Genomic DNA, 61584 nt, shown 5'->3' with positions numbered 1-61584 from the left:
TAATGAGAATAAGCCCTAACCTGAATAAAGGATTGCAGGAGTGGCCCCGGTGTCAGGAAGAACATCTTATAGGTAAGCTTAACATGAAACGAGATCAGTGTGGATTGAATGTGAACCACAGAGCTGAAACTAATGCCTACCTACTTTGATATGAAAAAAACCTTGGAGAAAAAAGGAAAATACAGATGGCTGCAACTGATTTAGATCAAAATTAGCCATTCTGCCTGTCCAAACCTCAAGAAGGGTATGGGTTTGATTTTTTAAGAAGAAACTATAATTCATTATAGGTAAGGCTACATTTTAGTCACGGGTATTTTTAGTAAAAGTCATGCACAGGTCACGGGCAATAAACAAAAATTCATGGCCCATGACCTGTCCATGATTTTTACTATATACCCCTGACTAAAACTTGGGAGGGAGTTGTGGCCGGGGGGCATCACAGGTGCTGGAGGGGGCTGCGGGTGCTCGGGGCAGGAGGAGTGACAGTCGGCAGGGGGGGCTGGGGCAGGCTCCCTACCAGCCTCCTGGGAAGCAGCCACCCTAGTTCCTAGCTCCACATGCTGCCTCTGTTCTGCCCAAAGCCCTGGTTCTGCAAGCTCCCTTGGCTGGGAACCGCAGCCAATGGGAGCTGCAGGGGCGGTGCCTGCAGACGGATGCAGCATGTGGAGCTAGGAGCTGAGGGATGGGGAGTTTCTGTTGCCCTTCCGGGGAGCCCCCCCACATAAGCACTGCCTCACACACCAACCCTGAGCTGCCCCCCACACCCAAACTCCTGCTGCTGGAGGGTGAGGGGGCCCAAGACTGCCCCGGCAGCGGCCGGTGCACGTGGCCAGGGGCTGCCCAAGCTGCTCAGGCGGCCTTCTGGCCAGGTGCACCGGCCGCTGCAGAAGTCAGGGAATCCATAACTTCCGTGACCTCCGTGACAAACATGGAGCCTTAATTATAGGGCATATGTCCAAAAGGTGTGCTGTGGTCATTCATAATCTCTTAAATAAACCTGACTCATTGAATCATCATACAAATAACTGTTTTTGAAAATTGTCACAGTTCCAAGTGGAAAGAAAAACAGTGCTGCTCACTCTCCCCCTCTTAACTGAGATCTTAGAAATGTTTGCCTAACTAATTCAAGATCATCCAGCAGGGTTACCACGCGTCACATAATTTACATGTGACATTCATGCATTTGGCAGCCCTCTCATGCATTCCCACAGCCATCCTGGAATCTCCTGCAAAGTCGTCTGCAGGCACTGGCAGATTTTTCCTGTAATCACTTCTTGTGGCTGCTGGGGGCCATTCTGGTGCCTGGAACCTAGCCAGTCTGCAGGAGGAGTAAGCAAATGGAAGAACAAATGGCTTGCTAGCAGCTGCAGTAAGGAACAAAAGGGGAACAGAGGGAGGGACAGGTGGGGTAGTGGTAGACTGGAGGAGGGATGGCAGCAGGCTCAGAGGATACAAGCTGAAGTGGGGAGGAGCAGAATGGAGGAGCTTGCCCCAGCCCTCCACGCAAATCCCCAAGACTTCAGGTGCTGTTACTCTGTCCCCCAAAATTTCCTTTCAAGTTGCCTTAGACTCAACACACCATTCCCCCACAGTCTGCCCCGACTCCCTCCAATATCCTGGTCACAACTCTCTTCTCTAGGCTCCCTCGTCAGCCCTGGTTCCCTGTCATAAATATAAAGGGAAGGGTAAACCCCTTTGAAATCCCTCCTGGCCAGGGGAAAGCTCCTCTCACCTGTAAAGGGTTAAGAAGCTAAAGGTAACCTCGCTGGCACCTGACCAAAATGACCAATGAGGAGACAAGATACTTTCAAAAGCTGGGAGGAGGGAGAGAAACAAAGGGTCTGTGTGTCTGTCTGTAGTCGTCTTGGCCGGGGATAGACCAGGAATGGAGTCTTAGAACTTTTAGTAAGTAATCTAGCTAGGTATGTGTTAGATTATGATTTCTTTAAATGGCTGAGAAAAGAATTGTGCTGAATAGAATAACTATTTCTGTCTGTGTATCTTTTTTGTAACTTAAGGTTTTGCCTAGAGGGGTTCTCTATGTTTTTGAATCTAATTACCCTGTAAGATATCTACCATCCTGATTTTACAGGGGGGATTTCTTTATTTCTATTTACTTCTATTTTTTATTAAAAGTCTTCTTGTAAAAAACTGAATGCTTTTTCATTGTTCTCAGATCCAAGGGTTTGGGTTTGTGGTCACCTATGCAAATTGGTGAGGCTTTTTTATCCAACATTTCCCAGGAAAGGGGGGGTGCAAGTGTTGGGAGGATTGTTCATTGTTCTTAAGATCCAAGGGTCTGGGTCTGTAGTCACCTAGGCAAATTGGTGAGGCTTTTTACCAAACCTTGTCCAGGAAGTGGGGTGCAGGGTTTTGGGAAGTATTTTGGGGGGAAAGACGCGTCCAAACAGCTCTTCCCCAGTAACCAGTATTAGTTTGGTGGTGGTAGCGGCCAGTCCAAGGACAACGGGTGGAATATTTTGTACCTTGGGGAAGTTTTGACCTAAGCTGGTAAAGATAAGCTTAGGAGGTTTTTCATGCAGGTCCCCACATCTGTACCCTAGAGTTCAGAGTGGGGGAGGAACCTTGACATCCCCCAGCCCCTAAACTCTTGCTAACTGTCTCTCTCTTGCTTCTGTGGGATGTGAATGATTGGCTCTTGCCTCCCTCCACACCTGTTCCTCTGTTCACTGGCACCCTAAGGGAGAAATAAGGACCTGATTTTCAGAGCTGCTGATCACCTTAGCCCCTGTTGACTTCAACTGGACTTGCAAGCTGCTTAGCACTTCTGAAAATCAGGCTCTACATGACTGTTTCTCACTGGTGAAAAATTTCACATAGGGAGCTGCACAAAACTTGACTTCTGTCTCCAAATACTAAACCTATTTTGGAACCTGCTCCTATGCTGCTGCTGTGATGTTCTGCATTAGATACTGTGCGTTTGATATCATACAAATAAAGTAGGTGACATACTGTTATCTGTAAATAACCTATTTATTTTTTTGTAGAAAGCAAAAACAGCAAGTGATTTACAGATATATAATTTATGTATAATACCAACATAAATTTCAAAATATTGTATAAGAAAATTTACATCAATATGTAAAATGCTGCAAGTTAATATTTTAAAAATTCATTGTCCTGGTGATTATGCTGGTACTCTTCTGGAAATCACTCTGTGACTGAACTGTACAAACTGATTTGAAAACTGGCTTTGTATCATAGAACAGTACAATTAAACATAAGCATTCTTGTCAAAGTGCTTTGGAGGGCCTTTTGGTGATTTAAAATCTGCTGCACTATTGTGGACCTTTGTCCTAGAAGACATCACAGATGTGGCTCCATTGTATGTGTACCCCATTCTGAAAGACAAAAAGCTATCCATTTACAGCTCATTCTATGAACAGGTAACAATTATATGTGAGTGTGTAAAAAAATATTCAAACTAGGAAAATAATGCGTGCTTTCTCCCAGCAAAAAACAGACCTATTATCAATTTCACTTTGCCACCTCTCACCAGTAGAGGAGGAGCAAACAAGACCAACACCTCAGTGGCTATGCATTAAAACATTCTGTTTAGGGCAGCAGAGACTCCTGCTCTCTAACGTAAAGCTCATCTGTTTCAATCTAATCTACTACCTTTCATAGTTTCCCCTCCAACATCTTCCTCTTCTTCAGTCCACCTCCTTATTAATGTGTACATCGGGTCGGCAACCTTCGGCACACAGCCCATCAGGGTAATCTGATTGCGGACTGCAAGACATTTCGCTGATGTTGACCGTCCACAGGCCCGACCCCCCCACAGCTCCCAGTGGCACAGTTTACCATTCCTGGCCAATGGGAGCTGTGGGAAGCAGCACCCAGCACGTCCCTGCAGCCCAATGGCCAGGAACGGTGAACTGAGGCCAGTGGGAACTGCAGGGGGCTATGCCTGCAGACGGTCAACGTACACAAAATGTCTCGCAGCCCGCCAGTGGATTACACTGATAGGCCGTGTGCCAAAGGTTGCAGAATCCTGGTGTACATCGTCTAACAGTCAAGCAACTTTGGGTTACTTCTGTTATGAAGGGGCAACATGTATCTGTTCAGAATGCACATATGGTATGTTGGCTGTACTATGCAACTGATTGCTTTTCCATTAGTTTCTGACACATGGCAGCAACTTTATAAGTACATGTAATCTGAAACGATGGTTTTCCTGAATGTTGGTAGTGACTTCTTAAAAGAAAAACATTAACTTTAAATTCTATTCTTTTCTTTTTTTTTTTTTTTTGCACAATCTTTTTCAAAAGCTGGTTATAGAATTGTTTTGAAAGCATAATCAAACTCCAGCTGTATAGCTTACCTTTCTATACATTTAATCACAAATTTGCTAATATATTGATTTATTTCAATAAAATAAGTGCAACCACTTGGGTTCTGTACCTTGGGGATTTACTGTTTTCAGCTATTGAGAAGCAGAATATACTTCCACCAATTATGCAAAGTGATGCTCCGGCCCATCCAATGAATAAAGCTGCTCCTAATTCATACCTGCAGGAAAGTCATAAATATGTTGATAAATTGTTTTCTCAGGATATAGACTAAATTTAACTGTGTGTGAGACATACAAACAAGCTAAATAAATTAACATATTTTGCTAAATAACTTTCAATACATGACACAGATATAATTGCAAAATGAACAACAAACTAACCACAAATACCGAGTCTCTTGTCATGTATTTTCCTTTTATTCAGTGAATGAGTGCTCAGCCTAAGGCTCTGATGTGCGTCTCTGCAACACTTTTCAGCCTGCACAGCCAGCCCGAGAATGCCTCGCTCAGATAGGGACTGGCACCAGTCCATGGACCTGTCATTGAGCAATGCTGGTCTAGAAAAACCTAAGACGTTCCTGACACAGTTTAGGAAAGCAGCAAGCCAGTTCCTGGTATCAAAAAAGTTAAGAAACATTGCTTTAGACTACATGGGTCTGAGTGACAAGAGTTCTGCTCCACACCATAGTCACCAATGTAAGCCCCAAGCCCAGGCTTCTCTCTGATTTCAGATGCTCTGTGCTTCCCTAGCTTTGGCCCATATATCTAGTGTAGCTTCTGTCCCTCCCCTACTAATGTGGATTTGTCCCCTGCTGTGAGGAAGGCTGCTGCCCCATAGCGGGATGTGGCTTTCAGTGAGGTCAGGAAGAAAGGGATTGCCAAATAGACCATCCCGGTGTGGATCAATGGAGTGCCCATGACAACGCTAATTGACTTGAGGTGCAGCTGGACCATGGTTGGAGACAGCTGGTAGACAAGGGAAATGTTGTGGATATGATTTACCCCACATCCAGGGTGATGTGCACCTGTATCCCGTGAGGGCCGCAGAACTTGAGATAAGGGGGCATGTCCGGATAGTACGGGTTTGGGGCAGGGTGAATAAAAATCAATGATTTATTTTAAAAAATAAAAAAAATCAGTTTTATTTAAATTGGATTTTTTTGATAAGATGATACATTATAGCTCAAAGATATCTCATCATGGAATAGGGATTATAAATTCTAATTCTATAGTGTGAGACAATATATTTAGGTAATGTTGAAGAAAAGTTTTGTAAATGAGTTCCAATAGTTCGTGGATTAGGGACCCAATCTTATGGGATTCCATGGGCTTCTGCATAGATTTCAAAAAGTTCAGTGAATAGAAGATTGTTGGGGGCGGAATACATCTGGACAAGGAGAAGTCATCTGGAGATAAATGTGAGAAGGGAGGGACAGGCAGTAGAAACAAAAGTGAAACTGTTTGAGCAGCATATTTCAGCATATTCCAGAAGTCTTGAGGTCTTTTTGAGTGTAGCCTTCATTGATTTGAGATCTACCATACCATTCTCTCACTAGAAGGGAAAACCTATAATGGCAGCAGGCCATAAAAGAGACCCAGTTAGGGAATAAGAACTATTCAACAAATATACGTTTGATGATGATGTTTTAAAGAAAGTCACACCAGTGAACTGGTGGTAGTCACTTAAGCACTTGGATTCAGAGACTGTTGAAGTGATAATCTCACTTTTAACAGCAGTAGCTTCTTCTGCCAGTGTAACAAGAATATTTTCTTCCTTTGGACTAATTCATTCCAAGTTGAGAAATGGTTTGGGACCTGAAAAAGCAGGAAAGCTTGTTTTTCTTTTCCAGATTATGAACAAACAGGAAAATGAAGGTGAAGACGACTGCGTTAGCTGCAGAAGCCAATATTTTAAGTTTCTCATGTTGACCTGGCTGACCTAGTTGATTTAATTTTTTTTAGTATTTCATTTAACTATTTTAGTTAAAAACAATTTTAACAAAAACAAACCTGAAGTTAAAAAACTTGAATGTTTAACTAAATTCAAAAATTCATATGCTTGTTTTGTTAAAATATTATGTTTGCTGTAGAAGAAAAAAATCCAGAATACATAACGTTGTTGTTTTAGTTAAATAAAACAATTTAAATGTCTGTCTGGTGATGTTCTCCTAATACAGCATGGCAAGAAAATCCTCCAAATATTAACCTGTTGAATTGGAGATATTTATGAAATCATTGGGAGGTGAACTATCTGCTTCAATTACCTTTGGTAAATGAAATAACCAAACAATCATTCATTTTCTGATATTGCTGTAAAACTAATCTGAAAAGTTTTCAAAATCAATCACTTTAAAAATGTATAGTGTGTACCTTCTAAAAATGAAACCTACATCTATCTGAGTTGTGAAGACTATGTATTAAGGTTATAACAAGCAACAAGATTGCACTTTATGTAGAAATCCATGGTTTAATCGAGTCTTCCTGACTAATGACTTAAATCAAATCCACCCTAGTTGGCGGTCTCACAGACCCGCATGTACCCAGCTATCCTGGGGCAGGATCTGGAGAAATTCAGGGAGATTGAAAAATTCAGAGAAGAAGAAGGTCACCAGGGAAAGGACCCAGACCCTCCAGAGGCAGGGAACCTGGATCAAGGAAGGGATGATGATGACCCTGGAGAAGGCCGCTCGGCCCTAGAGCCACCAAAAGGGAGGCAGAGGCTCACAAACCCCAAAACTGGGAGGAACTGACTACGGAGATGGACTTTATCAGTGCCCAGAAGGAGGATCCAACGCTGAGCCAGGCCTATGAACAGCACACCAAAGTATATGGGGAGGTAGTTAATCTCCAGTAGGCGTGGTGGTTATGGTCCTATTTTGAATTGCAGGAGGAACGGTTATAGCAGATGACTCAACATGCACAAACAGGCAAGACCCAAGCTCAACTACGGGCCCCCAAGAGGTTCTGGGGGCAGGTGCTGCATGTGTCCAATACGATACCCTCTGGGGTGGCACCTTGGGCATGAGAAGACCCTGGATTGAGTGGGGCTCAGGTTTTACTGGTGGGGGGGGGGTGCATGTGGAGGTCAAAGGTTATTGCACCTCCTGCCCTGAGTGTCAACTGGTCAAGGTTCATGTAGTACAGCACCACATAGCCTCTGAGCTGGGGAGGAAGGTTCAGGAGAACCCACACTCAGTACTGCAGAAGATGTGGGAAATGATCTGCCAGGAGCTGTAGGCTATGTTGGAAATCAGGGTAGTTGAAGAATCCAAGAGCGAATGGTGGAGTCCCATCATGTTGGTGCCAAAACCTGACAGGTTACCCTGTTTTTGTATTGACTTTCGGAAGGTGGATGCCATTTCAAAATTTGATGCCTATCTGATGCCCTGGGTAGACGAGCTGCTGAATAAACTGGAGCCGCCAAGTATCTTTTGACCCTTGATCTCCCAAGGGCTGCTAGCTGATCCTACTGATGACTGAATCTAGGGAGAAAACCGCCTTCTCTACCCCTCTGGGGGCTTTACCAGTTTAAAACCATATTGAACTGTGAGGATGAGCAGTAGGTTAGAGTTGCTAACCCCGGTTGCTCATCCTCCCCTTCCCTATTTCTCAGTTCAAGGCTGGTCTCTTCATTAAGATGATCTGGCTCAGAAAGGCTACAGGCTCAGTGGTCTCCTCATCCCTTCCCAGTTGATACTTCCGCTTCCCCACCAGGCTCAGGGCAAACGTTATAACTTCCAAATCTTCCATGGAGAGCCCTAAAACCTACATCCCAACCTCAGGGCTCAGTACAGGGAATAGGGACCCTCCCCATCCACAACCTACCTTCCCCCCCTCCCCTCTTGACAATAGTGCTGTGGTATCCGGATTGTATGTTCGAGAAGTCCATGTGAGCCGCTTATAGTAAATCTGCATTGATGAATAGGGCAGTTCAATAGAAACCCCTGTTTGATGTGAAGCAGAGGAAAGTTTAGAAACAGCATACTTTTGCCTTAATTCTGAACACTATTTCCATGTCAACAATGCCTACTTTAATATGAAGTGAAACATACTGCTGAGAACACCCTTAAACTGTTCTGTGAAGCTCCTGAATGTTTTTATAAATGTGTTATTATTACAATAGTGTAACCCACCTACCTCCTGGGTGTGGTGTTCTGGCCCCTCTCCTGGCACTGAGACCACTTAGAGATTAATGAGTCTGCTATAGCTTTAGCTAAGGGCCATGTGGCTTTCCGCTCATGCAGTAGAGGCTTATGCATTTAGCTCCATAGGGCCCAGGTTCAATCCTGCCTGCTGACAACTAGGGTCTGTCAGTCTTACACTGGCACTTAAGAATGCTAATCAAAACTCAGATTATCTAAGGTATAGCACAGATATTTAACACAGAAGAATGTCAGCATTAATGTTCTTACCAGATATATTGAAATGTGTAAGTTGTTACGAAAAAAAACTACAGCAGTAGTCGTTCCAAATGGAAAGTGGCCAGGTGGCATATCTAAATTCACCCACCTTTTTGTTTGGTTTTTGTACCACATGGAATTGTTCCTCTTTAAGTTATTGTCTACTGCTTTGCTGGTTTCATATTTGTGGGTTTTAGTGCTGCATTTGGTAATCCCTTCCTTTGTTTGTGAAGATGTTTTTCTTAAGACTCCCTTGTGTGGGAATGGAAATGTGTAAATAGCACTGTGCACTCAAGGGCATCTGAGCCTCTGCATGCTTTAAAGTTAAAGGGACCATAGCAGGACCCAGAGGAACATTTCTGAGTTTCAGTGCTGAAAACCGAGAACTGGGAAAGAAAAGTTATCCAGATCCTAAAATACCACCTAGGGCACGGTGGTACTTCCTTGTCTTTCCCCCTGCAAAAATGGTGGAGGAAGAGCCAACGTTCCCTTGAAGAGCTGGGAAGCAAGAGCAGGCCATCAACAGGTAAGACTGAGGATGAAGGAATGGTTAGACTTTTGACATCTCCCTTTCATCATCCTTATATTATTGCTTCTCTCCTTCCTCCCATTAAGCATCAAGCTGATTGTAGAAATGTCACATTATATCCAAATTTCAGCTCTAATAGCGCAACCCGGAATTGACACCTATAGTAAGAACTTGTTTACTTGATAAAATATTCTGTATGATGGAAAAGATACTTGAAACCAATATAATATGCACCAGTGCAATTATACTCCTCATCTTATGGCACTCATGATAAAAAGCCAAACACACTTTCTGTCATATCAATATCATTAACCATCCACTAAAAAGAGGAAACTAATTTATGCAAGACATTAAGTTTATTTTGTTTCAAGATAGTTAAATACATTTCTTGATATCTTGCGCTTAAATATTTCTAAACAATGAAAAAATCTTAATAAAAATCTAAAATGGGGTTTAAAACTAAATCAGTACTTTAAAATTCAGACACATATTGCTTCAGTTGTTTTGTGCAATTAACATGCTGACTACAGACCCCCACAATCCAACAACGTATCAGGTCTAGAATTGGAAATGTGTGCTTTAATAAATCTGACACCACCACTTTGGGGATTTAATGTCTTTGGTCTGTCTCATCACCATTAAAAGAGCTGATAGATGCTAAACGTTTTATGGGTGATGTCCTAAGTTTTGAACCCAGGCCTGGTAGTCGCCAGACAGCTGTCTCATCCTGGCCTCTACCCAGTGGCTACTGAAAGCATTTGGGCTAAGAAGCTACCGGGATAATAGGCCCTGCAAAGGCACCTCCCACAGGAGCTCTGATTGGAGGATTGCCCAGCTCCACTGGTCCAACTACACTATTTAAGAGAAAGAGGCACAGGAAGTCTGTCTGAGGCTGCAACAAGGTGGTTTCTGATTGTGGCTATATTGGACCGTGCTTCTTACATCCAACCCTGTTCCTGATTCCTGCTCTGCTCCTGCCTTTGCTCTGGTTTCCACCGTGCTTCTGCTCTGTGCTTGATCCTTGCCTGTCCTCCTACCTCAGTTGACCCTTGGTGCTGGTATTTGACATCTGACCTCTGCTCTGATCCGCCACTTCAATTCCCGGTTCTGTCTCTGGCTTGACCCCTGGCTCTGGTAACTAGCGGTTGATTATGGTGCTGACCCTTAGCTTCATTCCTCAACCTGGATGCCTGCTCCGCCCACTAGACCTGACACCTGCCCTGACTACTTGGCAAAACTGCCTACATTCCAGTCCATAACTTTATGATTGTGCATCACTTTAAGTTCAGGGATACAGCAGTTGCTTTTCCGGCTTTCCTCTAAGATTTCAATCCATATAGTTTGTCTGTATGTGGTAATTTCTTTTACTGATATCTTCCTCCACTTTTGCCCAAAAGAGGAATAGAACTTTTTCTCCCCCGCAATGAACTAATAGATAGTTTCTTTTCTGTCCAAAGGGTGGCACAATAGTGCAATGTGGCTTTATACAAATGATTTTAGTCTCCTCACTAATGTTCTTTGATATTTCCATTTAATCCCTCATCTCTAGTTACAAAATGCATTTTCCCAAAACTCTTTCGCTACTTCTCTACAAAAGTAGAGTTCTTTTGACTTACACCAGTATTTGGTATTAAGTCATTCCTACCTAATTTTCAATGCCATTTACCTTCCTCCTATTTGAAATTAGTTGGAAAAGAAAAATCTATCCTCTCAACCTCTATACAGTACAATGAATTTTATCTAATCCAATTTTTTCAGTGCTTAAGTAACCAACCTCAAAGCTTGCCATCCAAACTCCACTATGTACCATATTAAAACCCATTATGTACCTTGTTGCCTCTTGAACATTTTTGAAAGCACTTTCTTTACAAACAGCTCTCAATATTTTGGGTTTTTCTTCCTTTTGTTTTGTTGTTAAGAATATTTAAATAAAGAAGGATCTTTATTCTTTAGAAGTTAAACTAGCTGGCTTCATAAGGGCCCAATTCAACTTCCACTGAAATCAATGGCAGTCTTTCAAGTGACTTCAATGAGAGCTTGATCAGGCCCTAATACCATATAACCTTGATACAGTTTGCTGAGAAATTGGTGAAGAACAATTCAGAGAAGAGCAATAAAGTGTTTAAGGGGCTGGAAGAATTGACTTTTTGCAGAAAAATTAAAAGAATGACTAAAAAACTACAGGAAATAGTGTCATGAACTGAAAACCATCCACAACTGTTCAAAACGAGAGATTTAATGTAATCAAGAAGGTAGGACTAGGTAATATAGGATTAAATTAAGCAAAGAAAAATGTACCCAGATGAGGCATGCTCTGCAGTGAGCAAGCCAGAATCTTTAGCCAGTTTCTTTGAATGATAATCTGGTCCTGAATAAGTAATAAATGTTCGGCATAGTAGGTTAATGTTTTATTATCTTTGCCTTAAGCAGTTTCAAAGAAAAACGCGGAGGGGAAGAAACGTAATACTCTCACCTTTTTAATAAAATCATTTTAATTAAAAAAGAAATTGAGAAATAGATTCAAATCAGTAAACTGAGGTTCAGTTAAAGGCAAATGCAAATATGATTGGTACAGAAAGAAATGATTAAATTCAGAACTATATAATGGGGAATGATTCTTGGAACAGTAGGACTTCAAAGAAAGATCTGAATTATGTAACCTGAGAGAATCAACAATGCAGTGCTGTTGGGAAAAAGGCAAAAGCTGTGCTGGGCTGTAATAGGGACGTGCAAACAAGCAGGCTAATTATTCTGCTCACTCATTACTGACTATTACTCTTGGAATATTCCATTGAAGCTGAGCACCACATTTTAAAAAAAACAGGTAAATTGGAGCAAGCTCAGAGGAGAGCATCAAACATGACACAAGGTTTGAAAAAGAAGACCTGTGAGGAAAGTTAAGAGTATGGTGCATAATCAGTATAGAGAAAAGAAGGCTAAGGGGAGACAACTCTATAAATATGAAAAGTGAAGTTGTACTGAGGATTCAGATGAACTATTCTCCTCAGTCAATAAGAACAGCTAAAGATATAGAACTTAAACTACAGAAAGGAATATTTGGTGTAAACATTAGAAAAATCAGCTCTGGAAACATCGTTATTACAGATATAGAGGGAGATCCATCTATTGGAGATGGCTTAGAAAAAGTTCAATCAACCTTGCCCGTGCGCAGGTTGCTGTCCCATTCTGCTCCAAACAGTCTACACGTGCCCTAGAAGGTCAGACTTTTAGCCTCTTCTAGAGTTTGACTTCACTGGTAATGCAAATAATCACATGATCAGAACATAACTCAGCATGAGGTTTCTCCCTAAGCAAGGCTGTTCCTGGGGCTTCCTGCAGGACCTTGGTGTCTCTGCAGCTAATTCTCTCTGACCAGAGATTTGTGCCCACCTCTCTATGCTGCTGGAAGTAACAAGCTGTATCTACCACAGTAAGTCAGCAGAAGGTACCCAGCAGCTTTACGCAGGTTTCTGTTTCCTACTATCAAGATGGGACAACACAGTCCCTGCATCTCTGTATGCAATTGTTATGAACCCTGCTACCCTATTACACTGCTGAAGTGCAGAAGAATAGAGTGAGGCTCTTCCAGTTCAAATGATGTTGCTTATTCCTCACCCGGTGTCGTAATTTTTAGTTAATAGTATCACAGTCCTCCCCCCAGCACCAACTGTGTTGTCACAAACAGAACCGTACAATTTCAGGAGAGGAATATGTAGCAGGAGTTGAGTGAATTCCTAAGCAACAGAGTTCTTCTTTGAGTGCTTCCCATGTCAATGCCAATCTGGTGTGCGCGCCCCATGCACAGCAGCCGGAAAAGTTCTCCCCTAGCAGTATCTGTCGGGTTGGCCTGGGCACTCCTTGGGGTCACACCTTCATGGTGCTCAATAAAAAGCCCTGCCGACCCACCACCCCCTTAATTCTGTCTTACTGCCAGTGACGGTTAGCTGGAATGTTTGTTCTCTTGCTTCGGCAAGCTTCCCCACTTTAGCAGTGAACTTTTTCCTGTTCTGCATATAGTTAGCAGTTAGTATTAGTTTGTTGTCTATAGATTTAGTTCGAGGTACCCCCCCTTCCCCTTTCTCTCCCGGCACCAGGGCATGCCTTGGTCCCCCCCAGGTTTTAAAGCCTGTGAGGACTGTGGCAAGTCTATGCCCAAGAGCGACCCACACACTTCGTGTTTGAAGTGGCTGGGAGAGAGTCATCTCAAGAACTGTTAGGCTGCAACCTCTGCCGTGGTTTTACACGCCCCATAACAGGCAAGATGGCTCCCGGTGGAGGAACAGGAACTCCAGAAAGAGACCTCATCCTTCTTCAGGCCAGGGTTCTTGCCAGTTGAAGCCATCTTCAGGCCAAAACCAGGCCTTTTGAAGGCACGTTCAAGGATGGTGCACCAGTACGAACACTGGATCCTCCCCATGTTACCTTCTTGTGTTGAATATCCCCTTTCTACCCTGCATGGGCCCATATTACATTGGACCATTTGGTGCTTGGCACAGTAGAAAGGGGATACTCCCTCCAATTCTCGTCCCTCCCACCCCCCTTCCCTGTCTCTCTTCAGGGACCCTTCTCACGAGCAACTCCGCATACAGAAGGTGCACTCACTCCTATCGCTGGGGGCAGTGGAAGAGGTTCCTCAGGAGCTAAGGGCCCAGTATTTCCTAATACTGAAAGCTTAGGGCAGGCTCAGGCCCATCCTAGACCTGAGAGATCTCAACAAGTTCATGAAGAAACTGAAGTTTCATGTGATCTCCTTAGCCTCCATCAGCCCTTCCATGGAGGGGACTGGTATGCCGCCCTCGACCTAAAAGACACTTATTTTCAACCGCAATCACTGTCCCACAGGAGGTACCTCAGGTTTGTGGTAAACCACATTCATTACCAGTTCACAGTCATCCTGTTCAGCCTCTCAGTGTTTACCAAATGCATGGCAGTCATGGCCACTTTCCTGCGTAGGCGACAGGTTCAGGAGTTTCCATACCTCGATGACTGGCTGATCAAGGGCTGCTCCAGAGAGCAAGTGGAGGTGTAAGTACAGTTCTGCTAGCCTTTACTCATACAATAAGGATAACAAATTTCATTACCACCCCCCCCACAATACTTAAGTGATTTGAAACCCAACACCAGCCAAAAGTGATCATTTTGGCAAAGCAGCTCTGTTATGCTGAGCACCCAGGCAGAGTAGGTGTGTCTATCTAAACATGGTCTGCTCCTGAAGTCTTTTCCCCCAGTTCATCAGTAGACGTCAGGAGAAAGCAAACTCAAGCCCGGCTTACATCAGCAAGGCATCTGACACAACCAGGACATGGGCAGTCAGACTTAATGGTCAGAGCAGGCAGCAGGAGGCAGGCAGGGTCAGTTTACCAGGAGCTTGGGGTCAGGCACTAGGTTACAGAAAGCAATCAAAGAGCAAAGTCAAGGACAAGCCAGCGCCTAGGGTCTAATCACAAACAGGGTCTGGAGCAAAGACAGATAGGCAATCTGTGCTATTGCTCAGACAGCTCCCCTTCATGACTTCCTGGTTTAAGTATTGACACAGGCTAATCAATGGGCTCTGTGAGCCCACCACTCAGCTCGTGCTGGGAAGTACATCCTGCTGAGCCCAGCCTCATAGGGTCCTCCTGTGGAAGCCAAGCCTAAGCCTCCACTAGTGCTGCAGAGGTGTTAGCAGCCCAGAGTCTTTATGGTCCTAGGTTCCACCCCTGCAGGTTCTTACATCCTTAAAGTATGGTCCAACATCATTAAACCTTTCTAGCCTGGTAATCAATACACAGCTTAAAGAGAAATGGGAAAAGCTTGTATGCCAAGTAAATTCAGATAAACATATTTTAAATGGTTTAGGGTGCGCATCATGCTAAGAAGGTGAATAAAAAACAAAACCACTTTAAAGGCAGAAAAATAGTAGGACAGCAATAAATACACCAAAATAAAAACTTGATAGGTTGAATGCTGTCCATTAGGAGACAGATAAGCATGATACGACAGACATTAATGGGATAGACTTTAGGCACTGGAATGAAGAGTAGGAAGTCACACAGGCATCCTGTAACAGCAGAATAATAATTACTGAGGCCCAGGTATGCAAGCATATACAGAGGAAAGAATGTTTAAGGAAAGAATACCAAAACCTGTTGCAAAGGGAGAGAGGGCAGTCAACTGACATACTAGTCATACTCTAAAACAAGTTCATCCCTTGAACTACCCCTACTGGCTTTATCCTGGTATCCCTCAGCCTTCCCCTTTGCATGTGATGATTTGTGTGCTGACTCTTCACTTAACACCACCTTTTCATCTTTCGGGCAATTGCTGCCAGTGGTCATGGAGCAAAATGTGCTTCAAGCTTTTTCAGAGTTTTAGCCTCAGCTGTCTTTGATCACATGGGCTAGTGGAGACCAACAACGAACAGTCTACAGAAGGCGCAGTAGAATTTTTGGAAAGATTGGTGGTAGGTCTTTCAAGAAGAACTAGAGATGTCTGTTAGTTATCTTGACAGGCGTGTCCAGCTAACATAAATGACTCCTACCAAACTTTCCATGAATTAGGATATCAATCCTTAGAGGCTATTGCCAACAGGATTTTCCTGGGTGGTCACAAGAGGAAACAGGAATTCACATCTGCTGGTTATGAACAGGAGGCCATTAATAAGAGAGAAGAACTCATTCAATGGCTGATCAAATCAGGTGTGCTCAATGAAGAGAGTCCATCACACAGATCTTTACTCATTCTAGTCAGAGAGCCTGGCAGTCTATCTGGAGATTCCAGCCTTGTCAAAAATGAGTTTCTAGTCACTGAAAATGCTGTTGCATCCTAGCTAGTGGCTGTACGTAGAACTTGGATAAGTCATTCAATCGTATAGTCAAAACTGAGATCACAGAGAGGTGGTAGGCTTCTAGTGCATATTCAAACCTGAAAGCTCCCTTTTCAGATAAAGAGCTGTACCTCACCATGAAGCTTATGAGAACATAAGCTTATGAGAATGGCTCGGCAGCAGTTCAGCAGAAAAGGACCTAGGGGTTACAGTGGACAAGAAGCTGGATATGAGTCAACAGTGTGCCCTTGTTGCTAAGAAGGCCAATGGCATTTTGGGATGTAGATGTAGGGGCATTGCCAGCAGATCGAGGGACGTGATCGTTCCTCTCTATTCGACATTGGTGAGGCCTCATCTGGAGTACTGTGTCCAATTTTGGGCCCCACACTACAAGAAGGATGTGGAAAAATTGGAAAGAGTCCAGCGGAGGGCAACAAAAATGATTAGGGGACTGGAACACATGCCTTATGAGGAGAGGCTGAGGGAACTGGGATTGTTTAGTCTGTGGAAGAGAAGAATGAGGGGGGATTTGATAGTTGCTTTCAACTACCTGAAAGGGGGTTCCAAAGAGGATGGATCTAGACTGTTCTCAGTGGTAGCTGATGACAGAACAAGGAGTAATGGTCTCAAGATGCAGTGGGGGAGAGGTTTAGGTTGGATATTAGGAAAAACTTTTTCACTAGGAGGGTGGTGAAACACTGGAATGCGTTACCTAGGGAGGTGGTGGAATCTCCTTCCTTAGAAGTTTTTAAGGTCAGGCTTGACAAAGCCCTTGGTTGGGATGATTTAGTTGGGGATTGGTCTGCTTTGAGCAGGGGGTTGGACTAGATGACCTCCTGAGGTCCCTTCCAACCCTGATATTCTATGAACAGGAGCCAGGCCTGGATAACATTCACTTAGGCCCAAAAGAGAAAAGCTGTCTGCTTCACTTACTCAGATCGATGTTTTCAGGACAACTGAATCCCAAAAATCTGGTGCAGGAAAAGGTTGTAGCCATTGTGAAACCAGAAAAACTGCTGGAAGATCCTAAGGGCTGTCAACCCAGCTCTCTCCTTTGTGTTACATATAAGTTTATGGATAGATTGAGTCTGATGTGCATCAGCAAAATTATCAAACCACAACTGCCCTTTGTTCAGGTTGGCCCAAGGTCAAGTCATTTGCCTAACACAAGACATTGATGATAGCTTTGAGAAGAGCAAGAAGGTTGGTGCTGTTCTGGTGTACTTATCAGCTGCATATGACACTGTCTAGCATGTGGCTGACCGCCACATTGCTGCAGACTATTCCTTGGAGGCCCCTGGTTTGGTTCATCATGAAAGTCATCATGAATCATAACTTCATCTTGCAAACTGGAGACAAAGTCAGCTAGCCCAGCTGTCTTTGTAATGGATTCCTGCAAGGATCCATTCTAGCTCCTCCCCTTTTTAACATATATCATTATGACATACCGACAACTAAGGCCAGTAAGTATGCATTTACAGATGAGATTGGTCTTGCTCATGTGTGTAATGACCTACATGATATCAAAGGCTCACTCAGCCAGGACATGGCTACTTACCTTTGTCAGTGGAGATTTATACTAAGAAAGTCTAAGATGATGGCCACAACTTTCCATCTGAACAATCACCTGGTAATCAACCCCTTACAGCCTATGCTGAGGATCATCCACTCCCTTGCCAGACAGTTGTCACTTACTAAGAAGTCAAACTGGACCACAGCCTAACATACTGGCCTGATCTAGAAAATATAAAGAAAAAAATTGCTTCCTGCACTGCCTTGATCCAGAAGCTAGCAGGAACCTCCTGGGAAGGAGAGGCAAATGTGCTATGAACCTCAGTACTGGAGCTGGCATTTGCTCCACTGAAATATTGTACAGCACTTTGGGGGCAGGAGTTGGCACCCACATCTCGTTGATGTGGAGCTGAATACAGTCTCCATGTCATTAGTGGCTGTCTTACCCACACATTAGCATCTAATTTATGTGTGTTGGCTCTTATAGCTCATCCAAAACTTTGACAGAATGCCATCACCCTTAAAACTTCATGGAAAGCTATGAATGATGAAAACAACCTGCTGCACACAAGGGTGACAATGGTTTTGACAGGTGCAAATATGCAGTGCCTACTTCCCACAAGAAAATCTGCCTGTCTCTAGAAGAAAACACCTACACAGGCAGTTCCTGTTGACTTGCCAGGATTGCCTTTGCAACATCCTTTTATGGGAATTCTGGCAATAAGGAGGATGTTTCTCCTTAGTATGTGTGAGCCTGATGGGTAATTATCACAGGGCTATCCAGCCAGTACTCCATCGCACTGCCAGTGGCATAGGTTCCCACTGATTTCAGCAGTTTTTGAATGAGGCTCTCAATGAGTGAGACGGGCAGAGCTTGTGGCAGAAATTTGAAAATACCAATATTAACTCATCAAGAAACAAGGAACAATGAGTGGAAATCCTAGCACTGACAGAGATCTCATTAAATATTTTAAGTAAGTTAGCTAAAATAAGGAAGAGGTATTTACCAAGACGACAGAGAATGTTCAGCATTCCTTTTGCAAAATGGAATTTAGGCTGGGAAGTAGGAAGATTTCTGGTGAGTTGCTTGAAAAATCAGTGACTGCTCATGGAACTAAGCTGGAAACACTGCAGAGGGTTTTTGAAATTCTTGTTTTTAAGTATAAAGTTACATTACAAAGGAAAATGAAAATTATGAAAAATCTATAAGACATAATTTAAGGTCAACATTTTCAAATCTGAGTGTCTAAAATTTGGCTGTTTAATACATACTTAGATATCTAACTATAAATCACTGATTTTCAAAGGTGCTGAGCACATGCAGTGCCCATTGTCTTAAATGGGAATTTTTAGATCACTTATGATAATCAGGTCACTTATATTTAGGTGCCTTATGTCCTACTCCTACAAAAACCCACTTGTGTAACTTTAAGACCACAAAGAGTCCCACTGATTTAAAATTAAATATTACGGCTGTCAAGCGATTAAAAAAATTAATCACAATTGTGTTATTAAAAAAATTAATAGTGATTAATCATGCAATTAATCCCACTGTTAAACAATAATAGAATACCATTTATTTAAATATTTTTGGATGTTTTCTACATTTTCAAATATATTGATTTCAATTACAACACAGAATACAAACTGTACAGTGCTCACTTTATATTTATTTTTATTACAAGTATTTGCACTGTAAAAAAACAGAAATAGTATTTTTCAATTAATCTAATACAAGTACTGTAGTTCAATCTCTTTATCATGAAAGTTGATCTTACAAACATAGAATTATGTACAAAAACAACTGCATTCAAAAATAAAACAATGTAAAAATTTAGAACCTGCAAGTCCACTCAGTCCCACTTCTTGTTCAGCCAATTGCTCAGACAAACAAGTTTGTTTATATTTGCAGGAGATAATGCTGCCTGCTTCTTATTTACAATGTCACCTGAAAGTGAGAACAGGCATTCTCATGGCACTGTTGTAGCCAGCATTGCAAGATATTTTTGTGCCAAATGCACTAAAGATTCATATGTCCTTTCATGCTTCAGCCACCATTCCAGGGGTCATGCTGATGACGGAGTCTGCTTGATAACAATCAAAGCAGTGCAGACCGAGGCATGTTCATTTTCATTTTCATAGTCAGATACCACCAGCAGAAGATTGATTTTCTTTTTTGGTGGTTTGGGTTCTGTAATTTCCTCATTGTAGTGTTGCTCTTTTAAGACTTCTGAAAGCATGCCTCGTCCCTGAGATTTTGGAAGGCACTTCAGATTCTTAAACGTTGGATTGACCTTAAACCTTCTTTGTGTTTTGTCAGATCTGCAGTGAAAGTGTTCTTAAAACGAACAACATGTGCTGGGTCATCATCCGAGACTGCAATAACATGAAATATATGGCAGAATGCGTGTAAAACAGAGCAGGAGACGTACAGTTCTCCCCAAGGAGTTCAGTCACAAATTTAATTAACACATTATTTTTGAACGAGCATCACCAGCATGGAAGCATATCCTCTGGAATGTTGGCCAAAGCATGATAGGGCATACAATTGTTTAGCATATCTAGCATGTAAATACCTTACAATGCCAGCTACAAAAGTGCCATGCAAATGTCTGTTCTCACTTTCTAGTGACATTATAAATAAGAAGAGGGCAGCATTACCTCCTGTAAATGTAAACAAACTTGTTTGTCTTAGCAATTGGCTGAATAAGTAATAGGACTGACTGGACTTGTAGTCTCTGAAGTTTTACATTGTTTGTTTTTGAATGCAATTATGTAACAAAAAAAAATCTACATTTGTAAGTTGCACTTTCATGACAAAGAGATTGCACTTGTATGAGGTGAGTTGAAAAATACTATTTCTTTTATCATTTTCACAGTGCAAATATTTGTAATCAAAAATACAATAAACTTTGATTTCAATTACAACACAGAATAAAATATATATGAAAATGTAGAAGAACATCCAAAGTATTTAATACATTTCAATTGGAATTCTATTTTTAACAGTGCGATTAAAACTGCAATTAATTGCAATTAATTTTTTTAATCACAATTAATTTTTTTGAGTTAATCGCATGAGTTAATTGTGATTAATCAACAGCCCTATTAAATATATAAGTTAGTGATTATAGGCTCATGGCCTAAATAAGGATTTATAAGCCAAATTTTAGGCACTCAGGATTGAAAAAATTTGCCCTGGAGAATACTTTTAGAAAATATTTGCAAGATGATTTAGAATTTATGGTAAGGTTTTATCCCTTTGTGAAAATCATACTTTCTATGAAATGTTCATGAAAGAGCATTTCTGTTCCATCTGTTGATGAATATTGAATTATCTGCTCAATGGGCATCTCTGTCTTCTGATAAATCTTCTAAAATTTTTCTTCTGAATTAGTGACAAATATAAACATATGAATCAGTTCAGCTAAAATGAATCAGTCCTCTGCACCTGCTGTAGAACATAGTTATGCCTTTAGGCAGAGAAATATGGTTGCTTTACCAGTGATATGGGAAGGCTTGACATAAGTAATTGTTTTTGTTAGTTCATTAAATTCACCAATAAGTTGCTATGTACAATTTCATATTTTTGATTTGAGTAATAAGAGGAAAGAAAGTTACAGACCCAACATTTCTCTTGTGTCTGGGACTGGGAACATCTGCTTTCTTTACAAACATACTTTGGTATGTGTTTTAAACAATCTAAGGCCTAATTTGTTTGAAAAATTCACAGGCATAAAAAAGTACTTACTTTTGTGCAATAAAAGTAGGATCAAAGAATTCAGATGTAATTCGGTTCGCATACAGGGAGCAACCAGTCATAGAGCACAACCCTAAAATGCACCAGATGAATAAATAATTCAGTGGCATCAGTATAATAATTATGGGCCTGACTGTAGTGCCCAGGGGTGGTGAGTTATATGGGCCCGTGGTGCCCGTGCTCAAGTAATATTCAGGGCCCAGGGGCCCAGTTCCACCAATGGTCGGGGCTGGGTTTCTCCCCCGGCCCCACCGCCCACCTCTGCGTGCCTCCCCCCTGCGCCCTGGGCAGCTGCCTCCTGCAGCTGGTGCTGTGCTGCACTCTGCCAGCTCCCGGGATCAACTGCCGCCGCAGGGTCCTAGTGCCCCCTAACCACTGGTGCCAGGGCAGGCTGACCCAGGCTGACCCTGCCCCTGCCCTTCCGCCTTGGATGGACGGACCCTTCCCTTTTCCGGCGGGACCCTTCACCAGCACAGGTCCGTGTCCACCCACCCACAGTCACTGCTCCTGCCCCACACTGGGCAAGGGCAGCCCCATCCCCCACCCACAGTGAGGCTACAGTGAGGGGCAGCAGCAGGGGAGGAGGTGCACACATGATGGCAGCCCCCCCCCCCCCGGCACCCACCACAGGGAAGGTGAGGGGGCTTCCTGGACCTGAGAGGGCCCTAGGGACACATGCAGTGACAATGGTGTGAGGTGAGTGTGCTGCCGTGGGGGGAGAGGGCTGTGGGGGAGTCCTCCTCTCTGGCCCCTTCCCTGGGGTAGCCTGCCTGCACCCCAAACTCCTCATCCCTGGCCCCACCCCACTCCAGAGTCCGCGCCCCCCACAGCCCAACCATCTGCCCCAGCCCTGAGCCACCTCCTGCACCATGAACCCCTCATCCCCAACCCCACCCCAGAGCCCGCACCCCCAGCCAGAGCCCTCACCCCTCCACAACCCAACCCTCTGCCTCAGCCCTGAGCCCCCTCCTGCACCATGATCCCCTCATCCCCGGCCTCAGCCCTCACCCCCACACCCCAACCCTCTGCCCGAGCCCCTCCCTCACCCCAAATGCCTCACCCCCAACCCCACCCCAGAGCCCTCACATTTTTACATTATTTTAAAAAATATATATCAGCTTACAAGGCAGGTGTGTGGGGGCAGGACTTGGACCTGTTCTGGGCACCACCAAAAATTATACAAACCTGCCGCCCCTGCTGTAGGATGAGGTCTTATGTGACTTCAAATATATATTTAAAGGTAGAATTGCATATTTACCAGAAAGTATGAAAATCATCCCAGCTAAACAAGCGACTTTAGCTTTAGTCTGATCTGAACCTCCAACTTTCGTACACTTCATCCCAACCATTGCAAATATGGAGCCAAAGAATCCAAGACTGACAGCAGCAATCATGAGTCCTCTGCAGGCTTGGATATAACCTGTAATCACAATGTTATTAGAATAGCATTAACTATTTTAATTAATTAATTAATTAAATTAATGCTAGAATAGCATTAACTGATATTAGAATAGCATTAACTAATGATTTTCATTCTAGTCCCTTTGGTTGACTCTGCCCATGGTTGCGCAGGAATAACTGCAAGCAGAATTAGGGCCTGGCTTTTCTTGTGATTTAATCTCATTTTTGAGCACAGCCATACAGGGTACTGTATACCACCTACAAGATGATCAGTCCCTTCATCTTCATTAAAGTTTCATCCAAATCCCATTGAAATCAATCGAAATACTCCCATTGAGTGCAATGGGCTTTGGATCAAGCACTAAGGCCCAGATCCACAAAGGTATTTAGGTTCCTAACTTCCACTGATTTCAGCGGAAATTAGGAGTCTACCTACCTGTGAGAAGCAGGGCTGAAGGCCCTGATTTAGCAAAATATTGAAGTATGTGCCTATCTTTAAGCACATGAGTATTGATTTCAGTTGAACTACTAGTATGCTTTAAGTTAGGCATATGCTTAAGTACCTTGCTGAATGAGGGCCTTTGTTCAGTGGCAGTTGAGGACGCCCAGTACCTCACAGAGGTAAGGCCCTTGAACTGGATAGACTGAATACTATTTTCTACCTTCTGAAAATTAATTATAGTTGAAATATTGTGATAAACAGTACTGTAATTATGGGGGGGGGGCAATGCAATATTGTACAGTTAAGTAATCACCATAAGAGATTATTCCTCATAACATATTATGGCGTTCATTTAAAATGAATATACACTTGCATTAGTATTGTTTATTCATTTCATCTTGATACCGGGGGGCGGTGTGTGTGTGTGAAACATTTCTGGTTCTATTACTATTCGAACATGCTATACTTTACCCATTCCCTCACAGCCTTAATAGATTTCTTAATGATAGATACCAAATAAACAGGAAACCTGTGTAAAAGTACATAATTAATGGAACGTGCATGCATCAAAATATTTTAAAAGACTACTGGTTAGAGCTCCATGTAAAAAGTAACACACAAGAAGCCATTTGCAGTGTACACCAAGTTTTATTGATCCTACAGAACTCAGGAACTATCCTATGTATTCTTGAACACTAGCTAATGGCAATTATCTATTAACTATTTATGTACTTTGCACATGAAAAAACTATATTAAAAGAACATTAGTAAGATTGCAAAGTCACACACTCAAAAGTTAGGAAATGGCAGAAGTTAAGTTGCCTGGGAAAACTTAATTGGACCTTTCTGTGTGTATGCATTAGGACACAGTCTATAATGATGCGATCACATATTTTTTTCACAAGACCCTGCCTCATTTGGTGCACAAGAGAGAGACAGTGCTCATTTAATGAACAACTATTAAATACTTTATTTTCTCCTCATTGTTCAGTGTGTGGCCCCTGGCCTTATTTACTGCACACTTTTCAAATCCTTCTCTGAAGACAGAATTATTAATTTCCTTCATAGGGTTTTCTATGGTGGTCATCACTACAGTATCCGAGCACTTCACAAACATTAATGGATTTACTTGCACAACACCGCTGTGAGATGAGGGGATATTATTAATCCATTTTACAGCTGGGGAACTGAGGCACAGTGAGATTAATATCCAAAATATCCACTAATTTTTGGTGCCCAATTTGAGACACTTAAGCCCTGATTTTTCAGAGTACGTAGCATTTATATAGCACTCAGTATGTTCAACGCGTATCTCCCATTGACTTCAGTGGCATCTGTAAGTCCTTAGCCCTCCTGCTAATCAGACCCTAGAGACTCGTATTGGGCACCAAGAAAACGAGGCACCCACAATTAGTGACAACCTGTGAAAAGTCTGGGTTAAATGACTTCCTTAGCATTCCATAAGAACTGCGTGACAGAGTCAGAGATAGCATCCAATGCTCTAGAGTAGCAGGCAGCTGCCTTGATAGGGTTGCCAACCCTCCAGGATTGTCCTGGAGTCTCCAGGAATTAAAGATTAATCTTTAAATAAAGATTATGCCATCTGAGAAAACTTCTAGGAATATGTCCAACCAAAACTGGCAACCCTACTTGACTATGAAGTGAGCTGTAGCTCATGAAAGCTTATGCGCAAATAAATTTGTTAGTCTCTAAGGTGCCACAAGTACTCCTTTTCTACTTGACTATGACATCATCCTTTCTCTTTCTGCAGTCCACTGACTAATTCACTACAGACTTTCCAACTTCTGAAACAAATGAGGTGGGGTCCTCAAGACACCTTTCAATATACTACTATGATTCAGCCCCAGAATAGGGTAGAAAAAAGATGTGATCATGTCAATAATGATCATGTAATCATGTATCGTAATGCATATGCACAAAGGGGCCAAGTTAAGGTTGCATAGACAACTTTACTTCTGATATTTCCTATCTTTTGAGCGCTTGACTTTGCAATCTTAATAATGTAGTTTTAAGGCATTTTTTTAAAAAAAAGTAAACTGAAAAAACAAATTCCGTCATGTGGTATCATATTGACACCTACATGGATCATTAGCAGGGTTGGAATCTTTAGATCCACTGCACAGATCTCTGCCTCTTGAGCTAAAGGAGTGAACAGTAGCAGTAGGGAGTTATCATTCTCGAATTGGCCCAGCAGTAGAAAGGGCTGGGATATCTTGCCAGTAGGTTTCACATCTATTTGTTGTTCCTGCCCCCACTCTGCCCCTACCCTGCCTCTTCCTGTCCCCTCCCCTTCCTGCCCCCACTCCTCCCTCCGCCCCCCCCCCCGTGTCTCCTGCATGTTGCTGAACAGCTGATCACAGCAGGCGGGAGGCATTGGGAGGGAGGGGGAAGAGTTGACTGGCAGAGCCCACTGGCAGGTGGGAGGGCTGGGAGGAGGAGGAGGAACTGATCCGTGGAGCCGACGACGGGTGCTGAGCACCCACTATTGGAGAACGCACAGAGTCGGCACCTATGCCTTCTGAATTCAAATCAGGTGGCTTCCTCCTCCAGTGTGGCTGAGCACCAGCAGGGTGGTCACTGAGAGCACAGGAGAGACAATTTCCCTGTTCTCAGTTCTAGTGTCTGGCCCCACCCCAGCCCCAAGCAGCCAAAAGCAGAGGAAGTCTGGCTTTGCCCCTGTAGCCTTAGGATGGAGGGAACCTGCTCTGTAGGACTGATGCATGCAGTCATGTCAGCACTAGCTTAGGAGCTGTGAGATGCTGGAGCCTGATCAGCGAGGGAAGAGTCTTCAGTGATTTTACTTTTACTTTTACTTAACTATAAGAAGTCTCGACTGAGCATGTGTGAACTGTGATTTTTTCAATCACAGTGTGGGCTGGTTTTTACAGGGATAACAAAATGCACATCCCTGAAACAAAGGGCACTCCCCTGCCACCTTTCAAGTCCGTGCTCCAACGCATGGGAGTGCTAAAACTTCTTAAAGAAAAAATTCCCAGAATTTTTTTAATGTTGCAAAACAATGTATTTTTCCCTAGCCACAGTCTAAGAAATATTTGAATTGTTCTGGCTGAAATTCTCCACCTTTTAGCCCCCTCTGCCTCCCCCAAAAAGTAGCTTGAGGTAGACACAGTTAAAGTTTGGCAAAATTATACTTGAAAACAGGATTTTATAATGGGAACTGCCAGGCAAATAAATGGTGCTATATCAGCCCTGCCTATAATATAGTTATCTCTTATTTATATAGCATTCCTGTGACAAATGTCTGCTGAAGGAAAACAGTATTAATCTGAATAAATTTGAACTATTTACAAACATCGATATATGATAAGTCATGTATACACATGTATAAATGTAGCAAAGTAAATGTAGAAAAAAAAGTCAGTGCATAAAAAAAACATACCCCAGACATTTTAGCTTGCTACCAGAGTTGTTACACCAACATTGCTGTGAAATAGCTGTGAGCTGGAAAAGTATTCTGGATACTCACGTATCGTTTTTCTAGTTTGCTTCTGGAATTCCTATGTGCAGAACACGTTGCATTTTAAGATGGAGCAGAGGTTTTTTTTAAACTAAGGTCTATTTTCTCCCCTTTCCCCTATCTGCAGAAAAGTGGCAGATACTAAAAAGTGGCCAGAAGACCTAAGAGATAGTCTCCTCTGGGGATAGAGTTAATGGCCATCCAGGGAGGACAAGGGATGTTCCCTGAAACCTTTAGAGCCTGAGGAAAGTGGAAAAACTGGTTCCAGCTCTGCAGATCCTGTAGGATGTTCTGAGAGAGCCACTCTGTAGAGCCCTGCAAATCTGTGGCTATCCATGGACCATTTTTGCGGATCGGATGTGGATACAAATTTTGTATCTGTGCAGGGCTCTACCCCTCTCTTATCTCCCCAGCCCCACCCTCCTGGCAACACAGCTCACTCAGGAGCCAGAGTGCCATTGCCTCGCATCTCTCCCATCAGCTCCACATACACACATTTGGCTCAAAGTAACTATAGGAGGTGTTTAGTATTGATGGGGTTCATCAGCAAAATGTAGGTAGAGCTAAGAATGCTATCAAATTCCCACACACAGTTCTATTGAGCCTTAGAGGAGAAATTCTTTCAGTATGATCAGTGCTAAACCACTATTGAATAGAGCATAGGAGCACCTCCAAATGTTTAGGGTTGTTCCCAAAACCCAGAAAGAAGTTAGTGACTAAAAGTTATGAGAACGAACCAAACTATTTGGGTATGCCTAACAGTGAATAATTTGAATTATTTTCTAGACTGCGTGGGCACATATTGTAAAAGGCTTGCCCACTTGTGGGAAGGTTTATGTAGGAAAAGTCACATATACTTGACTTGGACAGAGTGAAATTTTATTAGTAGTAGAATGCCAGGAGAAACGGAGAATGAGAGTCTAAAATTGTTTCAATTCCTATTCCACTGATAATGAACCTCCTGTTTTTATGCCAAATCCTGCACTCTTATTCACTCTTATTTACTCAAGCAAAGCTGACAATGATGTCAGTAGCAGTGAAGTTTTAACAGGAACTTCAAAATCTGGACCTTTAAAAAAATACATAATTATGTACATATGTAGCTAATAAGCTGCTTCATTTTTAACTGTAGCAATATAAATATTCATAATCTCTCATCACCTTATTTTCCTTGTTTTGGAAATGTTTTTGTGGTAACACCATTTAGTAAAGCAGTAGATGAAAACTGGCCAAGGAAGCCATTATTTTTGACAGGTACAATTTACTGCCACTGTTAGTTGCTAATTAACATATTAAGGTGCTGAAGCATGAATTTATTTACCCAGAGGTACTCTAAAGCTTAATTTGTGGCTAAATCTCCAAGGAGAAATATTAAACATTTACCAAAAATAACTAGCATATGCAAAAAACAACATGGCTGAGATTCATTCCTTAGTAAATGTCAAAGCACACTTTGGAAATAATAGAGGGTAGTGAGACTGCAAGAAATAATTAACTCACTCAAACAAGGAAGCAGTTTCAATTAGCAGAAATACCATGACTTGGAATATCACTGGAATCTGTTGCCCAAAAATTCTCAGTTTTGTAGGCCGACCAGAGTCTGAGTTCAGTTCAGCTCAACCAAAGAAATCATCCAATTAGGGTGGTTTTTAATGCAGAATTTAGAAAATAAAATTTTGACAATGTAAACGAAATAAGGGAGCTGGGGAGAAGATTCCATGAGTTCCACTTGGGACCTCATTATACAGCTCTAATTTACCTGGGAGTTACCTAGTTACTATGGTGCTGGATGATATAGAAAACTGCAGACGTATAGCTAGCTGCAGAAGATGTGTTAGAGATTGACTTGGAAATGAGAACCAGGGTAATGATCTTTTTATCAGGTCCAACTTCTGCTTGCTTGGACCAGGGTTAAACGTATTGCGTATGAATGTGTTTGGTTACAGCAGTGACACATCTTTTGCTTTGTTGATTTTTTCTTAGACACAAACTAGCTGATAAGACCATGACATTGCTCAATAAAATGTAGAAAGGCCAAACAAGTCAAAGGGGAGATTGCCAAGGTGTACTTCTTCAGTATCTTCTAGTGAAGACCAGAAATCCACTGTTTCCACACACATATTGTCACCATGAATTATTTGGAACTGGGGTATAATTATATACATCTGTTGGGCATCCAAATAAACAACAGCCAAAACAGACTGAAAGTGACACATTTTAAACAGAGTAGAAACAAAATAGTTATTAGGAGTATCTGACAAGTTTTCACCACATTGTGCATGGTCAGCAACATTCCAATAGAAAACTATTTCAGGGTTTTTTTTTTAACAAATATGTTTTGTCTCACATTCCAAAGAATCTTGTTAGGTAATGGTCTTTAGTGTCTCATTGCCGTCATGTGTGACAAAAAGTTATGTGGAGCTCACACATCTATTAAGTATAATACACAGAAAAATGTACAATGCTCTGGGGATGCGTGCTTTCAATAAATAAAATAAATACTTGCTATGCTATCATTAAGACTGCATCATGGGAAACGGTGAGATTGCTTTATGGATATTGCACAGATTCCCTTTTCAAACACACACCTATAGCATTTGTGGTTCTAAGCTCTAATGCCCCTTTTATTTCATAAGTACATATTTGTTCAGCTACGTTATTTTAACTTGTCATTTGATCCACTGGTGAGGAATGCTGTAAATGATATGCTGATGTTGTTTAGTTGTTTTATTATTGTTTATGTCTGTGACCAGCAACACACAAAATTAAAAGGGTGGTAAATTAAAGGCCTGTTTGTGCCCTCCTTACTCAGGCAATCCTCCACCCCACACCACACGATGATTTTGCCCGTGTAAGAAGTGTCAGATTGGGCCCTTAAACACGATGGACTATATTGTGCCCATTATACATAGGGCCTAGCAAGAGGCATTACGGAGCTGCATTGTCCCAAAGGAAAGCAAAGGTGTTCTTCCCAGACTCCCCCAACGCTAATCCCTTCTTTACACACATGCACACACACACTGTTAGTGCATGGGGAGCATGGACACTGCTACCGACCTTCATGGAGAGTGCAGCACATTCTCTCTGCATGGGGCTGGGTAGCTCCGCTTGCTAGAGCCTGGCAATGGTGATGGAGCAATTGATCCACCTCCTTTCTTCCTCACTCCTTCATGCTTCCCTACCCAGGGGAATAGGGAGGATGCAGTTCCTACATTGCCTTGATCATAGGAACTGGAATTCAGTTTAGTCCTAGGAAGGCCGTGCAGGGGGAGATGGGGGGAAGCTCTCTAAGCGTATGCCTACACTGCAATGGAAGTCCAGGGTTTGAACTCAGGCTCAAGCCTAACTCCCCTCCCATCTACACACAAATTGCACTAACTCACAGCTCAAACCCAGGGTCCCAGGGCTCCATGGGAGTGGAGGGCCCAAGCCTGAGTCAAGACAGGACCCAGGGCTGAAGACCTATTGCTTTGCAGTATAGACACAACCTCATGCTCTGGGAGTCCATCAATCCCACAGACACTCCTGTTCTTTCGATAATTTTAGTTATCAGAACAGTCTTAAAATTAAATAACATTTAGGAAGTCCTTAGCCTAAGCTGTTGACTCTGTGGGTTTGTCTATGCTGCAATGTAAGCCGAGGGTTAGTAGAACCTGAATTAGAAGATCCTGGGTTTGTTAACTTAGGGCTTGAAAGTCTACAGGTTGGTTTGCACACTGCACCATGAACATAAGGTCTCAGTGGCCACATTTAGGGAACTAGGAAGTCTGGAATATGTGTGGTTGGACTCCGGCATGCATAATGCAGTGTAGACTCTGGGACCCAGGGTTCAACAATTCCTAACATGAGTTACAAATAAGTGTAGATACTCAAGGCCTAGCTTCACAAACAGTACTAACTCGAGTTCTACTAACCCTGGGCTAACAGTGCAGGGTAGACATATCCTAAGAGCTAGGCAGAATTTGACTTTATGTTGAGGCAGAAACCTTCCTGGCCCATGGGATATGCAAAGTGCAGTACAGCCTGTGTACTTCTGCTTTGCTGGGAGGGGGAACGCATACCCCTGCCACTGTGGAACACAGATCCTTGGCAGATTCTCCAGCCCCCCACAGAAGGGGAATGTGGGCATAGGTTTGGCTGCTGCATTCATTGCTACTCAGATCCACCTGCTGAATCTTAGACTGATGTAATTGCTCCTCAGCGACACCACATCCTGCCCTGGCTTTGAGGGATGATGCCACTCCTAACACTCCCTGTCATTCACTCACGTTGTGTCCTGGAACCAGGATTTGACCCTACATTGTTTATTATTAGAGCTATTAACTGCATTCCTGCTCCACTCTAAGTTATTAATTTTGTCACAGTGACCAGATCAGGCCTTGTAAGTTTTTTATTTCAAACTAGTTTGTGCCCAAGTGAGCTGTAGCTACATAATAAAAACTAAACGTTCAGCTGCTGATCAGTTAACTTGAACTGCGCTTGCTAGGGAGAGTGAAGCAAACTACCTGATAGTCCATGTTTTCTTGATCTTGTATTTTAAATTTTTCTTTCTGTCCTATCTTTTCTTCTCTTTGGTATTCTGATTGACCAAATATTCCTCATCCCACAAGATTTATTGTTGATTTTACATACCTTAATAAAAAGTGAGCCTGGAACTAAATACCCAGTTAGAAAGGAGGATTTAGTAATCTTTAGGGCTGTTGATTAATTGCAGTTAACTCACGCAATTAACTGAAAAAAGTTAATCGCAATAAAAAAAATGAATCACAATTAATCAAAGTTTTAATTGCACTATTAAACAATAGAATACCAATTGGAATTTATTAAATATTTTTGGATATTTTTCTACATTTTAAAATATATTGATTTCAATTACAACACAGAAAACAAAGTGTACAGTGCTCACTTTATTATTATTATTTTTATTACAAATATTTGCACTGTAAAAATGATAAATAAAAGAAATAGTATTTTTCAATTCACTGCATACAAGTACTGTAGTGCAATCTCTCTGTCATGAAAGTGCAATTTACAAATGTAGATTTTTTTGTTACATAACTTCACTCAAAAACAAAACAATGGAAAACGGTAGAGCCTACAGATCTGCTCAGTCCTATTACTTGTTCAGCCAATCGCTAAAAAAAACAAGTTTGTCTACATTTACAGGAGATAATGCTGCCCACTTATTTTTTACAATGTCACCTGAAAGTGAGAACAGACATTCGCATGGCACTTTTGTAGCCAGCATTGCAAGGTATTTACGCACCAGATGTGCTGAACATTCACATATCCCCATATGCTTTGTCCACCATTCCAGAGGACATGTTTCCATGCTGATGACGCTCGTTAAAAAAACCATGTGTTAATTAAATTTGTGACTGAACTCCTTGGGGGGAGAATTGTATGTCTCCTGTTCTGTTTTACCCGCATTTTGCCAGATATTTCATGTTATAGTCCTCTTGGATGATGACCCAGCACATGTTGTTCATTTGAAGGACATTGTCACTGGAGATTTAACAAAATGCAAAGCAGATACCATTGTGAGATTATTAAAGATAACTACAGCGCTTGGCCCAAGGTTTAAGAATCTGAAGTGCCTTTCAAAATCTGAGAGGGACGAGGTGTGGAGCATGCTTTCAGAAGTCTTAAAAGAGCAACACTTTGACGCAGAAACTACAGAATCCGAACCACCAAAAAAGAAAATAAGCCTTCCGCTGGTGGCATCTGACTCAGATGATGAAAATGAATATGCGTCGGTCCACACTTCTGTGGATCATTATCGAGCAGAATACATCATCAGCAAGGACGCATGTCCTCTGGAATGGTGGTTGAAGCATGAAGGGACATATGAATCTTTAGTGCATCTGGCATGTAAATATCTTGCAACATTGGCTACAACAGTGCCATGAGAATGCCTGTTCTCACTTTCAGGTGACATTGTAAACAAGAAGCAGGCACCATTATCTCCTGCAAATGTAAACAAACTTGTTTGTCTGAGTGATTGGCTGAACAAGAAGTAGGACTGAGTGGACTTGTAGGCTCTAAAGTTTTACATTGTTTTATTTTTGAATGCAGGTTTTTTTACGTACTTCTATATTTGTAAATTCAACTTTCATGATAAAGAAATTCCACTACAGTACTTGCATTACGTGAATTGAAAAAAAAAATTTCTTTTGTTTTTTACAATGGTGGCAAATTGCCGGCACTACTATGATGGATCTCGTGCTTTCTCTTCTTGTGGGGGTGGGGGTGGTTCAGGGCACCATTTCTTGCCCCTGAACTAGGGTATTAACTGTCCCACTAATGTCCTAGAAGAGGGGAGTGGAGAGGGAGGGACCCGGGCCCGCCCTCTACTCCGGGTCCCAGCCCAGGGGCCCTAGGGATAGAGGTAAACCACTAGAACTAGCAGTTCCTTCCTCGGGCTACTTCCCTCTCCTGCTCTTCAGCTTGTGGAGCTTCCTGCCCTTCCTCCCTGCCAGGAGTCCCTTTACCTAGGGTCTTGGTCTTCTTAGCCCACCACAGCACTTCTCCAAACTCTCCTCTGCTTCCCTCCAAACTGCTCTCTGCTCCAACACCAATCCACTCTGTTTCAACTCCTCCAAACTGCTCTTTACTCCAATGCCAATCCACTCTGCTTCAACTCCTCCAAACTGCTCTCTACTCCCACATCAATCCACTCTGCTTCAACTCCTCCAAACTGCTCTCTGCTCCAACACCAATCCACTCTGCTTCAACTCCTCCTGTCTGATTGAAGCAGGGGGGTTTTATCAGGAGACTGGCTTCAGGTGCTCTAACTGGCTTCAGGTGCTTTAATTAATTTATAGCAAACTTTCTTCCCTGTATAGGGAATCAGTCTCCCTTCTAACACTCTCCTGCTCTGCTCGGTGACCCCGGCCGGTTCCCTCCATCTGACCCTTTGATTGAGGGGAAGAGTGATAGACCCCAGCCCCAGCCGTTGCCGCTGTGGATACCATCATCACTGTCACCTAGGAGGGGTCCTATCAAACGTGGTGTATGTCCCCCCCACCCCCAAACTGCCAACCCCGCAGCCGTGCCCATCTTGTCAGGCACTCTCAGGAGAGGAATAATCGGTTACACTGGGCGTGGCACTAGGTAACTCAAGGGGGTGGAAGACCATGAGTGTCAAGGAAGCCCCCCCGCTCTAGGCCACCAGGTAACTCAGGAGGGTGGAAGACCATGAGTGTCGAGGAAGCCCCCCCCGCTCTGGGCCCAGGCTAGCCTGAACACTTCTCCCTCCTGAAGGCTGCTGTGTTATACCTTGTGTTTGCTTTTGTTTTGTTGCTTAGTTTTGCTTTATTCTCTTTGGTGATTCTTTGTAAGTGTTACACAAATAAAATTCTTTCCTGCTTTAAAAAAAAAAAAAACACTCTCCTGCTTTGCTTGGTGACCCCGTCCGGTTCCCTCCATCTGACCCTTTGATTGAGGGGAAGAGCGATAGACCCCAGCCCCAGCCGTTGCCGCTGTGGATACCATCATCACTGTCACCTAGGAGGGGTCCTATCGAACGTGGTGTACGTCCCCCCACCCCCAAACTGCCCACCCCGCAGCCATGCCCATCTTGTCGGGCACTCTCAGGAGAGGAATAATCGGTTACACTGGGCGTGGCACTAGGTAACTCGAGGGGGTGGAAGACCATGAGTGTCGAGGAAGCCCCACCGCTCTGGGCCCAGGCTAGCCTGAACACTTCTCCCTCCTGAAGGCTGCTGTGTTATACCTTGTGTTTGCTTTTGTTTTGTTGCATAGTTTTGCTTTATCCTTTTTGGTGATTCTTTGTAAGTGTTACATAAGTAAAATTCTTTTCTTCTTCTTCTTCAAAAAAAAAACCCCACTCTCCTGCTGCTCTTTGGCCATGCAATATCACATAATGCAAATATTTGTAATAAAAAATAAATCTAAAGTGAGCACTGTGTACTGTGTATTCTGTGTTGTAATTGAAATCAATATATTTGAAAATGTAGAAAACATCCCCAAATATTTAAATGAATGGTATTCTATTATTGTTAAACAGTGCTATTAATTTTTTAATTGTGCGATTAATCATGATTAACTTTTTAAATCTCTGGACAGCCCTAGTAATTTTTAAAGATGACCGAATGGCTGCAGCCTTTGAATATGATCCTCCAACTGACTCCAAGGAGGAGGATCGCAGCACCAGTGCCAAACCCGACTGAAGTCAGTGAGCCATATCCACAACTGATGTAATTTATCATGGCATCATTTAAATCAATGGAGCCAAGACAAATTACAGTATCTGAGGATCTGGCCCACTGACTCTACGCAGTGCCGTGGTCTGCTCGCATGGAACAACTGGCAGGATTCGAGTGTGAACTCCTCTATTTATCCATAAATGAGGAACAGCATAAGCAAGAGTAGTTCAAGGTGACCTACATTAACCTGGCACTGCATCTCTGATCAGCTCTAGAGGGACCTTTTATAGGAGACATAAGTTAAAGGTTTTATATCTCATTATTAATCCCCTATAGCCATTCAGCTCCCAACCATTTTTAAAAGGCAGTTTCCACATCAGAAATATTATTGCCCTCTCTCACAGCCACATGTCAAAAGGGGGAGTGCTAATATACCAAATACTGTAGATCCTAATTTGTTTTACAGAAATGATCATGCCTGTTTTCACACTTTCTGTTTTTTGAATATCAGCAGGTTATCTCAGAGATTATCTGTAGTGTTGGTGGGATACGTTGTCTGACCATTGCACTGTGATAATAATCATGTCATTAGAACTTCAGAAATTGCCTAAATTTCCTGCATCATTTTCAACCCTTCAAATGAAAAGTTGAGCAACAGTTAAATATAATCCAGGCAATAGATTAAGCACTGAAACAAGTAACGTAGCAACCAACATATTGTCTATATAGTTTACTCAAAATGGTGTAAAGGTTTTTTAAGAAAAATCATTCCTGCCTAAAGAGTGTATATGATTCCTCTTAAATTGCACAAAAGTAGAGATTTGCAGCAATAAAGTAATATTTAGCTTTAAACACTGTGTTCAAATTGAAAGTTTTGATTCTGTATTGCTGAAAAACAATCTTCAAAACTAAGCAATGCATATTTGTGCCTACCTACCTGTTGCAAGCTTTTAAACTAATATATATCAGTGAAGTAATTACATCTGAGTTTAAAACCACTTAATAAAAAGGAAAAGAACATTAATTACAGAAGAATCACATTCTTTCCCTCCAATCACTGCAAAAACATAACGGAAAATATAGCAATAGTTTAAAAACAAATAAGAGAATAAAAATAATAGCTCCCGTTCTTTTCTTATCAACTCCAGATGCACTGTTGAGCTTCCAAGTGGAAAATAAATAATTCTTGATAACAGGAGAAAGCTGGATGTAGAATTCTATTAATGTAAACTGTATCTAGTGAAATACCTTTCTGTTAATTTAAAAAGCTGCTGGAGGAAAGTTACAAGTTCATCAAGTAATATTTAAAATTTGCATTTAAGGTCTTTGATTTCCAGCAAAATAATAATAGAAGGGAAACAATTCATACTGGGGGCTATTTAAAAAAATTTTCCAATGTGTGTATAAAACTTGCTTCCCTACTGTCCTGGGAAACAAGCGCATTCTTTATGGTTGATAAACAGGTATTTTTACATGCAATGTTTGAAACCATATTTTATTCAACTGTAAATTGGCAAGGATTGTTTCTCTCTATATAGATATTATGTTGATGCATTGAATTAAAATACAGATTATGCTGATATACCAAGAAAAAGAATGCTTCCTATGGCAGGTAAGTAAGACTTGCTGAAGGGCTAAAAACAGAGTCGAAGTGCACCAAATAGAAATTAAACTGCTGAGAATATTCTGAGAAATCCCTCCAATAACCATGGCTGCTACTGTCATCCCCCCAAACTCTCCCATTCAGAAGCTGAAGAGGCCAAAATATGGTTTCTGAAAGGGTTTCTTCTGGCCTTTTTCATTGTTATAAAGAGCACTCTCCCGACCCCAGCAAACAAACGCTCGTAATCTCGCCCACCAAATCATTAACCTCTTGCCTCCCGAACTGTAGCAGATCACTAGAAAGGCTGGCTAGCGAGGGTCACCTCAGTGCCAGCTCTTCTCATCTGCAACCCCTCTAGGACGCCTCGCCAGCTGTGCTGCAGCAGGCCCGTTGCTCTGGGGACGTGTGTGTGTGTTTAGTTCACACAACGAGCCTAGCCCCTTCTCGCTGGAGGCCAGCAGCTCGGGGGAGGGGCGGGGGGGCTGCTTACTAGCCTGGGGATGCGGGGGGGGGGGGCTCTGGACGCCTACCCCAGCCCCGCGGCTGGCCGGCGGGCGGACAGACAGACAGACAGACACGGAGAAGCAAAGAGGTATAAGAAGCCCCAGCAGGGGCTGGTGCAGACCGTCCAGTGCCAGCATGGAGGGGAAGTCCTTGCAGTTGGACACGCCGGTGGAGTCGGTCACGCAGGTCTTCCAGAGGTTGGCCCAGAAGGTGGCGGTGGTGATGACGGTGCCGTCGATGGAGGAGACCTTCCAGTAGTCCGTGGGCAGCGTGGAGGAGACCAGCACCCAGCCCGAGATGGCCAGCAGGAAGGCGACGATCTCCGCAGCCAGGCTGGCCATGGGGGATGCTGGGCGAGCGGAGCCCGGGGCGCCGGCGGCAGGCGGAGGCGGCGGGGAGCGGTCCCGAGGCAGCAGGCGCCGGCTGGAGGAACTGCACAGAGCACCTGGCCCGGCAGCCGCCCCGCTCGCCAGCCGCATCAGCAGAGGGAGCTGCAGCCCCAGAGACCCCACCCCTGCAGCCCGCGGAGCATCCTCCCCCCGCCTGCGAAACCCTAGCCGGGGCGAGATGAGCGACCTCCTCCCGCCGCGCCGGGCAGCCGGCGCCCCTTCCCGCCCCCAGCCCCAGCCCCAGCCCCAGCCCAGGGGCGCAGCTACTCTTCTCCCGCTCTCGTAGCCGCTCGCACCGACCTTATTCCCGGACCTCCCTTCCCCCTCAGCAGCCGCGGCTCTGCTGGGCGTGTTGCTTTTAAACCACAAAGGGACCAGGCTGCGAGCCCGACCGCGCCGGATCCCTGCCAGCGTTTGTACCCACACCCCCCCCAGTGCGAATAGAGGACACGGGGAGACGCTCCGATTGCACCCGTGCACACTGGACCGTGACCCCGCCCGGCATGACAGCCCCGCGAAACCCCAGGTCTGGCCGCTGGAGCTGATGCGGGCTGCTGGATCCCACCGATCCCACGGCCTCGATGGAGAACAGAACATGTTTAGCCTGTGTTTAAATCTGGGCCCGGCTGCACCCCAGTGCAACCGTGCTGCAAAAACTTGGATGTGGCATCTGGATCCTGCCAGATCGTGGCCATAAAGCCAGTAATCATTGTTTCTACTATTCCACCAAACAATGTGCACCCAGCATATTCTGGAGTCAACGCCCTACTTTGCCATCTGTGTCCTATAGGATCTGGATATCTGTTGGCCACTTACCCTCCTTTCTTACCATCTAAAATGTAGTACATAGACAGTTTCTGCTAGTCCACCAGAATAATCCAGATCCCAAAGCACCAGAATATTGTTGTATCAGGAGGCATCATGGTCTGCCTCAGCTTCTGGGGCTCCTTATACCTTATGCTCTTTGTCTGCCTGCCTGCCCACATAGGTTAGCCAGAGCTATGGTCTTCCTTTGATTAGTAAGGGGAAACACTAATGTGGTATTGAGCTGCTAGCCTATAGATAGCGAGAAGGCGCTAGGATTGGTGACGGTGCAATGTATATACACTCATCTCTCCTATGGAGAGCAATTTGTTTATGGGATGTGTTTATATCTTATTTCGCAGTAGCTATTCCCCTCAATTTTGGCTAGTCGCCAAGGCTTTAGAGGAGGGGTTGTAGATCCATTGAAACATTCCTGTCTATCCAGCATTTCTAATCAAGCCTTTGTAATGCTCTGTAGTTTGGATAGGCAAAGTTTAATTGTTGGATGGAAACGATTATAAGAGGGTGTTTTGTTGATTTGTTTGGAGGGGTTTTTTTGGGTGGGGGGAGGTGGAAGGGGGTTGTTCTTTATAATAATGAAAAAGACCAGGAGAAACACTTTCGGAAATTGCATTTGGTATTCTCTTGTGCATGTGAGAGTTTTGGGGGCTCTCACTAGCAGACATAGGGGGGCTGTCACTAACAGGGGGAGGGATAGCTCAGTGGTTTGAGCATTGGCCTGCTAACCCCAGGGTTGTGGGTTCAATCATTGAGGGGGCCATTTAGGGGCAAAAATTGGGGATTGGTCCTGCTTTGAGCAGGGAGTTGGGGTAGCTGACCTCCTGAGGTCCCTTCCAACCCTGATATTCTATGATAGTAGGTGGGGGGATTTCTTAATATTTTCTAGCTTTGTTTGTCGTAGTAGTGCTAGTTGGGGGGTGGGGCATGGTGCAAGTGCCACCCCCAAGCTTTTTGCATTGGCTGTGGAGCCACTGTTAAGCAGAGGTCCTGTACTAAGTCTGTGCAGCTGCTGCTGGAGCAGTCTGAAGTGACACTCCAAATGCGTGGTCAGAATGCCACAGAAATCTGACCCAGCTGCCCCTGTGTACTGATGGAAGGGCAGCTGGATCAAACAGTGTTGGGACACTCTGTTCCTGTACTGTACAGTCGAGCACAGGGGAATCCACAGAGAATTTGGCTCCTGGTAGCACTGGCTCATGCATTGTGTGTGGTTAATAGAGATGGGAGACTCCCTGGCCAAAGGATACTTGGGGTCCCTGAAGGAGTGGGGAAGTCAAGTGGGTGCCCAGGATCCCTGCCAAGGGAAGGAGGGGGAACCAGAATTTGCCCTCCCCACAAGAAATATCTGAATTGGAGCCAAAGGTTTTTTGCCCTTTGACAAGCCTTATTTATCAGCTCTGGGAAACAAGAGCATTCCTATCTCCATATAGCAACCTAATCTATATTTTAATTAAATATATGGATATGTATTTCTCCATATAATCATACACACAACACACAGAGAAAAATCCTTGCCAGTGTATATTGAATAAAATATGGTTTCAAACATTGCACGTAAACATATGTGTTTATCAAGCATAAAGAATAAACTTGTTTTCCAGGGCAGTGCTAAGGCAACCTGTATAAACTCATATAAACATTTTAAAAATAGCCCCCAATTTGAATTGTTTCCCTTCTATTACTGATTTTTCTGAAAACGAGCTTAGATGCCAGCCATTTTAATATTGTTGCCCCAACTTTTTAATTATGTGTTGACTTGTAACTTTCTACCTGCAACTTTTTTAATTAACAGACTGATATTCCACAAGACAGAGTTTGCATTAATATAATTCTACATCCTGGTTTCTCCTATGGTCAATAGTTATTTATTTTCCAATTGAAAGCTCAACAATGCCTTTGGAGTTGACATGAAAAGAACACAAGTTAATTTGTCTTTTCTCTTATTTGTTTTGAAACAATTGTTACATTATCTTTTATGTTTTTGCCAAACAGGCAGTGGTTGAAGGGGAAGAACAAGCCTTTACGTCTTTCTTTTATAATGAATGTTCTTTTGCTTTTTATCAAGTGGTTATTAACATTAACTTAATTACTTCATTGATATATAGCAGTTTAAAAAGCCTGCAACGGTTAGGTAGGCAGACATGTTTCAGAAAGTCTCTGAGGGAGTGTACTCTGTTGCCAGTTTCCCACTCTATTGATGGGCTGGGGATATTATCAAGATCTATGTCCACAGCTACTGATACAGTGGTTCCTGAATGTCCTTGCTCTGACTTTGCCCTTCCAGGTCACTGTGGTTCACTTGCAGAGGATGAAAGGAGAGGGAAGAAGGTTATAATACCAGTGGACAAAGTCCCAGACGAAGTCTGATCTATATGACATAAATCATTTTTAAAAAATCTTATTTGGAAGCTGTGCAGGAGAGGGTAAGTTTTATCTCCATCATAGTTCGGTAGCGTTATGCACATTTGAATTGTTTTGGGTAGTGGATAGCTTGGTTAATCCAATCTACCCACACTTGGAAACTGAATCGAGTCTTTTTTCTTGTTGTGAGGAATTTGCTGATTACTATGTTGATAAAATTGTTGGTTGTAGATGCAGCTTGTTGAATTCATGGGTGCGGGATAAGGTTTGGGGAAGACAAATGCAGATCACTCTTTGTGTTTTGGTCAGTGTTTCTCCCTGAAGGTGTGGAAGTGTTCAGGGTCCTTTGGGCCTCCTCCTGGGCATTGGGAACTATGTCACTCCAGGCTGGTAAAGGCCAGTAGTGAGAGAGTGGGTCCTTTGTTGGTGGAAGTTATCATTGCTTTGTTGTGTGAGGGTTGGATGCTAGGCGTGTTCAAAGATGCGTCAGTGAGGCTTTTACTCAAGAAATCAACTCATGTTTCTGATGCTCTCACCAACACATTATTGGTATTGAGTCTCCTGCTTTGTGAGGGTTGATCATTAAGAAGAGGGCGATGAAGCAGCTATGGCAATGTTACCAGTATTGAGATTTTCTTGTTGCTAGTAAATCTGGATTTAGACTTGGGTATGGGACAAAAACTGCAGGCACTGGTCAATGATCTCCGGCTTATAGATGAACATAATAGATCTGATTCTTCTGTATACTAGATCTGATTCTTTTTTATACATTACATCAATGTGGCAGAGTAAATAGGCCTCAAAGTGAGTATAAATGTAAATTAGCCATATTTTAAGGTCTGTTTTACAACGACAGTGAAATGAGAACCAGGCCCACAATGTCCATGGTGACTTTATTGGGTCTATCCCTTGTCTTTGATGTGGTTGATCATGAGGTGCTGATGACAATGCCATGGTCCTTAGTAGAAATAGATGGAACTGCTCTGAAGTAGCTTTGTTTCTTAATATCAGAGAGGAACCGGAAAGTGATTATTCATCCATCCCAAAGACTCTCTCATGCTAGGAACTGCAGGGTTCTGCTGTATTGCCCACCCATTTTTTCAATATGTGTATTAGACCTTTAGGAAGGTTAATAAAGAGATTGTGGGCTACAATGTCTGCACTAGGTGAATGTTACTCAGCTGTATTTCTCCTTACAGCTGATTCCTTTGGTGCAGGGTAATGGATGACCAGGAGACTTAGTCCTGAATGAGGACCAGCTGGTTGAGGATCAGTCTGGATAAGGCTGAGATAACATTAATAGGTTTGGGAAAGCAACACAAGAATTGACTAGAATTATATCAGCATGGCAAACTGACTGTGCAGCCATTGATTGTGAATTAATTTCACAACTTAGTGGTCTTATTTGACCCAAAGCTATTACTGTGTGCCCTGATACCGGCCCTGAAGAACACATTTTCCCATCTTTGCTTGCTGAGTTGTATAACTTTGTGGCAGGGACATGCTCCACTCTTGCCTCTTTCAAGACAAGCAAACTATTCGGAGACCTTCTTCAAGTCAAACACCCAGTTATTTATTTACAAAGTTCATTCCCACCACCTTTATAGATCGTGCAGCAGCTTTAATAGTATCCTGGGGCTGTAAGGCAGAGACCTTCTGTGGCCCTAGCTCTACCAGCCTACAGCTCTTTCACTTTCTCTCTCCCTTTTGTGCTTCCTTCCTGTGCCTTTGTACCCTCTGAGTTAATGAGGTAATTAGCTTTTTACTCTTTTCAGCCTATTGCCAATTGATCAGTTTGGTACAGTTCCCATATTCAGGTGAGCACTGGGAAACTAATTGAAGTTGCAGTGATCAGAGTGCTGAATCAGTTGCTGTTGTCCAGCACTCTGTCATAGATGTCTTGTTTCAGATGTGGACCTGGTGACATTTTTCTGTGTCTTTGTATCTTGAGATTAAACTACTGTGATGCACTCCACTTGAGGCTACAATTCAAGACCTTTCAGAAGCCAAAGCTAGTCCATAATGTGGCAGGACAATTATTAAAGGCAATTTGCATTCTTTGGTATAGGTGGTTACTTTTCCTCCAGATGTTTGTAAGAAACAATTTTCCTCTGTTCAACTGAATATTCTGTTCCACAAAAAAAAATTTCTTCTGAAAAATATTTGGAGATAAAAATAAGAACTTTATTATTTTGTCTTTTTAAAAAATATAGATAGAGACAATGGGTGAGACTATCTCAATTACACTGGTGTAAATCCAGAATAAAATCACTGAGACTGGCAACCAGTTAACAGCAACCAGTTCTCCTTTGTGTTCCCCCTGTCCCTGAACTGAGGAGGAGGGTGGCAGTTACAACAGGTATTCCTCCCATTGGTGTTTGTATTTTTCATACATTACTTGGTTAATATAAATATTAAATATTTCATGATACTATTCATCCTATTCTTTTAAGGGGTGATTCCTTTACACATTTCTTTTTATCTCCTTACCAGCTATTCATCACATCTTCTCTGGGCTGCTAAAACTTCCTCAGTTATGGCCTTTTTAAGTCACAAATCTTCCAACTTCAATCTTTCCACATTGCACTGGCTCATCCCTTTCCTCCTGGCTTTTCCTAGGTAAAATGTGGAATGGATTGGAATCAGTGGTCTACAAGTCCGGAATTCTTTTCCCCTCTACATCCTTCCATCATGGTTCAGGCGTTTGTTTCCTTATTAGTACTACTGTTTATTGTGGGACTCTATGTATTGTATATAGTATGGGATGTTTGGGATTTACTTTGCTTCTACTCTTAGGCCTGGTTTGTACTGTAAAATTTTACTGGCATGCATCCATCCTGAATTTTCAGTCCTGCCAACAAAACTCTGAATTCTTGCCAGCGAAAGTTAAACCAGTTTCCCAAGTGACATAAGGCTTCTAGCAGTAGTGTTCGACCAGCACAGTGCCTGTGTGAATGTGGACATATCGGTATCAGTACAAGCAGTCCTCCAGCAACAAGTTTACAATGTCATTGTGCCCATGGGAGTGACTGCTCTGGTTGAATTTTTGCTGCCAAGGGTTCACAAAGACCAGTAGCCCATGCCTGCCCCCCAGCTTAAAATCCCCAGAGTGTTTTGGCAATGTCTCTTTTCCTACTAGCCCACCTTTGCTAGCACACAGGTATGGCTCCATGGAAAACTCCAGCTAAGCCTCGTGCTGCTGACTGGTCCAGAAACAAGGTCTTGAATGTCCTGGGTTTGTGGGAGAAGGAGCATGCAGGCACAGCTGCGGAATTCCCACCGGAATAAAGATGTTTATGCAGATATTGCATAGAGGTTGCAGAAACTGAGGTATGACAGGGATAATTTCCGATGGTGGGCAAAGGTGAATGAGCTGTGGCAATCATACCAAAAGACAAAGGAGAGCAACAAAAAATCTAGTGCTGTCTCCCATAGCTTCCGCTATTATGTAGAGCTCTACGCCATATTGAGAGGGAATCCCACCATCTACCTGCTATGGGCAGGGGACATCTCATGACATCCAAAAGAAGGAACCCTTGAACTGCACACAAATGATAAATTCTTTGAAGAGGGGGATATGGATGATGCAGTGCTGATGGAGAGCAAAGACTTCCTCAAGACCCGGCTGAACTCCATTGAGGAAGGAGAAAGGAATTCAGGTGGGTATAAGTCACTGGTCTCATTAGTGAATGCCATTTGTTTTACTTTTTCCAGGGCCTCCCAAATTTCTCCTCTTCCTCTCTCAAAATGGCAGCTGACCACGTGTGAACAGGGAACAAAGGAATTCTGCTTTAAAGTAGCTGGTTTATTTTAAGAGCATGCACTGGCCTTCCTAGGCAAAACTGACAGAAAGAAAACAGGGAAAAGCAGCCAGAAACATTCACAAATACATAATGCTGGAAAATAATTTTGCTTTCGAAGTATATAGTTTTGCAGGGAAGGTAACCAAATAAAATTCTATACATTGCGAACGGGCAAAAAAAAAAAAAAAGCTTCCAGCACTTGTAAGCTATGTGCAAACTAATACCTGAGCATTCAGATACATATGGAGACAGTGCTTGCCTGCTAACCAATAAAATTAAATATACTAAAAATAGAAAATAGTAGCAACTGGGTATTCTGACTATGCTTTTTCAGAAAATGCATTGTAAACTTGTAGTGTGCAGATTTTCAAGTGTAAAGCACATTACACATGCTGTTCAAACTTGTGGTTTTCAAGTCTAAAACTCATCACTTGTATGTTGTGGTTAGCTTCAGGAAAGAGATAGAAACAGTGTGTAGTTAGATCTTGGCTTGGACAGAGTCACAACTCTATTCAGCAGTCATAATCTTCTGCTGCATATGGAGCCGCTGGTTTATCTTGGCCCCAACAGCTTCCTGGTCCTCTGGGACAATTTCACAGAACTTTTTGAGCAGGTTGTGTTTGATCTTTGCCCAGACATTCCTAGGCAGAGCAGCCTTCTTTCTACCACCGTGGTAGGACATCTTCCGAACGCACACTGCAGAGGTGCTCTGGGTGACCACTGCTGTGAAAAACCCAGCAGCATATGGCTCCGGGTAACCGCAAATCCTCTTGAACAGCTGCCTTCTCTGGGCCTTTGGTATCCTCATGAGTGATATATCCGCTAGCATCACCATTGCCTGTAACAAGTTAATCAATGTTTACTACACTGTCCCTAAAGTTCCCCAGGTCCTGCCCACTCCTCACATAGGGGGATTGAAAAGTGACCCCATGTACTCACCATGCTGGGTATTGTTAAGTGGTAGTGACTGTGGGCCTGTACATACTTTTTATGCAGCTTTATATGAGAAAAAATTTAGGGAGTTAATTATCTTGTGCTGCCAGCTAACCCCTTACATCTAACAGTGGCTCTCTGCCTGGTAGTTTTCAGTGACCTCGGTTGTGGAATCCTTGAGGGCTGCCCCTTCTACACCCACTGAGAGACTCACTGTGATAGGGAGGAAAGAGAAACAGACAAGAGAAGACAGGTTCTCAGGACTGCTCCAGACTGCTGAGACTGGAGCCCAGGAGACTGCTGGGACTGAATGCCGGAGAAAGGACAGGTGCACCCACACATCATGCAGTTCCTCAGATATCAAATTCGGATGCTCTGAAGCATTAGGAGTAGAGCACTCCAGCAGCCAATACACTGCATGGACAACAATTCCTTCTTCCTGGGGCCAAGGCCACCCTCACCTCCCCTACACCTTTCTCCTCAAGGCACCAGCATTCCCTGAAGCAGTATGCCTTAGCTCAGCCCCAGCGGACAATAAGAAGGATTGCTGTGAATACACCTACTCTGATCTGTGAAGCGCCCTTGAGCTGTTAGCATCTTGCGAATTCTTTTTTAGTAGTTTATGTGTTGTTTATTGTTGCATAATAAAATTCTATTTTGTGAAAACCAGGATTTATTCTCTTTGTCTTACAATACAGAGATGCAAACCCCACAAATCAATAGCTCCCCTAAGCAAAGAAATAATTCATGCACCAGCTAATTACTCTGTATTGCAGCAAAACAAAGCGTCACACTGTCTGACTTCAGCAAACTGGCCATCCACATCTGAAAATTCTGCAGAACTCCTGGTTGTCCCAGGTTTGCATCATGAGCTAATTCCACCACTCAGTGCTCATTTCATGAGCCCAATACTGTCTATCCCCAATGTACAGCAATACCTGCCACAGCTGGCCAGTTTCATTCACTGTCCATATCATCTATTCCCCCTCAGTATTCTCAGTTTCCTGCTGCATGGCCTTGGTAGTTGTTGCAGTTCCACAAATACAAAAGAATCACTTGCCCTGTCTCTGAAACAGACCAGAGAGCTCTGCTGATCTGTTCAGCATCCATGTTTTTGATGGCAAGATGGTGGAGAGATTGAGAACCGGTGCAAAAAGGTAGATTATGGGATGGAACAGAGGGAATTGTAGGACTTTCCCACTACAGTGCTGGTATCGTGTAACATACTGCAAATCTTTGTCACTAGCTTGTGTGCTGGATGGTGGTTTGGGGGACACTGGCATGCACTATACAGTGCTGCACATCTTCTACCAAGACAACCTGGTGTTGTGTGGACACACTGCACTAGCAAAGGCAATCAAACATGAATGCACTCTTCCAAAACAGCTATGTCAGTAGCAGTATGCTGGCAGAAGTTTTGCTGGTAAAACTTTCTATTGTAGATAAGCTACCACTTTTTTGAGGGTAAATTGCAATTGCTATGACAAATTATGGGCCAATTTTTTTTAAAAGTTAGGTATATAGTTTGTGTCTGATTTGCACAAAAATTGCGTTAGTACATTTCCACAGTCATTTACATATATATATTTATTCCATTTACATACACAGTTGTAAAAACTGTATCTGTAGATTACACATATATTGCGTATGCAGTTGTGCAGTCTCCTTTTTAAATAATCAGGCACTGTTACTGATTTCTTGTTAAAGGTGTCATAGACAATATATGATTATTGTTACACATAGATTGCAAATGACGGAAACAGTTTGATAGTTTTGCATGATATACAAAAGGATATTATATTACCTTGCATGGAGGAGTCTGTCAGAAACACTTTTGTTGCTAAGTCTGAAGTACAGTTACATTTAAACTTTTGCAGAGTAAAATCACAAGCAACTATTATTGAGTCATAAATTAAATAGTGGATGATAGCATTATTTGTTCTTTAGCCAGTACAAACAGATTAAGGTCGTCATGCCTGTGTACCAGATAAGTTTTTCTTTTAGTTTTACAGTCTTTAAGCTGGGCCACTTCAAACTGTTTCCTGTGACATGGTTTTCAAGGTGCATGTGGAGCACCTGATCAAAGAAAACAGAAAAATATTTGTGCAGTATCGGGGAGTAAGCCCTCTTGTATCCTGGAATGCTTCTGAAGAATTGAGTATTGAAAAGGGAAATCAGAAATGCAGGAAATGAAACCTGACTCATTAGTGTAGTCTGCTGGTTAAGGGCAGAGTGAAAGATCTACAGGATGTCTTGGAGCTAGCGATTCCACCCTTAACAGTCCAAGAGCTCGGGTTAGAGACTATGCTGTGTATGCAGAAATTCTATTCTGCTATGCAGGTTTTCCAGTGGAAGCTATCCTGTAAAGTGAAAACATCCCCCCTTCCCAAAATGAAGGAAGATATAAGCAGAGCTCTCTAAAAGAATCTTGTCAAATTAGTGACTTTCCTATTTTAATCTTTGTTGTGTGGCTTCAAGGAGATCCTTCATAGTGGGAGCAAACTGAAATATAGTATTTTAACCATCAGCTAACAGTCAACAACTCTTGTTTGTATAGGGCCACTTCTATTGGTTTTTTACACTATCAGAAGATAAATTATCCTAAAACATATGTTAAAGGAGACATTCTTATTTTATAAACTATTAGGACAAGAATAATTACAGTTACATTGTCCGTATATTACATAACAAAGATTAAACTTCACTGAAAATGATAACAAAAGATTTAAAAACAGTTAAAAATGAGATTTCATAAAAGTTGCTAAATTTCCTACCATCCCATTTTGCATGCTGTACAGTCTATTTTGAAGTGAAAGACTTCAGTCCTTGACACTGGGATTAATGCATTAATTTTTTTTACAGCTTGCCTGACTTGGTTCAAAAGAGCATGGGTTTCACTCAGAACTTTTTAAATACAATGCTTTTAAAAATAGATAACCTGTTCAACAAACTGAACAGGAAATCTGCAGAAATATATCTCTTGCTTTAAGTGATGTGCATTCCACCTGGCAAACAACACAAATATAGTTTTCAGTGGTTCAGAAGTTTTCTGACCATAAAATTTGGTCTTGCTACACACAAGCAGATCACAATCTATAAGCCCAGATGAAATATTTTATCTATTGACTGACTGATTTATAAAATACATCCTATGTAACATAGGTTAGAATGCATGTACAAAATGCCTCATACAAGAAAATAGGGTATTTCACTCCTGCAAAAAACCCCACAGTTGCCCATATGAAGTTACCAACCTCCAGAAACATGAGATGATCCTTATAATGTGTCCTAAAGGTCAATTGATTTTGATGCTGATCAGTGGGGGAGTTGAATTCCAGAGCTGAGGAGCTTCTCCTGAGAATACCCTGCCACCAACCCCAGGCCTGTTGTTTCATATGCAATTACTAACCTCAATTCCCATGGCAGCACATAGATAAATGGGCAGGGCTAGCAATCTGGTATCTTTCCTGAGCACTACATTAACTTTAAAAACAGAAATGACTTTAAAATAGAAATGACTTACAAGGTAATAACTGGTAATGTCACTGGAGGCACAACTCAGAGGTAGAGAATTCAGGGTGTCTTTGCTAAGAGCCAAGTTTGTGCAAATAACTCCTCTTATAAATAACTCCTGTATGGAGCAGTGGAATAAAATAACTGGGGTTGCATCAGTTACAAAGTGTTCTTCCTTACAAATATCCCCCAATACAGTAGATTTAAGGAAAATGTCTGAATTTAGATCTGGTTGGCTCATTGTTATGCCTTGTAACATAATTTAAAAAGTGACATGACTATAGGAACAATTTCTTTGGTAGGTAGCCATTCTAATTTCTAATTAAATAAATAATAATTAAATTAAATTAAATTAAATAAATAAATTCTAAACCTTGCTTACTGCTTGTTTTACACTTACTGACAGCCTGTCATTGCTTCTAATATAGGGACCTGTGAGTAAAAAGCTGGTTTTTACAGAAATGTGGTTGGTCAGAACCAAACAGTGAGCGCTTTGAGCAAAAGGTCACCCAGAGAAAGAGACTGGGCCAAATTCATCCCTAAGATTACTTCATTGAAATCAGTGGAGTTACACAGAGAATGAATTTGGACTATTGTATTTCTATTTTAAGAGTGAACACACTTTGCACTAATGATAACAACAATAAAATCTTGTCTTGCAAAACACTGGATGTGATTGCATATAGGAAAAGATAATTCCAGTTTTCAAACTGTTTCACCCATATTTAAAATGTTTCTATTTATAGCTGACTATGCCAATTCATAATTGTTTTAAAAGGAGCATTTTGTTTTCTCACATGGAGCTATTGCTTGTTTCTTTGTGATCAACCATTTTTGACAGTATTTTTTATATGTTAAAAAAATGAAAGGAGGAGGGAACATATAGGCCTTTTATCCAGCAAAGGAGCTGTTTCTGAATGTCTCAGGTGAGCAACGAAGTATATCAAAAGGATAGCCTTCTTTCCGCCATGAATGCGTGGAGGTGGAATGTGCAGGTGGTTGCTCCAGAGGAGACTTCACACCTTCTGTCTGTGCCTCCACAGGAATCCTGCTGGGGTAGGCTGCCTGGGAAAGAGATTGAATCAGTCCTTTTCCTGATTGGCCTGGCCCTGACCCTTCCTGGGTTGTCCTCTCCACTGTCAGTGCTGAGGCGGGGGATTCAGGGGCTCATGGCACTGTTCCCCTTCTCCAGGTGGATTTATTGCTGTTGGGTCCTAGAATCTGAATTGCAGCATTGGGACAGGGGAAACCTAGGACTTAAACCTAAGTTAATTGAGTGTAATATATTTAAGAAGTAAATGCTCCTAGTGTCAATGGAGAATTAATAACAGATCCGGAGAGTCAAAGCATGAGAAGCGTAGCTTTACCTGAGGTTACCGCACCCTTAGGATTCCTGGCACCAGGAACCTTTCTAAGAATATAAGGCTGTACGGATATTAGCCAGTCAACTAATCTCCCCTGAACTGATTATACTGTAGATGTTCTTCACTGGAGATCTAATCAATATATTAGTTTTCTAAAGGAAACAGAGCACCATTAGAAAATAATGAGAGATTTGTATGACATTGCAAGAACAATCACTAAATGCTGGTTCAAGCTAGTTGAAAGCTGCACAGATTTATAACCTGTTGTCTTTTCTTTGAAGAACAGGAAAAGGCTGATATACAGTTGATTAAACAAAATCAAATGTCAGTTTATAAGCCGACAAAACTACTTCTAAAAGGCACCTTCAAGTAATTATTGTATTTCCTATGAATCCCCTCTCCCACACCTTTTGGCTGGTTTCTACATATTTGACCAAACTCTGGAGGATGCTACCATAGAAAGTGCCAGAATAACTAGGAAATTAAAAATAAATCTAAGTGAAGTCAGTGTAAAAAATTACAATGAAACATATGTAATCAAATAGCTTCCCAATGGACTGCACAAATAGGGCCAAATTCGGAAGTTGTTGCTGAAGGATCGATCATCGTTTTTTAGACTTTGCCCTGTATGGTCAGGCATGGCTGGCCATTAGGGGCTAAGTAGGTTAAGTTTCACCACTAGCATCACTAGCATTTAGAGTGGCCAATGTACTGTAGGGTGCAGTACCACTTGCTGCCACTGGGAGCTCCTGGTAGGATTATGCCTCCTTCAGGCCCTGGAGGCTATAACCGGCTACTTCAAGAGTGCTTCTGGCCTGTGTGTTTGTGGTGGGGGTGGGCAGGGTAGGAGGCTTCTGAGTGAGGTAGTGGGTGGGGGCTCAGGTAGGAGTGGGAAAGGCTCTGAACTTGGAGTGCTGGGTCTGTATGGTGGGGGGTGGTTCTGAGCCTAGGGATGTTGGGTAACATAGGGTTCAGCACTAAAGGGGGTGGATCCAAGCTGTAGAGGGGTGGGTTCTCAGACTTGTGAGATAGATAGTGGAAGTTTCTGTGTAACTGTGGCTTGAGTTAGAGGGAGCCAAGGTGGTTTGGGGAGGTTTCGAGTTGGGAGGGAGATGGCTTGGGTTGAGCGCAAGTGGGGAGGATCAATTACTGAATAAGGTTGTGGGTGAGGGTGAATTGATGGGGTGTATAGTGAGGGGATGGTAGGGCAGAGGCTAGATTGACAAGGGAGAGGTAAGAAATAGGAGAGATTGGTGAAGGGATGGCAGAGATTAATATTGTTTTCTCACAACCTGCCCTTTACTACGTGTCCAGTTTTTCATTCTAAAAAGGGGAGGGGATAGTACCTCCCAAATGCCCAAACAAAGTGCTTCCCTGTGACCTCCCATCCACCACCCTCACAACCACAATGTGCCCATTTTTCACTTTGAAAATGATCAGTCAGGGGAGGAGGGGGTTATCGACTGATACCTTCAGCCCCACTGCTGATGTTGGGCATCAGCTGCCACTGTTAATGGTACAGAACATGATCCTTCCAGCACATTATAACAAAAACCTTGAGCAGAGTGACTTAATTTGAATTTGGTCTGGCTGGGCTCAGAATAGTTACGGCGACTGACGCCAGCAGACCAGGTGCCAGCTTATGCCAAGGTCCCCATGTCTCAACTGAACACTGACTAATACACAGCTGGAATCAGTCTGGCTCACTTGTGTGTTAAAATAGGTATTAGAATTATAAGAATGTGTTTAGACTTTATTGAAGGTTTGTGATTTGCTGCATGCATTAATCTCACTTATAATATCTGTATCCCATATTGTAAGGTAATATTTGAGCAGTTGTATTATGAGCCTCTGTGACTGTGTAAATCACCAGACAGGAGAGAGACTTTAACTAGCGTGAAGTGCCGATCTCCAACAGAAGGTGTTACCGTCCTGCCCAACAGGAAAGGTCCATTGACACCAGACGGACTATTGTGGGATGATAAAGAGGACAAAAGATGTTGGTTGTTTTCCCCTCCCCACACCATAAGGATGAATCATGCAAGGGGATTCCTCCCATCAGCTGAATTTGATGATCAGAGCACAAGGGAAGAGAGGGATAAAAACCCCTAACAAGAAGAAACTGTATCTCTATGCTGCTTGGATTCTGATGGACAAGGTATACTAGGCATAAGCAAGACAGCCGCAGTGTCTTAGCCTAGGTTAGTCCTAAAGGACAATAAAACTTGTTTATTATAGAAGCGTCTATTACTTTTTGAAACTTAAGTTTGTAACTCATTTGTGCATATATTTTTGGAGGCTTTAACCTTGTAAGTAACTCTCTAATTTCTTTTTGCTATTTTATAAATCTTTATATAGTTTATTATATGATTGGCTACAAGCATTGTCTTTGGTGTGACATCTAAGGTGCAATGGACCTGGGGTAAGTGACTGGTCTTTTGGAACAGGAAGTAACCTGAATAATGTTGTGATCCTTGGTGTAAGGGACCATCTATCACAAAGGTATGCTCAGCTGGGTGGCAAAATAGAGCAGAGTACCAAAGGGGACTGTCAGTAACTCCATGTTTAGGCCTGAGGAGTTTACACCTGATAATTGGTTGATGAAATCTAAATACAGAACTCACAACCAATTTGGGGTTTGTGCCCTGGTTCCTAACAGTCTGCCCTGAGGTTGGTACTCATGCTCTCAGTCACTGCACGCAGCTTTACAGTGACAAAGGAGAGTTAACATTTGACTTAGAATCACATTCTCAGATTGGAAACAAGAGAAATTACGAAAAACAATTGTTTAAATGTGTGAGTCCAGTGCAGACCTTTTAAGCATGTGGCAAACTAAGGTTCATCTGAAAATTAATGTACTTTTGACCCTTCAGCAGTAATACTTCTTTTGATCCTTGTGTTTGGTGCCTAGATTTTACAGTGATGGGCATATTAGAAATATAAACAGTAGAGAGAGTAGGTGTATAGAGGTGACAATGTGGGGAATCTGTCTGTACAACTTATGAATTCTGGGTGATGTTTATGAAGTTGTTTTAATGAAATGCTGTATTTGTGAATGTGGAATGGTCAAACTTCATGACATAGGTCTATATTTGTAATAGAAACCTTGAAATGGAACACACAAAGATAGGGAAAGTTCCACTTCAGAATCTTTATCCAAACTTCTTACGTATGCCCCTCTATAATTATAATTTAAATCATTAGCACTTTGTGGCATATGTTGGTTTTCATTAGGGCTCTGATCCAGCAAGGACATATGCACATGCTTAATTTACATATTGTGAGTAATCCAACTGATCTTTACTTAAAAAGTTACAATTTCAGTATGATTTTCATGTACTGCTTATAATGTTCCTCCATTATTACAGTAGTTTCATTTTGTTCTTGTCCATGAGAAAGAGAAACAGTTTTGCCAATGACCATATATTTTCAGAATCATGCTGTATTTTTTTCCTCTTTTCTTTCTGATTCCTGATTATTCACATTTCATTCCCTAGATGAAAAATGTTTTGAATTAGGATTATCACTCTGGAATCAGTTCTGGCTTCCTGAATTTAACTCTGGATTTCGGTGAGATTGACTGACCCTCACGTTAAGAGGTTTTGCATTAAATCCAATTAAAACTTAAAATATTTTCCATGAATCACAAAAAGGGAGATTCTCAAATAGATTTGGCTCAATTTCAGTTTTTTAAAAATGGAAAGGAAAGTTTTACAAAACCTAATGTACATTTTCTTTTTATCATAACAGTCATTTGTTTGAATGTAAACCTTTCCCTGCAGTTTTTGCAGTGAGCATTATTGTAGCATTGTGTAGAAGAATGAGAAAGTAAAACAATCATTCTTCTCAACAGTAGGAATTTCTGCATATCCTTTTTAGTTGGGCCATCATATGTGTCACATGGAAGTAGAATCAGAAATGATCCTGGCAATAAATTCATGTATTTCAGGAGTCTCATGGTGAACCAGCAATATGGTCTGTAGATTGAACAATAACAATAAGACGACAAAATGCCAACAGCTATTTGAGATACCACTGTTTCCACTATGCTTGCCATAGCGATTGTTTTTGGTGTCTGACAGCACTTTATGGTAACTGTTGGTAAAAATGATTTTAATGATGACTGGTGTAATTACTAGCTAGATATTGAAATATTAATTTTATGCTCACAAGTAATGGTGGCTGCTAAAGTGGAACTTGGATTGAAAGCTCTTTTAAAAAGGTGTTCCTTAGGATGTACAGCGTAACAAGGTATTTTTGCTGTACCATGGAGAGTATTTACTTTTTAATGTATATATGGGGAAAATCCCCTAATTTTTAGGGCTAAAAATGTGATATACTCGTACTTTACCCCATCATTCTCATAAGACCCAGTCAGATGCCCACTGAAGTCAATGGAAAGACTAATGTGCCACAAGTACTCCTTTTCTTTTTGGAAAGACTCTGTTACTTATGGTCTCTTTAAGAATGAATGGGTTCAGTTCACCTGTGATTAGTTAGTTGCCTCCTGATGGGGCTAGATTGAGGCCATCTGGCCCCTATTAAGATCCAGTCAGCAGTTGAGAAAGGTGAGAAGGAAGGAAATGGTGGGAGTTGTTTTAAGAGCCCTGCATGAGACTGGCGACTGCAGTACTTGAGAGATGGTGGTGAAAGAGAGATGCTATAGAGAGAGAACTGATGAATTGGCCAGACCTAGGGAACCCTGCTGAGTAGAAGGCTTATACAGAGGTTTCTAGGCAAAGGAGGAGAACAACCGTTGAGTCTGAGCCCAGGAAAAAGAGGGTTGATTCTGGAAAATGGCTCCTATGAGAAGGAGCCCAGTAGGGTTAGGATTCCACATGGGGGGTAGAACATTATAGGAGCCTGTTTGCAGAAGCCCTGAGGTGAGGGCTGTGGAAGAAGAGTTGTAAGAAGCATAGATAATTGCCAGATGTCTGGAGGCCCTGAAGTAGGGGTGCAGGAATTGAAGAAGAATGACTGCTGAGGCAGGCTGATCACCTGGAGAGTGTGGCCCTGGAATATGGGCAGAGGAACTGAAGAACAGAGTGGATGTTGGGTGAGTAGCCTGCTGAAGGTGACCCTTGAGGGGTATGAAGAACTGCTGAATTTTAATCTGTTTTATTTTAGGGTTTTGAGAAGGGTCTTACTTTGAGGAATCTGCCAGAAGCAGGGATTAAATTGGATTCTGAGAGGGACAACATTCCTTTCCTGGGGGAGGTGGCCATTGGTTTGATACATAGTGGTGAAGATGGGCAACTTGATTGACTGTGGGGACTAAAGGGGAAACTGTACTTGCCTGTATCACTACAATCCACCACAAAAGGATGCAGCTCCTCTGGGACTTCAGTACGAGGTGGATCAGGCACATAAACAGCAGCAGCCACAGTTGTGTTACCGAATATGTTTTAAAGTCCAATACAAATTTAAAAACACAGATTCAAATGTATTTTTATTTATTCATTACTAATGTAAAATGCTTCACATATTTCACTGATAAATAGAAAATGTAAAAGAGACCATGGATAAAATTCATTTCACCAGCATAAAGCCAAAATAACTGGTTTCACATTCACACAGACGCACTACATATAGTGTATCTCTGGAAGGTGCACAAGCTGAGAAGGTGAGCGAAATGCAGGCAAACATCCATCCTCTCAACGGAGGACAGCCTTTCAAGGTCAATTGTGATACGTGCTGGGATCACTATTCTTTGTATGTTCCTGTACTGTGGCTATGAGTGCGCTATCTGGGCACCTTCCAGAGATGCAGTAGATACACTAGGTCTGTGTAAATGTAGAATCTGTGACCACTTTTCCTGGACATCTCTCCTCCCTACCCCCCACCCCAAGAAAAACCCTTCCTCGAGCAGACCTCTCTGTAACCAGCAGGGAGAAGAGCTTGAGGATGGAGTCTCTTAGGAATTTCATCATTCCAATCTAATAAATACAGGAGGTGCTCAGATACTATGATGAGAGTCACCACTACAAAACGGTAAGACAGACAGGGATCATACTTCCTCCTTGACAGAGGAGTCAGCACAGCCATCTGGGAGGAAGTCCATGGCAACCTTAGAATTATCAACAGTACCTGGGGAATGGCAACACTGTAAAATCTCCCCATAGCTGCAAACTTTCCTCTTAAAAATAAAGCTGCAGGCTGCTCTAAGGGAAACCCTGAGCAAACTGTCATCTTTAGGAAAAATCTAGTCTAGTAGTGGAGTTTTGGGATCCCAAAGGCGTTCTTTGTGAACATAACTAGCTGATTCACACACCAGTGATGTAGGTAAGACACAGGCCAGATCCATAGTAATGGAAAATTGTTGACATCTGATGACTGGTGGCTGCATGAAATAAGTTGTTGATTTTAGCCCCTTTCCCAATGGACCAGGTATCCATCAATATCAGGAAGACTACCACTTGTATGTGGTGTGTGTGTGTGAGAGATGCAGATTGCTTTCTATAGCTCTAAAGTAGGTCTCTACCAAGGCCAGTATCACAAATGATCTTTTTACCCTCCACCAGCAGCAGGGTTCTGAAATTCCAAATGAGATTAAAAATATTATTCTAATTTTTGATAATTTGGCTAATATGTTGTTGTATAATTTACACTTGCACTAACAAAGTCTGTTAAATTAAATGTTTTGCATATAAGTACCTGTTTGCATGCAACTGTCCATTTTATGCTCATAAATATGAATGTTGTGTGTGCAATGGGTACACTAGCAAGTTTTTCAGGCACCGTTTAGGTGGGGTTTTTTTGTATGTTTTCAAATTTCACAGGTAACTTCTGGTGAGAAGTGTGTCTGAACTTCAGAACTATAAGTTTACTATTCTGAGCAAACTGTGTGGAGACTTCCTTCAAGTACACCAGAAATGATAGCTATGCTTAATGGGATGATTCATGCCACATACTGATCATTCTACGAAATCATCCTTATCCCTTTATGTGGGACATGTATCATTCAATATATGGAGACAAATTCTGCTGGTACATACATGCAAACTTACTAAAGTCATTAGGTTAGCATGAGCATCACTGAGAGCAGAATTTTGCCCCCTAACTTTAAAGCAGACTGAAAAGCAAACCACCAATCCATTAAGAAAAAAATCTCTAAAAGAGCCTGAGAACAAAATACTAAAGTGTCAACCTATGTTGTAATAAAGGTTGTGACACACAGAAGGGCTGGTGAGACACAGGTCTTTATTTTCTGGTCCCAGGCACATGATCTGAGTCCAAATTACAAGAAGTTTATATCATTGACACATGAGAGGTCATCATCCACTAATTCTGGTTGCTACTGTTACATCTTCCCTCTTTAAAAAACGAAAATCAAACAGAAAAACCCAAGAACAATGACCACAAATGGACACAGCCAATTAGTGAAACAGAACGAAGGAAACACACATATGTTTAGGATGCAGGTGAGGGTGGACAACTCAAATTCTCTGGACAGATGAAAGGATTCTTCTCTCTTGTTAGACATATCTGTGACTATTATGGGTTAGATTTGCAAGAGGGACTTAAGCCCCTGACTGCCACTTTAGGTGTCTCAAACTATCATTTAGGTACGACTGGCATTTATAAAATCACCATTCAGTTGGCCACCTAATCCTGTAGGAACCTAAGTACCACGTACAAAGCCACTGAAGTCCAGACACTGCTGAGCTGCTCGGTGCCTTAGTCATATTTAAGACGCAGCAGGATTCACAAACTAGACCAGGGGTCTCAAACGCCCGGCCCATGGGCCATCTGGGGCCTAAGAACCTCCCCACTGCGGAGGAGAGACGCAGGCAGACACCATGCTGGCAATGTCTGCTGCAGGTGCCGCCCTCCGCAGCTCCCATTGGCTGGGGGAGAGGGACAGAGATGCCATCACTAGTCACCAGGCAGAGTCAGCCGTGGAGGCAGCGTCACTTTTTCCCACAATGAATATAAACAAGTCAAAATACCGAACACAACTACCTGATGCCCACCTTGCTGCAATCCTGCAGGTTTCAACTGCTCACTCACTGAGGCCAAACATCAACAAACTGACAGAACTGAAGCGTTGCCAGGTGTCTGGCAAACACTAAAAACTCTCTGACAGGTGAAGAATTGTATAAAGTTGTATGACAGTTTTATTATGTCTAAGAAATTTGAAATAAAAAATACAATATAAACATTTCCTTTCTGAACACCGTCTTCAGTGACATTATTGGCCCGCTGGGAGGATTTGAAGACTGGCACTAAGGTAAATTGAGTTTGAGACCCTTGAACTAGATGTTCCCCTGTCCAAGGGGGTGTGAGTTGGTAGGTGTGCCCTAAGCATGCTTAAGCCGCATAATACTCAGCAATGGTCCCTTATACTCCATAGCTCTGTGGTTAGATCATTCACCTGGGAGATAAGAAATCTCTGTTCAAATCCCTACTCTACCCTACTCTACTCAAGCCTCCCATGACCCAAGTGAATACCCTTACCACCAGGCTATTGGGTTATTCTTACTTGCTTTCTGGCACAATTAATATTATTGTGGAACAGTCTCAATAGTGGAGATTGAGAGAGATGCACCCCAGAATACTTCTGCAATGGCCTGTTCATCAGCTGAGGTAGATCTGGCATCTAGAGCCTGTGTTTGCTGCTCCTGGTTTCTTTGTCTGTCTGTGATTGGTTGGACATATCACTTCTGCTGGTGCATGAGCTCTGTCAGTAGCATTTTGGATGACCTAAAGAAACAGACAGTGGCATCACCATTTTTGTTTGGATGTCTCTTGTTCTTCCTGCTGGTCTGACTTGCAGGTGTCATTACAGTGCAAGATCTTGATGTGGAGGTATAGCTGTAATCTTGGCTGGGGGGCATCCACTTTGAAATCTAGCACTTGCAAGGGGAGAGTAGGAAGCAATTGGTTGGCATTCTTATCAGTATTTCTTCTGTTTTAGTATCCTGGCATATTCTTTATCATTGCTTCAGGGTGAATTGTCTATACTTCAAGTGTGTTGTGATACTCTAAGAATGCTAAATATAGATCCCATCAACGTACCAAGGCTTTGATTTTATCAAGTTCTTTGCTATTTACCTTGACATTTCTGCTAACCTATTTGACTGTACATAGTGGGAGCTTGATATAGCAAAGAGAATTGCCAAAATCAGCCACTTGTGAATTGTGGGCTATTGTCTGTTAACTCCTGTAAACTGCAGTTTCAAGATTCCACAATGTGTTGTTTGTATTGCTACTTGGACAACTTGTGCAACAGCTCGATTTTTAAAAAAATATTGAGTAATAGTCCACTAAGAGGTATTTCTCCCCATTTGTTTCTAATTGACCTTTGGCCAATGAGGTATTTCATGTGATTTCAGTGAGTCTCTTATCTTCTTTCCAATGTTTATTGCAGAATTTACATTTGGATTGCTTCTCTGTAATGGTAGCATTCGTGCCAGGCCAGAATGGGACTTCTTAATGTTAATACATACATCTTAATGTTCTCACACTTCTTAACACCTAGATGGGCACTATGGATTATGTTTTGCATTTCTGATCTCATGTTGTGATCTAATGTTCTGTGTACAGAATCCACCATATGCAATGGGGGGTTTTTATCGCTGTCATCCCAATATCCTTTTATGCTTAGAGGTGCCTAAGCTTTTTCTGTCAGCCACCTAAAATTAATCTTTTATGCTTTTGTAAGGTTAGGCCATTTTGTGTTTCTTACTTGAAGTTGTCAGAGTTTGTTTCAGAAATGGTCATAGTGTTGTTAACTCTTGGGATTTTATTGTGAGTCTTATGATATCTAGTGTTTTTTCTTAAAGCCTCAGCTCCTGGAGTCATGTTATTTCATGAGAATCCTTTCTTTCTAGCCCAGAAGGTTGTGGGGGGAAAAAATTAAAAATTGGACCCAAGTTTTATCCTTAAAAGTAAAAAAAAAAAAAAAATACCCAGAAGGCAAATAAAAAGAACCTAAAATATATTATTTTTGAAATGTCGTGATTCTTTTTTTTTGCCAGACCCTTGATTTTTTGAGCACATGAGTTTGACAATATTGTGGGGGCTACCTGGGTCATATTAACTTCAAATTAATATTTCTGCAAGTCCTTGCTTTCACTGTGTACTGTTACTCTTGAAATCACATTTGCTATAAAAAGCTCCTTAGCAGGCCTTAATTTCATACTTGATTTATAATTTTCCAATTTGATTATCATCTTCTGAAGTGTAGATTGTGGTTTTAACAGTGATTTCTGTAATATAGCTTCCAGTGATTGATGGTCTACCTTGTTTGATTTCTGCCCATAAACCTATTAATTAAACCATTCACTATCAAAACTAATTACCAGCATTTCTTTATAAGTCTGTGTACGGTTCTAGTGGGGTGGCACAGTGCTTTGGAACCGAATGCCAGTGAGTAATCACCTTGAAGGGCAATCCCAACCCACATGTGAATCTCCATCAACAGATATTTCAGTGCAGATGCTTCTGTGACAACTTTTTGCCTCCCAAACATACCAATGCCGGACTGTACTGTCGTCAAGCAGTATTCTGAGTGAAGCATTAAATTGTGACAAATTAGGGATGAATTTGCTATATACATACAGATATTCCTGGACATGTTTTTGTATATGTATGCAAGTCTTCATTGTTCATAATTTTATTTTAAAAGCTCCATTACTAAATAGTTGCCGATAATGCCTACTTCCCAGGAGTGTTTTGAGGCCAAACTCATTCATGTCTTTGGATGGGAGACACTATAGAAATGCAAAGTATTCCCCCCTCCCCCAATATCGCAAAAGGAGAGTACAACTATGTAACCTGCTCACTTTACTTGAATGTGGCCAAAAATGTGCAGCATATTCTGCACACCAGTCTTGTGTAACTTGCATGGGAGAGCCACATTATAGAAGCATTTTTGGTGGATGACTATTGTATAGCCCCTTAGGGTATACAGTACATTTGTTTAAAGGTCAGGGTTATAACTTCAAGTTGAAAGCCATGTGTGGATATAAATCATAAAGCTACTGTAGGAGCTGGAGATTACATCGCCTAAAACTGAGATGATACTCTCTGCACAGCACATACACTTCTTTGAAAATGAATCACTCTTCTGAATAATCACCCCATGAATGATCATTCTTTTGTGAATAGTCATGAGGAAACATTAATTAGGAGGAGAATCGAATGCAAATGTCAGACTCTTCCTCAAGATCCACTTGTACCGTGAAGTCTAAAAGAAAGTGCCTACTGATAATAGCTAAGTAAAAGGGTAATGGTGTGTGTGTGTGTCCTTTTATACACACACACACACACACACACACACACAATGTCATAATGATTTGAACCCACCGGGTTATGCAATAGCAGACCATGTCACAGGACATTCCAATCACTGTTATTCTCATACTCTCTCCCCCTTCCCTTCCTATTGTTTGTTACAATCCCTAGTATCTTCTTGTAAAATGTGTCGCACAAAGGGACACTTCATCCTGACTAG

At 42.3% G+C, this 61584-nt stretch overlaps 1 protein-coding gene and 1 long non-coding RNA gene across 2 annotated transcripts; both read right to left on the bottom strand.

Annotated features, from left to right (window-relative positions):
- Positions 1 to 3116: 3116 nt before the first annotated feature.
- CLDN10 (claudin 10) lies at positions 3117 to 37324 on the bottom strand. The gene is made up of 5 exons (XM_077812698.1): positions 37060 to 37324; positions 22580 to 22741; positions 21313 to 21394; positions 4426 to 4533; positions 3117 to 3362 (listed from the first exon to the last, which is right to left on the bottom strand). The coding sequence occupies exons 1-5, from the start codon at positions 37277 to 37279 to the stop codon at positions 3236 to 3238; spliced, it is 699 nt and encodes a 232-aa protein (XP_077668824.1). The 5' UTR covers positions 37280 to 37324; the 3' UTR covers positions 3117 to 3235.
- Positions 37325 to 39659: 2335 nt separating this feature from the next.
- On the bottom strand, positions 39660 to 48638 carry LOC144262655 (uncharacterized). Its single transcript, XR_013345583.1, has 2 exons — positions 48504 to 48638; positions 39660 to 45154 (listed from the first exon to the last, which is right to left on the bottom strand). It is a non-coding gene; the product is annotated as an uncharacterized LOC144262655 (long non-coding RNA).
- Between the last annotated feature and the right edge of the window lie 12946 nt (positions 48639 to 61584).

Source organism: Eretmochelys imbricata, chromosome 1 (assembly GCF_965152235.1).
Source record: "Eretmochelys imbricata isolate rEreImb1 chromosome 1, rEreImb1.hap1, whole genome shotgun sequence".
Classification (NCBI taxonomy): Eukaryota; Metazoa; Chordata; order Testudines; family Cheloniidae; genus Eretmochelys; species Eretmochelys imbricata.
This window is presented reverse-complemented; position numbering and strand designations above follow the sequence as displayed.

What these genes read in the sequence shown, in the direction of transcription:
- CLDN10 (XM_077812698.1), bottom strand. Translation starts at nt 37,279, where the DNA reads ATGGCCAGCCTGGCTGCGGAGATCGTCGCCTTCCTGCTGGCCATCTCG. An exon ending in CTCCATGCTGGCACTGGACG is followed by an intron (nt 22,742 to 37,059) that starts GTCTGCACCAGC and finishes TTGTGATTACAG; the next exon opens with GTTATATCCAAGCCTGCAGA. An exon ending in CCTACTTTTATTGCACAAAA is followed by an intron (nt 4,534 to 21,312) that starts GTAAGTACTTTT and finishes ACTTTCCTGCAG; the next exon opens with GTATGAATTAGGAGCAGCTT.